Source organism: Bos indicus, chromosome 9, assembly GCF_029378745.1.
Source record: "Bos indicus isolate NIAB-ARS_2022 breed Sahiwal x Tharparkar chromosome 9, NIAB-ARS_B.indTharparkar_mat_pri_1.0, whole genome shotgun sequence".
In the NCBI taxonomy this organism is placed as follows: domain Eukaryota; kingdom Metazoa; phylum Chordata; class Mammalia; order Artiodactyla; family Bovidae; genus Bos; species Bos indicus.
The window spans coordinates 42,189,940-42,262,028 of record NC_091768.1 but is presented as its reverse complement, the minus strand read 5'-3'; the positions used below and the strand labels follow the sequence as shown (position 1 = coordinate 42,262,028).

The 72,089-nt window shown below is 42.8% G+C and overlaps 1 protein-coding gene, 1 non-coding gene and 1 pseudogene across 3 annotated transcripts; all 3 read left to right on the top strand.

The window, feature by feature from the left end:
* LOC139184911 (protein Mis18-beta pseudogene) overlaps positions 1-12,246 on the top strand; it is an 18,095-nt pseudogene extending 5,849 nt beyond the window's left edge.
* Positions 12,247-42,480: 30,234 nt separating this feature from the next.
* On the top strand, positions 42,481-64,552 carry NR2E1 (nuclear receptor subfamily 2 group E member 1). Of its 2 annotated transcripts, none has more exons than XM_070795992.1 (9): positions 42,481-43,397; positions 48,149-48,294; positions 51,509-51,596; positions 53,328-53,563; positions 54,817-54,963; positions 57,027-57,123; positions 57,511-57,660; positions 58,840-58,945; positions 59,455-63,018. In XM_070795992.1, exons 1-9 carry the CDS (start codon positions 43,373-43,375, stop codon positions 59,546-59,548), a joined length of 1,089 nt encoding a protein of 362 aa, XP_070652093.1. In that variant the 5' UTR covers positions 42,481-43,372; the 3' UTR covers positions 59,549-63,018. The 2 variants fall into 2 exon arrangements, with proteins under 2 accessions (XP_070652093.1, XP_070652092.1); XM_070795991.1 differs by lacking the exon at positions 59,455-63,018 and adding an exon at positions 63,025-64,552 and having other exon boundaries at positions 42,494-43,397.
* Positions 64,553-68,320: 3,768 nt separating this feature from the next.
* TRNAE-UUC (transfer RNA glutamic acid (anticodon UUC)) lies at positions 68,321-68,392 on the top strand. Its single transcript has one exon. It is a non-coding gene; the product is annotated as a tRNA-Glu (tRNA).
* Positions 68,393-72,089: the final 3,697 nt, after the last annotated feature.

The following is a 72,089-nucleotide window of genomic DNA, read 5'->3' as shown; positions in this document are numbered from 1 at the left end:
GCTTAGTGTCACCTCTCACAACGGTCAGTGATTTCAGTCAAAGATTCTAGACACTTCTTTGTATTTTCCTGCACCAAAATCCTCTCAGAGGATATTTTTCAGATAATCTTCTCCACAGCTAATGGAGTTGTTCATTTTCATAGGATAACTTTTGGGGCTGGGGAGTGCAAGGTAGTGAAGGGGGCGGGTTGCTGAGCATCACTGGGGGAGTGGAGGGTATAGAGGAATTTCCCTGGGGTGTGAGAAGACAGGAGCTTTGGAAGAAAAGACCTAGATAGAGCCTCTGATACCTGGAGAAGAGATATTCAAACGTGGTTTATGACTGCGCTTATGCCATATGAAAGCAGAGCAGCACTGCCCTTAGCCCCAGGTGGAAGGTGGGGAGGCAGAAACCGAAACAAGTAAATTCAATTATATCTGAAAAAAGAATAGGCTAAATGAGGATTCAGTCCTTGGGGCTGTTCCAGGAAATATTTGTGAAAAGTTGGTTGAAAGAATACCACTATCCAATCCTAATTTCTCTATTATATAAAGGCCCAAACTTCTTTGCAGTTTCTGATTAGAAAATGTTTCCCTGATTTTGTCTTTGCTACTGGCATGTGACCTCTTAATTTAATTTTGGTCTTTGCTTATACAAACCAATTGCCGTGGAAACTTTTTCCTGTGGTGCAGCAAAGACAGGGGGGAAAGTAGAACATCAGTAATTATATATTGTGTTTCTAATTCACTTAATTAGTAGTTATCAAGCATCCTTAATGGTTCATAGCCACAAACTAGGTTTATATCTGAGGGCATCAGCCTGCTTCAGAAATCTCTCATGTGTGTCTCTGTGATACAGAAAGAGGGAGATTGTTTTTAGTAGACTGAAGTTAGAATTCACCGGTCTGATGCCCCAACACTTTTCTGCTGCCTTCTGCCTATGCCCCGCTCCTAGCTGAGCCACTGAGGTTGCTGCCTGGTCAGTTATGCCACTGCCCAATTTACCCAAATAGTCAGTCAGTCAGAGGGAAGATCTAAAATCTGATATTATAAAAAAAATTAATTTTTTACTTTTCAGTCACTTGCCTGAGCTGCTAAGGAAAACATTCCTGGGTTTCTCCAATTCCTCTTCTCAGAGAGTGCTGTTAACTTTTTGAGAGAACTCTCATGTCTATGGGAAATGCTGTGCATTTGAGAAAAAAGACTAAATTAGTGAGAAAACACAGACTTAGAATATGTGGTGCATTTTTTATCATGTGCCATTCCACAGCAGATGAAATTCAGAGATGTTACATTCAGTTGTGTAAGTTTCACACTGCACAATGACAGAGGAAAATGTTCCATCAGACTATGGATGGAATTGGGTCTTCTGCTCATGGGGGTGGGAGGTAAGGAAGAAGGGTCCCTCACATGCTAGTGATCTTTATTTCACCAATTAATGAAACTGTAATAGACATTGAAAATAATATATTTCATTTGGATGAAATGACAGATTTTAATCTCTGGCCCCAGGCAACTTGGGTCTGACTCTGTCTCTGGCATATATCAGCTGAGTTATCATGGACAAGTTGCTTCATATCTCTGTGTTTCAATTCCTCATCTATAAAATAATAGATAAAGTTTAATAAAAATAGTAACTGGTTCATAGGTTTTTGAGGATTGAATAAATTCATACATATAAATAGATAGGATAGTATCTAGCACATAGTAATTGCTCAATTAATATTAGCTATTGTTATCATGTATTATATTGAAAGACATGTATTTTGTGACAAGGGATAGAAACACAGCTTTCTTACTGTTCTGTTTGCATGCGTGCTAAGTTGCTTCAGTTGTGTCCGACTCTTTGCGACGCTATGGACTGTAGCCCACCAGGCTGTTCTGTCCATGGGATTCTCCAAGCAAGAATACTGGAGTGGTTTGCCATGCCCTCCTCCAGGGGATCTTCCCCACCCAGGGATTGAACCCACATCTCTTACGTTTCCTGCATTGGCAGGCAGGTTCTTTACCACTAGTGCCACCTGGGAAGCCCACTGTTCTGTTTAGAAAACAGTAAAGGCCCTACATGGTTTGGCAGGAAGAAGGTATATACTCAAGTAGGACAGAACAGGTTTAGTTCTGTTATAACCATCTATTGTGACCTTGGCTATGTCCTCTATAGCTGCAGTCTCCTCATAAGCAAACTGAGGATGATGAAAGTATCTATCTTGCAAGGCTGGTGTGAAGATTAAAGACAAAACATGGAAAGTGTTCAGTACAGTGCCTGACCCTGGACAGACTCTCAAATAGTGTTAGCTATTGGAGTAGCTATTGAAATAGTGTTAGTACATTGGAGTAGAGACAAGACATGACATTTGTATACTGTTATATATAGTCAATGTTCCAGCTTTGGTGAAAAAAATCTTCTCCCCCACCTCAGCCAAGGACAGTGATCTAAAAATTATTATGTGGGATTTATATTCAGGCCCAAGCCCTCTTCTCAGTTGCTGGACCTTGGTGTTTGTCCTGCTTCCCCCAACTCGTTCTAGGCCCTGGTCAAAAGAAACATTTGCAGGAACTCCGAAAATAGGCCAGGGGAGATAGAGAGTATATCCTTAGTGCGTTTTTGATGTGTGAGTGTTTCAAGTACGAGACTTATCAGCTCCATGAGGACAAGGATCATGTCTATTCAACAACATGTTCCCAGTATCCTTGGTGAGTATTTGCTGAATAAGCTTAAAAGAAACGAATACACTATTAATGACTTTCTTGTACAGTAGCAACTTAGTTAAACATATGCTCAGTGAATGAGCCCTCAACTTATATATTTGTTTTCCTACTTTACTACTTTCACTTTGTGGAAAAAAAAAAAAAAGCCAAAATAACTAGTTCCTATGAGGAATTTGGTATAAAAAAAAAAAAAAAAACCCTAATATGATCTAGAATATGCACAAATTCCGGAGAAGGCAATGGCACCCCACTCCAGTACTCTTGCCTGGAAAATCCCATGGATGGAGGAGCCTGGAAGGCTGCAGGCCATGGGGTCGCTGACGGTTGGACACGACTGAACGACTTCACTTTCACTTTTCACTTTCCTGCATTGGAGAAGGAAATGGCAACCCACTCCAGTGTTCTTGCCTGGAGAATCCCAGGGACGGGGGAGCCTGGTGGGCTGCTGTCTATGGGGTCGCACAGAATCGGACATGACTGAAGTGACTTAGCAGCAGCAGCATGCACAAATTCAGCCCAATTTCCTGTCCTTGTATATGGAGATCATTCACACTGTAAAAGTCATTCAACAAACATTTATAGTACAAGTCCTATATACCAGAGATAAAAGCTGAAGCTTTCAACTTTCAAGTTAATTTTACATATAAATTGAGAGTGATTACCCCCAGATAAAAAGAAAAGTATTTCTACCGTCATTTCCTCTTTCTCATATGAGGAAAGCAGGGCTCAGAGAGGCTCAGTGACATGCCAGAGGTTCCTTGGCTGATACAGCTGGGATGAATGTAGTGTTCTGACTCTCTAAACTCAGTACTGTTTCTACTTTTCCCTGAGATCTCTTCCATGGGAATTGCTATTAAAACTTAGGATTCACGTATCACCAAAAGGGAGCAAATATTGTCACTATCTTAAAAAGAGAGGAAAGTAAACATTTTAGAAATACTTTACAATAGAGTTTTTTTAAATAAAAGAAATTTGTGGTTAACACAAAATTTTTATCAGAAAATGAGTCATAATACTTCACTCAGTATGCCTATTATCCAAACTTAAATTTAATTATTTAGGACTTAAAATAGACAAAATAAGGTATCTTTGGACATTTCTAACAATCTGAACAGAAATTTTCAGCATGAATTTCCTCAGTGGATGTTTTATGATTGACAACCCCGGCCAGGCCCATCCCACCTTGAGGTGGCTGAGAGAGCCTTTGTAAGAGAGGATGGGTAGACCTGCCCAGGTGAACTAACATGAGAAGCCACAGGGCCTGGTGGTAAGGAGCAAGGTGGGGGAAAGAGGAAGAAATAACTGTAGTTTCCCAAGAAGTCCCGCTAGACTTCCACTGTATCCATTTAATAACGACCCCTCCCCCAATACATAAGTAACTTTGAATGGGTCTTTAACCCTTACAGTCAAATTTGCTTTGATTAGGACAGTTATGACAAAGGCCACCCTCAAGACGAAATGGAGGTGAGGTGTAAAGAATCATCCCAGAGAAAACTGCAGTGCCTTGTGTCCTTCAATCTCCCCACCCTCACCTACTTCTTAGCCATTCTCCTATAGGTGTCCCACACTCACATTCTGACCTTTGCATCTGAAAGATCCTAACTGCTGTCCTTTTAAACCTGTCCTTTTTGCAAAGTGCCTCAAGTTTCAAAATCAGTTACAATGAGCTTTTCAGGTAGGTGCTAAGATCTGACCAAGTAACTTACCCTAAAGTGAGTTATGCCTAGAGAAATCACAATGCAACAGAAGATCTTATGAGCGTAAATGAAACTCTGATCTGTGGGGTTTATGTGTGAAATGTTTCAGGGGCCCATGGATAGAGTCTCTGGGTCAGGTGCTCACCCTGACCAATAAGCTGAGGACACAGGAGCATGTACCCCATGAGGCAGGTGAGGGTAGATTATTTTAGAAGGGGATATGTGTGGGGGCAGTGATTGCTATCTCCTTTAGATGGTCCTTATATTTGTCTACTCAGGCTACCATAACAAAATTCTATAGATTGTGTAACTCAGACAACAGAAATTTATTTTCTTATAGCTTTGGAAGCTGGAAAGCCCAGGATCAAAGTACTGGTCAGTCTGGTTTCTGGTGAGAGCTCTCTTCCTAGCGTACAGATGTGCATCCTCACGTGAGGAAGAGAGGACTCCAGTGTCTCTTCCTCTTCTTATAAGGATGCCAGCCCTATTGATTTAAGGCCCCACTTTTATGGCCTCATTAAACCCATGTCACCCCCCAATAAACCCTATCTCCAAATATAGTCACACTGGGGGGTTAGGACTTAAGCATATGAATTGAGGGGGCATATTCAGTCCATAACATTCTGACCCCTGCTGCTGCTGCTAAGTCACTTCAGTCATGTCCGACTCTGTGCGACCCCATAGATGGCAGCCCACCAGGCTCCCCTGTCCCTGGGATTCTCCAGGCAAGAACACTGGAGTGGGCTGCCATTTCCTTCTCCAAAGCATGGAAGTGAAAAGTGAAAGTGAAGTCGCTCAGTCATATCCAACTCTTAGTGACCCCATGGACTGCAGCAAATACACGTACTCCATCCTTACAACCCCTAAGGTTTTAATTTATTCTGGCATCAACTCTAAAGTCTAAAGTCCAGAGTCTAACCTAAATAGCATCTAAATCAGAAATGGGTGAGACTCATCCTAAAGAAAAACTCCTTTCCTAACCAGACAAGTTAAATGTTGAAAATACAGTGGGGAGGCAAGCATAGTATAGACATTGTTGTTCCAAAAGGAAGAGACAGGAAAGAAGGAAAGAGTGACAGGTCCGAGGCAAGTCTAAAACCTAGCAAGAGAAATTCCATTAGATCTTAAAGGCTTGAGTATAATCCTCTTTGGTTTGATGCATTGCCCTCGGGGCCACTGAGGTGGCAGTGTCACCCTCAAGGCTCTGTGGGCAGCCCTACTCCTCCAGCTCTCTGCTGAGAGCCCTCACCATGGCTTTTTTCAAGGGCCCCAGGTTCTGAAACCAGGAAGGAAACAGCCTTGCCCCCTGGGCCTATGTTAGGCAGCTCACCTTCATATCATTCTCTTTTCTTGAAGGATAGCCCATGTTAGCAACCTTCCTTCATTCTATCCCATTTTCTTGAAGCTAGCAGCATTTCTGGTGGTATAATCTCTATTTCTGGCATCTGCTGAGATGACTGATTGGATCTATGGTTCACACTCATCTTAATCTCATTAAAAGGCTGTTCAGCCACCCACACCCTTAGAGTTCTCTTCAGAACATCTACCTCATTTTTTTTGTGATGGATACTTTGAGAATTTTCCAGTCTTTAAGTTCCAGTTCCTTTTTGCTTGAAGATTCTTTCTTCAACTCATCTCTTTCCTCTTGTATTTTATTAAAAGCAGTAAGGATGACTAAAACTACATCTTCAATACTTTGCTTTAGAAATCACCTTTGCTAAATACCCAGTTTCATTGCTGGCAAGTTTAATCTTTCACAAAACACTACAGCACAATTCAGCCAAGTTCTTATCCACTATATAATAAAGAGCACCTTTCCTCCAGTTTCCAATAACCTATTCCTCACTTCTACTTGAAATTTCATGAGAATAGTCTTTAACATTCACATTTCTACAAACATTCTGCTAAGTATTTTCTAAGAAGATGCAGGCTTTCTCTCTAGCTCTCTTTTTCTTTCTGAGCTCTCACCAGAATCACCTTTAACATCCATGTTTCTACCACTAGTCCCTTAATGGCAATATAGACTTTTTATTAGCATGCACCTCAAAGCTCCTCTGGCCTCCACCTATTTTCCAGTTCCAAAGCAGCTTCCACATTTTTAGGTATTTGTTACAGCAGCATTCTACTTCATGGTACCAAAATCTGTATTTGTCAGGGTTCTCTGGAGAATCAGAACCAATAGGATGAATATCTATATAGAAATAGATTTGTTGTAAGGAATTGTCTCACACATTTATGGAGGTTGACAGGTCCCAGAATCTGCAGTCAGCAACCTGGACCCACAAGAGTTAATGGTGTAGTTGCAGTCCAAGTTCAAAGGCCTGAGAACTAGGACAGCCAATAATGTACAGTTAACCCTTAAACAACGTCAGTTTGAACTTTAAAAGTCCATTTATATGCAAATTTTTTCACTAAATACTTACTACACCATCCAAGGTTGGTTGATTCTGCAGATGCAGCTTTGCAGATGAAGGGCTAACTGTACATAACTTTGTACAGTTGAGGGTCGGCACCCCAACAGTGGCATTGTTCAAGAACCAAGTATAGGCAGGAGGATGGCAGCTCAGCCTCAGAGGCATTGCTCTCACTTTGCAAAGCAGCTGTGGGGTGACTTTTGTGATGGGGATAAGAAGGCGATTGATGAACCTTCTTTTACAACTTCCATGGAGTGAGACATGCAAGTGGTGAAAGGGTCTTCTCTGCTCAGCCCTGCAGGGCTGGAGCTGGAGGAGATGCCATCCAGCCCATGACTGCTGTGGTGGTTGCAACCAGAGAGGTGCTCCATGTTCCAGTATGCACAGCACCGTGCTGTGCTCACTGACTCTGTGCACCTCCCCTGAGACCTGTTGAGAGCCCCTGGGGCCAGGAGCTTCTCCAGAGTCACAATAATGTAGTTTAGGAGGCTCCCTTCCTCGTTGGCCTTGAAAGTTCCCTCAAAGGCAACACTTAAAACCTTTTACTCTGTAGTTCCTGTGATTTTTCCATTGGTTTCCATCTGTATTCTACCTATGCTGCCCTGGCTGCCTTGAGAGGTCACTTCTGCCTTTCCAGTGACAAAATGGTGTGTTTCTTCTTAAAAGCAAAAGCCATAGTAGATGCACCTGAGATGGATATTCACAACACATCTCTACCAGAAATGGTTGCAGATCTGAAAGAGAAGATGATGTTAGTGCATACTCATTTAAATTTGCTCTTGAAGATTCTAAAGGAAGTGATTCTTGATCAGTTCAAGGCAAAAGACTGATCCAGAATCAAAGCTGGAGTATCAGGGTCAGGCCTTATTGCTGTCTTCAACAACTGGTGCTATTTGATCACTTCTCAAGAAAGATCAACTTCAAGAATAGATGGGAGGGGCTTCCCTGGTGGCTCAGTGGTAAAGAGTCTGCCTGCCAATGCAGGAGATGTGGGTTTTATCGCTGGTCCAGGAAGATCCTACATGTTGTGGAGCAACTAAGCCTGTGACCACAGCTATGAGCCTGCGCTCTAGAGTCCAGAAGCCGCAGCTACTGAATCCACATGCCACAGCTACTAAAGCTCACGCACAAAACGGCCCATGCTGTGCAACGAGAAGCCACTGCAATGAGAAGCCCACGCACCACAACTAAGAGAGTAGCCCCTGCTCACCACAACTAGAGAAAAGCCTGCACAGCAATGAAGACCCAACACAGCCAATAAACAAATAAAATTTTAAAAAAGAAAAAAAATCAGCTGTAGCTCCAGTCCAAGAACTGGTGGTCTCAAGATCCAAGAAGAACCGATGTTTCATCTCAAGTCCAAAGGCAGGAAAAAACTGGTATCCCAGCTCAAAGGCTGTCAAGTAGGAGGTGTTCCCTCGTACTCTTTTTGTTTATTCAAGTCCTCAACTGATGCATAAGCCCCATCCACATTAGGAAGGCCAATCTGCTTTACTCAGCTACTGATTTGAATGTTTACTTCAGTCTAAAACACCCCCACAGACACATCCAGAATAATGTCTGACCAAATATCTGGGTATCCCTTGGCTCATTCAAGTTGATACATAAAATTAAACATCACAGTTCTCAACCTCATAAATCACCTTAGATACATAAGTGCACATTGGAATCCCACTTTAAGTTGGAGCTTTAAAAACATACCATTCTATAGTCCTACCCTCAGAAATCCTTAGGTAATTGGTCTGAGGTGCATCTTAGAAATTTTCAAAGCTCCTCTGATGTCTCTTAAAATGCAGTTAAGGTGGACAGATAAAGTGCTTCAGCAAGCACTCTTTGAAGCAGAGAAGTCACACGGGAGCAATTTATGTGTGTGGCTCAGCCACCACCAACTAGCCACTAAGAGACTGTTAATTCAATTAGTTGAGGGTCCTTTATACATTGCTAACCATAGCAGCAAAGAAATATGAAGCAATTTAACAACATGCTAAGTACACATTACAATAAAACTGAAATCAAAGGTACAAAGCTTTGGGGGCTGGGAATAGAGATCCTTTGGATGGGGAAGGTAATTGCTTTACAATGTTGTGTTAGTTTCTATTGTACAACAATGTGAATCAGCTGTAAGTATACATATATCCCCTCCCTCTTGAGCCTCTCTCCCACCCATCCCCATCCCACCCGCTAGGTCATCATAGAGTACCAAGCTGAGCTGCCTGTGCTATACAGCAGCTTCAGTGTTGGGGTATTATGTTAAATTTTCATGTTGATAACATATAGAGCTATGACATGGGCTTCCCCAGTGGCTCAGTGATAAAGAATCCTCCTGCCAATTCAGGAGATACAGGAGATAGGAGTTCGATCCCTGGGTTGAGAAGATCCCCCGGAGGAGGGCATGGCAACCCACTCTAGTATTTTTGCCTGGAGAATCCCATGGACAGAGGAGCCTGGTGGGCTAAAGTCCATAGGGTTGAAAAGAGTTGGGCACGACTGAAGCAACTGAGCACACAGAGAGAGCTAAGACATGTAAAGCTTGTGTTTCATAATTTATGTTTTTTTATTCCGTGCGCTTTTAATCATTTAGCTGTTTGACAGTTACTACTATTTCCTCTGTAAAGCTGGGGACACTTGCCCTCCCTCTTTTTCCTCAGCCCTGTGCCTTCAGCCAGGAAGGGAGGGATAACTAAAGGGGCTGCTCACAGGACCTTGGTGGCAGCTGCTGTTCCAGGCCCTGGTCTGAGCCATGAAGTTTAGCCTCCTGTGTGGGGAGGAGCTGGGAGGATGACAGAGGAAAGGAACTCTCCTTGGCTGAGAAAGATAAGGGCCTCGGTGTGAGTAACTTTGTATATGTAGAATAGTAGTTTTGGTCCTTTCCATGGTGATGCTAAGAACTGAGAGTGACACTCCCTTGTCTGAGCAACCCTTACCCACTCTGGGGTGGCATAAGTAAGGCAAACCAAAATGGCGATGTACTGTCTAGGTGAGGTTTTGTACGGTATTTGCTCAATATCAGTCCAGAGAGACACAGAGGTACATAGAAATGTTTTGCGTGGTAAACAAGGGCCACATTGTTTTGTTCCAACTTTTGCCATTGAAGAATTATGCAAAAACTCCCAAGACTAAAAGATGCCGATACCTTAAGAACTTACTGATAACTTGGAAAACCATAGAACCAACCCTGTAATGTAGTTTAAAAAATAAGTATCACAGTGTAGACAGTTGGGGAAGATGGATGGTGGTGATAGGTACACAATAAAGTGAATGTACTGAATGCCACTGAATTGTACACTTAAAAATAGTTTAAATGATGTAGAGAAAAAAAAAGTTCTATATTAAAAAATAAAGGCATTTCATATTCAGAATTAACACCACCTTAAATACATAATACCAAAACAGAAGCCCTGAAGGCTCTACTGTCTAAATTACAAATTCTGGGTTCAAGTAAGCAGGAGAGGAGACAAGAAACGGGATGGCAGAGAGGTCGTGACTATGCAACCACCACCAAATACGCAGACTTCTATTTCCCTTGTGGTTCTCAAGATGGCAAAGAGACTCAAAAGTTTTTCCTTAGTTGAGCTGGTGTTTTGGTTGCAGAGAATCAACAGGAAGGGAGAGAGACAGGGAGAAGTCTTCCTCCTCAAAGCAACCAAAAGAGTCCGGGAGCCCACCAGACCTGGACAGCCGCGCCCAGCCCGAGCTGCCCTAGTCCTCGGCACTGCTGGAGCCGCGGTGCTGCCGCAGAGCGTCTGGCACCGCGGCCCACCCCGGGGGAGAGCTCCTAACTCCCAGGGCCTCCTGTGGCTTCCAGGCGGGAGCAGAAGCTTCTCCCGCCTCCCTCGTGCTCCCTCGCCTTCCAGGTTCAATAAGGATTACATCATGGAACAAGAATGCGGGGCAGCCTGAGAATCAAAGCCGTCACAATCAGCGGCTGGTTAACTGTACTGTTGCTGAAACACATCCTTCCCACCCCCTCCTTTCTCCCCTCCCCCACCCCAGACCTCTGCTTTTCGTACTATTAAGGATAGCATTATTGGGGAGAGGAAAATCTGATCAAAACTGTCGACCGCCAACAGCAGACTTTCTATGGATTCTATAAAGGCCACCTTAACAATTTCCCTAATTAATGGATGACATCTTTGGCTGAAGGAGAGGCGATGGATTCGACTCTGTCTTCGTCTTTGTTAACCTTCTAATTAACTTTCGTAGGTCACCCAGGTCTCCCAAACCTAAAAAGTGAAGAGGCCCATTGTGTGAGGAGCAGTAAACTTACTTTTTCTGCTGGGGTACTTAAAAGGGAGAACGATTATAGGCTGAGAAAAATAACTCCATTTAAAAGCTTTGTGGCTGCAGAGAATGCATAGGTCCCTCCCTTAGAAAATAATTGAAACACCTTTTATACCAATATTTCTATGCATAATAAAAACAAATTAGCAAAATGCATCTAAATTCAGCAGCACTTTCAAATTACCTTTTTTGGAATGTAAGCCTCTACAAGTCAACAAAGGAGCAGGAGTTGAGAGAATATTGCAACTGCAACAGCTCTCAGTCTGTATGCAGAGTGAGTGCGACATTGGGCCAGGCTGGGATATCTGAGTCACCTCCTGGAAGAAATGCTTCTAATTTACTGCCTTTGCCCAGGCTGGGTGTGGACTGCCAGGGGGACCCAAAAACTGTTCGCAAGTGAGCAGGTCTTTTTTTTGGATAGCATTGTCTTTGGAAGTTCAAAATGTTTAATGGTCTTGGTGAAAAACAGAAACCACCATCGTAGAAAAGCCAGAAAGCAAGTGAAACTTCACCATGATCATTGGAATTGATAAAACAAATTTTAAAAATATAAGAGGGGTTCTTGTTGGAATTTTCATTTTGGTAGCTTTTTCAGACTATGCAGATGTATTGTGGTTTCTGCCCCAGTTCCTTGGCATCTCTGGCCCAGCAGAGGAGACACTGAGGGAAGAGCAGGTGCTCAGCCTAAAGTGGAACTGAAATGAAGGCTCCTTTAAAGGCGGGCTTTGCCTAAAGGGAATGAGATTCCTAACCCAAGGAAAACAGTAGTGTGACTTTACTATTGTTTTCTGATTACAAACAGAACCAGAGTTAATTGTAGAACAGTATAAAGATTTTAAATACTGTCAATATTTTAATCATGCCTTTCCATTCATTCTCCTATGCATCCTCAAATTTTTACCCATTTCATTGTTATATTCTTTTTTTAGTTCCTGTAATACCATAACATTTTTTTCTGTATTATAAGTGAGAACAAGATCCTGTCCTGCCCACACACCCAGATTGAAGGTGTAGCGGGTAACTTTAAGAAATCTCTTTTCTGGAAAGCTGCCACTTGTGGAGAAAACAGTGCTCTCATGCATTGCTGTGGGAATTTAAATTGCTGTAACCTCTCTGGAATAGAGAGAAATTTGGCTTTATTTATAATATTACAAAAACATACCTTCTTTGAGGTAGTAATGTCTCTTTAGGAAGCTTCCCTAGAGATATAACTACCATAAGTACAAAATGGCATATGTAGAAGTTACTCTTTGCAGCACTGTTCATAATATATTGAAAGCTATCTAAATGTCCACTAATAGGGGACTGGTTAAAGAAATACAGTATATCCATCAAGTGGAATATTATGCAGCTATAAAAAAGAGATGGGTATGCTCATTATATGCCAATTTGGAATGGTCTTCATAACAGCCTGTTGAGTAAAAAACAGCAACAACAAAATACAGCAGAACAGTGATGTAAATTATGCTGTTTGTAGGGAAAGGCGAGGTTTAAATATTCATAAACATTTTCTTCTAGTAGCAGTTATCTTGGGAGAAGAGACCTGAGTGGCTGAGGAACAGCTGTGGGAGGGAGAATGCTGTATAACTTTTGTATCATTTGAATTTGTACTGTGTGAATATATTGCCTATTCAAAAAATTAAAACATAATTTTAAAATGTCAAAAAGAGAAAGGTTGCCATTTTCTAATCTGCTCTGTGCATAGCTCTATACAATTCAAGGGTAGCCCAGTCATGAGATGTCCTATTTATTTCCATATACTAAATAGCTTATTTTAGATTTCTCAAAGTCTGCCTAGATTAAAAGATCCCTAAAATGGAAGGTACACAGTCACTCTCTCTTTGAAATCTTTAAATGTTTCTTAATGAAAACAGAATAATGCATTCTGTGATTTAATTGTTCAAATTTAAAGTTCAACAAACTGTAAGTCTGTATAAATGAAACATTCACGGGCTTCATCAGCACATACATCGGGACAAATGCTTTGGGCCTCAGAGTAATGGAAATACTTTGAGATGTGCCAAGAAACATATAAAGAAGTCAAATATTTTGGTAGTATTCTGTTGTTTATTTTGGCTGCACAACATGGCTTTCAGGATATTAGTTCCCCGACCAAGGACTGAACCCTGGCTCAAGGCAGTGAAAGCATAGTCCCAACCACTGGACTGCCAGGGAGTTTCCAAATAAAATCCTGTATTACACAAATTCTTTTTGCTCACAATAGTCTGATTTACTTGTATCAATCAGTTTAAGTTATTCATGGTTTATGAGCTATACTATTTTTAGTGATTAAACTAAAACCTAGAACCAATGTTACCCTCTCCTCATTCCTCAGCCCATTCTGTCAAATGGCATTGGAAATGATTAGGCTGAACATATGAAATTAGTGTGTGTCAGTGGTACAATAGCAGCAGTTTCAAGTTTCAGCCTAATAATTTTCATCATCATAATGTTGTTGCCTATAGCTATATAACAGAGATATTGTTATAGCTGTCTGTCCACCATACATTTCTTTCTTCCTTGTTAGCAGAATTCCCATTTAATTCCCATTTAGTAAGGCAATAAATCTCAATTCAACTATATACATGGGATTCTCATTTCTTTTGTCTGTGATTGGTTTAGATTTGGGCATGTGATACAGTTCTAGGCCAATGAGATATAAGAAAAGACAACTAAAAGTTTCTGAGATAGATTTCTCTTCCACCAGACATTTTTAGGTCCAGATGGATTGCCCAGAGTTCCTGCAGTCATCTTACTACTGTTAATACAAAATGTGCAGACATCATGGGCATGCTAGGATGACACAATAGGAGAAAGGAAGTTGGATCTCCATAATAGTACTGAGTGGTTGTATTAAACAACTCGGTAATCCTCTGACCTTGTGCTTCTTGTTAAATGACATGATAATTTTCTGCACAGTTTAAGCCATTTTGAATTGGTTTTCTGTTACATTCCAATAATAGACCATCGTGGTAAATATTTTTACCACTTTAAGTGGTGTGAAGCCCAGGTAGTATCCTGTAAAAGCTCCTCAAGAAAAGAAACCTCCTTTAGTAGTTCTGTTTTGTAGTCCTCTAGTAAAAATTCTCTTAAATCATAAAAATGCCCCCTCAACATCTTTAGTCATTAGTGAAATGCAAATTAACACCATAATGAGATACTGCTTCACACCCACTAGAATGGCTATAAGCAAAAAGATGGACAATAACAAATGTTGTACATTGCTGATGAAAATAAAATGATGCAGCCACTTTGGAAAATAGTTTGGCAATTCCCCCGAAAAGTTAAACATAGAGTTATTGTATAACCAGGTAATTCCTGGTAACTCCTAGATATATGTTCAAGAATATTAAAAATATAACATTTACACAAAAACATACACAGGAATGTTCATAACAGCATTATTCATAAAAACCAAAAGGGAAAGAAAGCACAAATGTCTATCAACTGATGAATGGATAAATAAAATGTAGCATATTCATCTACAGAATATTATTTGGTTATAAAAAGAAATGAAATACTGATGCATACTACAAGATGAATCTTGAAAACATTATGCTAAATGAAAGAAGCCAAACATAAAATACCACACAGTATATGATTTCACTTATATGAAATGTCCAGAATAGGCAAATTCATAGAAACAGAAAGTTTCAAAATACATATGACCAATTTGTTAAGACTATTTTTTATGTAATCAAAGCTGCATTTTTGCAGTCATTTAAGCAAAAATGAGTGAAGATTCTATCCTCCAGAAAACTGTAAACTTCATGAAAGCATTGTCCCCCTCCTGTGTCTTGGTGCCAGCACATCCAACTGGACCACACACACTGCAGAATACGTAAGTGAATGGATCTTGGTGCATTTTCTGAACAATTCTGGGCTTAGTTCCTAAAATAGGCCTCTGTTCACTTATCTGCAAAATGGGGCTAGAGCAGTAACTACTTTAGAGGATGAATGTGAGGATTAAATGAGATACGAGAGCTCATTTAAACTTTGCAGAGTTCCTGGGACATAATAAGCATTAATAAGAGATAGTCATTGCTGTTTTGTTTTATTGTTGTTTTAAGTATTAGTACTGTTATTGTATTTTGGAACCTTATGCCCACTCATCACAAGATGTAGAAATTTTTTATCAGCTGGCATGAGCAATTCTTGAGTGATATTGTTTAAGTATATATTCGTTCTTAGAAATTGAAGAAGAAAGGATTAGTAATTTCCAACAAAAAAGTGTTGGAAATTCAGATTCAACAGTCATAGGATTTTATAACAGCATATTAGTACATGAAAAAAATTTACAAAAGTATAATAGATTTGCTATTGTTCAGTTGTTCAGTCTTGTCCAACTCTTTGCAACCCCATGGACTGCACCAAGCTAGGCTTCCCTGTCCTTCACTATCTCCTGGAGTTTGCTCAAACTCATGTCCATTGAGTCAGTGATGCCATCCAACCATCTCATCCTCTGTCATCCCTTTCTCCTCCTGCCTTCTGTCTTTCCCAGCATCAGGGTCTTTTCCAGTGAGTCAGCTCTTTGCATCAGGTGGCCAAAGTATTGTAGCTTCAGCATCAGTCCTTCTAATGAATATTTAGGGTTGATTTCCTTTAGAGTTGACTGGTTTGATGTCCTTGCTGTCCAAGGCACTGTCAAGAGTCTTCTCCAGCACCACAATTCAAAAGCATCAATTCTTCAATGCTCAGCCTTCTTTGTGGTTCAGTTCTCGCATCCATACATGACTACTGGAAAAAACTACGTGTGCTCAGTCGCTCAGTCGTGTCCGACTCTTTGTGACCCCATGGACTGTAGCCCGCCAAGCTCCTTTGTCCATGGGCACTTCTCCAGGCAAGAACACTGGAATGGGTTGCCATGCCCTCCTCCAGGGGATCTTCCCAACCCAGGGATCGAACCCATGTCTCCCGCACTGCAGGTGGATTCTCTACTGACTGAGCTACCAGGGAAGCCTGGAAAAAGCGTACTTTGTCTATACAGACCTTTTTCGGCAAAGTGATATCTCTGCTTTTTAATATGCTGTCTAGGTTTGTCATAGCTTTCCTTCCAAGGAGCAGGCGTCTTTTAATTTCATGGCTGCAGTCACAGTCCACAGTGATTTTGGAGCCCGAGAAAATAAAGTCTGGCACTGTTCCCATTTCCCCCCCATCTATTTGCCATGAAGTAATGGGACCAGATGCCATGATCTTAGTTTTCTGAATGTTGTGTTTTATTGAATTTCTATAAATGATCCAGTCTGAAACATTATTTTTCTTAACTATTTTTCATATACTCCACTAAACTTAAAATACCAGAGTCCTTAAGTTAACTTTAGGTCATTTTTCAGCCTCTGTTACAAGTTTTTAAATTGTCTCCCTCATCCCCCACCCTTCCCACTTACCAGTTTATAACATGTATCTTATTTGAATGAAATATTTTTCACCATATGTGAAATTTAACATATACTCATAGGATACAGATTGAGTCAACAACTGTTTGGGGGTAGGTAGGGGTGTGCTGGAGGCCAAACTTCTCCTCCCATCTCAAGGAAAAAATTTAGGTAAGTGATTTATCTAGTGTCACATAACCTGCTAATGGGATTTTGAAAGGAAATTCAGGACAAAGGTACTCTTCTTTTCTGCTGCTACAGCACACAAACCCTCTCCATCATACAACACATGGGCAAACAATAGACAAGCAGCAAAACATTTCCCTAGCTGTGACATCAAATATTATGAGGACAAGCATAGGGAAAATGAAAAGTGCATAGTTTTTAAGTGCATTCTTCCAGGTTTCAACCCAGATTTTGATCATTTATATGTTCACAAGTTTCCATTAGGTCAATATGCTTCATTAATCTTGTTTGCCCTTGTGAGAAAAATACAATGGCCAGGGGAAAATGGGAAAAAGATGAGCAAATAAGTGATTTGCTGGAGAGGTTAGAAAATCTGTCAGAATCAATTCTGTGTATTCACACCAACTCTTAACTACCTTCTCTTCACCCCACAAAAATAGAACAGACAGTAGCAAAGAAATAGGAGAATCTTCTAATACCAGGCAGTAATAGAGTCAGCTGTCACCAAACTGGGCCAGAAATAATGGATGGCAACCTCACCCTTGCACACCATTCCTAGTATCAGTTCCTTTCCCTTTCTTCTCATTACCAGTAAGACCCACCTACAAGGGAGAAGATTTCCTCTCAGTGTGAAGAAACTCACGTAAGTTGGATGTTTTCTCTGCTGAAAGGTTATATCTTGTTTATGGACAGGGTTCTCTATGGTTCTTAAAAGTCCATGGGGAGAGGGGCCCTGTGGAGATGGATTATTCCTCAATTCCCCCAAATTTAACCCCTTCATTCAATTCTCCCTTTCTGATTCCTCTCTTCCTTTCTCTTCTCTCTTCTTATTTTGTGCCTCCATCTCAACTTTCCTTCCCTTCTCTTTTATCACATCAGTCTTCAGTAGTATATTAATGTTACTCACCAAAGTGATAAAGTCTTGATTCTGAAATTCTAAGGTCTTGATTCTGAATTTGTTTTTCTAAACAAGATAGGTTTAACATTAAGAACTACAGGTGGCCCAAGCATCCCTTTTTATATCCATCCATCCACCAAATAAAGAGGCCATATATTTATCTAGGGATGTATAACATAATTCAGTATACATGCAATTTATGTATACATGTACCTTAAAGAATCTTCTGGATCTGTATAAGGGCCTTTGAAGTTTCTTCTGCATGTTAATTTCTCTCCTAATCCAGATGCCACTGCTCTTTGTGACATTTCAGAGAGGTCACTGAGCACCATCCTTATAACCCTCTAGAGAAGAACAATGGAATGCAGAACTTTTTTTTATTACCCAACCTTTTAGTATTCTTCTTTTTCTTTTCAAGAAAATTCAGTCAAGTCCTAGGAGGTCTTGCCACCAATACTGCTTTCTCTCTAATTCAGTCAGTATTTACCCTCTGCAGAGAAAATTATGAATGTATCTGTGTTCACAGATTTATACATTTCCTGTTTTATGTGATTACTCCCCAGAAGAGACTACCTTGAGCCTCTGCCTAAACCAATCTTTCTGGCCTCCCCATGATTATGCAGTTCAAAGAATCACAGCTTTTACAAATAACCTCCCTCCTGATTTGGAATTCTAAGAGCTCCAACTATAATTAACCTGTATATAAACTATAGGGATTTGAAAGAGGTAACAAATGTTAGAGACTGCAGCTTTTAAAGCTATATATTTCATAAACAAAATTCAAACTTAAATTAGAAGCTGTAAAAATATTTTAGTTTTAGCAAAGCAGGTTTTTTAAATCTGCTAATAAAAAATTCATAAATTCTGGAGGAATTAATCTAAAATATTGATACTTGCCACATAAATGCATCAGATGATCTAAATGTATAACTATTTGGGGAGTTTTAATTTTTCTAGCATGAAAACAAGTTTTCTGACACTGGAATATCTTATTTGAATATGGTTTTATACAGTGTAAAAGCTTAGTCTTATATACTGTGCATAAGGAAAACCCATTTGTGTTTAAAATAAAAATTCCTCAAGATATTTTAGGTTCTTGCTGTGTGCTATGTATTTAAAGATAAATTACATTCTGAGTATAAAGTTGTTTTTGTTTATGTGGAAGAATATAAAGAAGAAAATAATTGATAATTCCACCATCCAAATAACCACTATTCATATTTTGTTTCAGTCTTTTGCCTATGCATATATTTTGAAATTCCTTATTTAGACTTTCACTGTTCTGTTTTAAGCAATAAAACTTCATGCTGAGGCAAGACTTGATTTTTAGTGACAGGGAGGGAGAAAAAAAAAGAGAAAGATCAAGGAAGAGAAGCATTAAGGGCACAGGATTCTCTTGCCTTCCTTCCTACTGACTGTTGACACTACTCTCCCACACCTTCTTCTAGAGGTACTCCCCTAATCCTCAAATGGAACACACATACACAAAAGAAAACTTTTCCAAACCTGAAAAACATTGTGAACCCACTGATAATCACTGTGAAGAAAACATCAGCATTCTTTATGTGGTTAGCTGGGCTTTCCTGGTAGCTCAGATGGTGAGGAATCCACCTGCAATGAGGGAGACCTAGGTTTGATCCCTGGGTTGGAAAGAGCCCCTGGAGAAGGGAATGGCAACCCACTCCTGTATTCTTGCCTGGAGAATCCCCATGGACAGAGGAGCATGGCAGGCTACAGTCCATGGGGTCTCAAAGAGTCGAACACAACTGAGCAACTAAGCACACAGGTAATTTGTGGATTTTTGCATATCTATATTCATCTATTTCTAGGCTTCTAAGAAATCATGAATATCTTCTTTAAAAAAGAATAGACAGTGTATTTTTAATTACCTGAAGACACCCTTTAGAATCTAAAATGGGTATGCCCATTATTCTTATCCCCCTGCACTGTATCAACAGTAGTTAACTCTCCTCAGACTAGCGCACTTTCTATTTTTAGCTTAAGATACTTACTGAATTTTGACAAGGTTGAGTAAATATCATAGCCTTCCAGAATAGCCTGCATCATTATGACCTAGAACTTAAAACAATTGTTTCTTCCTTTTCCTGTAGTTTTATATGAAAAGCACATTTACCACAAGAACCCCTGGAGAAGGGAATGGCTACCACTTCCAGTATTCTTGCCTGGAGAATTTGTGGACAGAGGAGCCTGGAGGGCTGTAGGCCATGGGGTCACAAAGAGTCAGATATGACTAACACTTTCACTTTCATAGTACTCACAGTAAGCACTGTAGGCTTATAGTAAGCACTAGACTGTGAAAACAGAGTAGCGTGTCAACCTCCTAAGAGGATGCTCAATGTCTCCTTAGACCTGTTTTCATTGAAGCCTTCAAGAATGACATTATTGTATTGTGCTCCATGATTGTGCTATCATTTCACCACCAGAAATTATAGCACTGGCTTCTCTTTCCAGCACTTTGGTGGATTTGATGCTGCAAAAGTTAGTTTTAATGGCAACTTGGCTAGGCTATGGTGCACAATGTTTGGTCAAACACTAGTCTACATATTGCTATAAAGGTATTTCTTAGATGTGGTTAAAGTAAATTTTTGAGTAAAGCAGATTACTCTCTACGATGTGGGTAAGCCTCATCCACTCAGTTGATGGCCTATGAGAAAAGACAGGTCCCCTGAAGATGAAGGAATTCTGCATCCAGACCTGCCTTTGGACTCAAAACTGTAATATCAACTCTTGCTGGAATTTCCAGCCTACCAGTCTGCCCTGTGAATTTTGGATTTGCCAGTCCTCACAGTCTCATGGGTCAATTCCTTAGATTCTCTCTATAGATAAATCGTGTTGGCCAAAAAGTTCATTTGGGTTTTTCCATAACATCTGACAGAAAAACCTGAACAAACATTTTGGGCAACCCAATAGATATACACATATTCTATATTGTGATAAAATATAATCTCTTTCTTTGGAGGACCGTGACTTATACAGATACCCTGAATGATAATCTCAGCTAAGATAACTAAAATGTTTGTTAAAATATTTTTTAAATGGCTTTTTATATACATCACTGAGCCTGCGCAAATCGGAAGGCTTTTTCAGATCCCAAAAAGTGAATTAAAGCAGGAATCCTGATAGATAAACAAGTTCCAAAGCCAGCTTTCACCCTGAAACTTTCCATCAGACTCTGGAGACTCTGAATCTCAACTCTGAGATGATGGTCAGGGATTGCCTAAAGTGGGGGACCTGTTAGGAGAATCCTTACATAAAGTTGAAAATACAAAGAACTACATCCTCAGTGTAAAGATAAATTTAAAAAAATAAACCCTGTTCCAAAGAGGGATGCTATTGCAAGGACATTTGCCTATCTTAATGTTGACACTGGGAGGACAGAAAGAAAGAAAAAACTTCCCTAAGAATTTGGAAGCACAATAAGATCCATCACAGGAGACCTTTCTACCTAATCCATACCACCTATATAACCTCCCAAAGTTTGGAACTATAAAATTTTGAGTATTTCAATATAAAAGGGTTCCACATTGGTAGGACAACCAAGAAACTCAGCCAGAAAAAGCAAGTGCAGATTGCCCCCACACCAGTCTATCTCTAACTTTGGCTTTTAAGAATCCCCATAGATAAACTGTTAAGACAAATGAGAAGCTCACAGAAGAAAAACTTCATAAAACCCAGGAAGAAATGTGGTACTATGAGGTAACGACCAGAAGCAAGCAGCAGACATCAAAAGTGGTCCTGCAAAGACATCAAATATTGACATTAGTGACCAAATACAAATTTTATATGATTAATGAAATAAAAGAGGAGCTTGAAAATATTAGAAAGGAATAAGACATTGTAGAAAAACATCCAAGCATATCTGATATGGAGCCAAATAGTACTTCAGGAAATGAAAAATAATTTTTTAAATGGAGGAAAGGGACTTTTAAACAGCTGTTTAGACCCCATGAAAAAGAGAATCAGTGAACTAGAAAATATATTTAAACATTTTCCAGAACACAGTCCAGGAGACAAAGAGACAAAAACTATAAAAGATGTATTAAGAGTTTTATAACTCCTTATCAGAATTCAGGATCTAACAGAGTAGGGAGAAAGTAATTTCCAAAGAAATAAAGAGATAATAATAGAGGAGAATTTCCCAATATTGTTAAAGGCAACAGTGATCAGATTCAGGAAGCCAAGTGCATCCCAAGCATGATAAATAAAATCTATATGGAGAATTCCAAAGGGCTTCCATGACTGTAAAAATGTAGAACTCCAAAGGGGAGGGAAAACTTTAAAAGCAGTCAGAAAGGAAAGATCATCTGTAAATGTGCAGCCTTAGTTAGACCCAATACTGACTTTTTAACAAAAAGCAATAGGAGCATGAGCGTGCACAGACACACACACACACACACACACACACAATAGCAGAATCATCATTAGTGTGCTGAGAGAAAATAACTATGAATAAACCTAGACAGCATATTAAAAAGCAGAGACATCATTTTGCTGACAAAGGTCCATATAGTCAAAGCTATGGTTTTTCCAGTAGTCATGTACAGATGTGAGAGTTGAACCAAAAGAAGGCTGAGTGCCGAAGAATTGATGCTTTTGAACTGTGTTGCAGAAGAAGACTCTTGAGAGTCCCTTGGACAGCAAAGAGATCAAACCAGTCTATCCTAAAGAAAATCAACCCTGAATATTCATTGGAAGGACTGACGCTGAAGCACCAGTACTTTGGCCACATGATGCAAAGAGCCGACTCACTGAAAAAGACCCTAATGCTGGGAAAGATTGAGGGCAAGAGAAGAGGGTAACAGAGGATGTGATGGTTGGATGACATCACTGACTCAATGGACATGAGTTTGAGTGAACTCCCAAGAGATAGTGAAAGACAGGAAAGCCTGGTGTGCTGCAGTCCATGGGGTCACAAAGAGTCAGACGTGACTGAGCGACTTAACAACAAGTATTATATTCCCAGTGAAATATCTTCTAAGAATGAGTGTAAAATATATTTTCAGTCAGCCAAAAATTGAGAGACTTTAACACCTGGTAGACCCTCACCAAGGAGAAGTTTAAGGAGTGTAATCCAGAAAGAAGGAAATATTAATAATCAGAAAAGATACAGCCAAATATGTGGGTAAATCTAAATAAATTTGATTTTATTAATAATTTCTAATCTGTGAGGGGAAAGGAATTAACTAGAACTGGATTCCAAAACTACAAAAGGATACAGTGAAAAGATCTCTAAGGTCCTCATATTGTTAAGGAGGAAGAAAGATACTGATTAACCTTTTTAAGTGAAAACATCAAAATATCTAGGCAACCACTAAAAGAACAGACACCCAGAGACCATCATCACCCTAATACCAAAACCAGACAAAGATATCACAAAAATAGAAAATTACAGGCCAATATCACTGATGAACATAGGTGCAAAAATCCTCAAATTCTAGCAAACAGAATCCAACAATGCATTAAAAGGATCACCAGAAATGCAAGGATTCTTCAGTATATGCAAATCAATCAATGTGGTATACCATATTAACAAATTGAAAGATTAAAAACCATATGATCATCTCAATAGATGCAGAGAAAGCTTTCAACAAAATTCAACACCCATTTATAATGAAAACTCTCCAGAAAGTAGGCATGGAAGGAACATTGCTGTTGTGCAGTTGCCCAGTTGTGTCCAACTCTTTGTGACCCGATGGTCTACAGCACACCCGGCCTCCCTGTCTCTCACCATCTCCCAAAACTTGCCCAAGTTCAGGTCCATTGCATCATGATGCCATCTCATTCTCTGACGCCCTCAGAGTTATGTTCCTCAGAAGGAACATATCTCAACATAATAAAGTCCATATATGACAAACCCACAGCAAACTTTATTCTCAACAGTGAGAAACTGAAAGCATTTCCTCTAAGATCAGGAACAAGACAAGTGTGCCCACTCTTGCCATTATTATTCAACATAGTATTGGAAGTCCTAGCCACAGCAGTCAGAGAAGAAATATCATATATTAACACATATATATGCAATCTAGAATGGTACTTATGAACCTATTTGCAGGGAAGGAATGGAGACTCAGATAAAGAGAATGGACTAGTGGACCCAGTAGGGGAAGGAGAGAGTGGGACGAATGGAGAAAGTAGCATCGACATATATACATTACCATGTATAAAACAGATATCTGATGAGAAGTTGCTATATAACACAGGGAGCCCAGCCTGGCACTCTGTGATGACCTAAAGGGGCAAGATGGGGAGGGAGTTGGAGGGAGGCTCAGGAGGGAAGGAAGACACACACACACACACACACAGTTATGACTGATTCATGTTTTATGGTAGAAACCAATACAATACTATAAAGCAATTTCCCTCAATTAAAAATAAATTGAAAAAAAAAAAACAACAAAAAAGAATAGACACACGAAGAATATAACTTCCAAACAAAAAATTCTCAATCAATGCAAAGTAAGCAAAAAAAGAAGAAACAAATATAAAGCAACAAAAAGATCACAGTAATAAATCCAAGTACACATATCAATATTTATAATACTGTAAATGTATGAATAAGTAAATGTACAGTTTAATGATAAAGATTATCAGAATGAATTAAAAAATTATAAACTTGTTTAAAAGAGATTCTTAAAGTTATAGAAAGGTTGAATGTCAAAGGATGGAAAACCAAATATTAGCAGAAGAAAGCTAGTGTGGCAAAATTAATATCAGAGAAAATAAACTATGACCAAAGCATTACTAGAAATGAAAACAGTTGCCACCTAGTTCACCAAGAAGATGTCAAGAGACCCTGGAAGTCCAATGGTTAAGACTCCATTTCCTGATCAGAGAACTAATATCCTACTTGCCACACAGCCAAGAAAAAAAAGATATGTCAAGTCTATACCTGGGTGCACCCACAATCATATACTTCCTTTTAGTTCAGCAAAAATACAAAGTTACTGCCATTACCACTGCTATTCAATATTGTATTCAAAATCCTAACCTGTGTAAGTATGACAAAAACAGAAAATTTCTAAGTTAAAGGTTTAGGGATTTAAAAAAAAGATTAAAAGGCTATTATTTACACATAATATTATTAGTCACAGAAAACTCAAAAGAAATTATAGGTGAATTATTAGAATTGATAAGAATTTTTCAGTCAGTATATACTTCCGTACAGCAAAACTATCAATAAGAAAAGATAACTGTGAAAGAATGCTATTATATAGCAAAAATATAATAAATCTGGATACAACCTAATAGAAGTTATGCACCTCATTTATAGAGAAAAATTATACCTTATTGAAAGAAACATTAAAGAAGACTTAAATAAATACCAGGTTATTAGTAGGAAGCTTCAACACATGAAAATGTCAATTCTCCCCATATTGATTAAATCCAATTCTGATGAAAATCCCAGAAATATTTTTTTCTGGAACTTGACAAACTAATTCTGAAATTAAAACAGAAGAACAAAGGGTCAAATGTAGCCAAGTATCCCTAAGAAAAAGTACAAGGTAAGGAGAATTGCCCTCCTGATTATTAAGACTTAGCATACAAGCTATAGTAAGTAAGAAAATAGGATGCTGGCAAAGGGCTAAATAAGGGGGGTAAAGGAATTATGATAGGGAAGCCTGAAATAAATCAAGGCATATATACAGACCTGCTTTTATAATAGAGTTGGCACTAGAGATAAACAGAGAAAAGATTAAGCTAATAGTACTAAGAAAATTTATTAAACAACTGTTAAAAAAAAGAAAAGAAAAACCTAAATTGAACCCTTCAGTGCAGTTCAGTTCAGTTGCTCAGTCATGTCCAACTCTTTGCCACCCCATGGACTGCAGCACGCCAGGTCTCCCTGTCCATCACCAACTCAAACTCATGTCCATTGAGTCGGTGATGCCATCCAACCATCTCATCCTCTGTTGTCCCCTCTCCTCCTGCCTTCAATCTTTCCCAGCATCAGGGTCTTCTCAAATGGGTCAGTTCTTCACACCAGGTGGCCAAAGTATTGGAGTTTCAGCTTCAGCATCAGTCCTTCCAATCAATATTCAGGACTGATTTCCTTTAGGATGGACTGGTTTGATCTCCTTGCACTTCAGGGGACTCTCAAGAGTCTTCTCCAACACCACAGTTCAAAAGCATCAATTCTTCCGTGCTCAACTTTCCTTATAGTCCAAATATCACATCCATACATGACTACTGGAAAAACCATAGCTTTGACTAGATGGACCTTTGTTGGCAAAGTGATGTCTCTGCTGTCTAGGTTGGTCATAACTTTTCTTCAAGTCACAATCTTCAGTGATTTTGGAGCCCCCAAAAATAAAGTCTGCCACTGTTTCCACTGTTTCCCCATCTATTTGCCAGGAAGTGATGGGACAGGATGCCATGATCTTAGTTTTCTGAATGTTGAGCATTAAGCCAACTTTTTCACTCTCCTCTTTCACTTTCATCAAGAGGCTCTTTAGTTCCTCTTCACTTTCTGCTATAAAGGTGGTGTCATCTGCATATCTGATTCCAGCTTGTGCTTCATCCAGTCCAGCATTTTTCATGATGTACTTACTCTACATATAAGTTAAATAAGCAGGGTGACAACATACAGCCCTGATGTACTCCTTTTCCTATTTGGAACCAGTCATTGTTCCATGTCCAGTTCTAACTGTTGCTTCCTGACCTGCATACAGATTTCTCAAGAAGCAGGTCAGGTGGTCTGGTATTCCCATCTCTTAAAGAATTTTCCACAGTTTGTGGTGATCCACACAGTCAAAGGCATAATCAATAAAGCAGAAATAGATGTTTTCCGGAACCCTTACCTCACACTGTACACAAAAATTCACTCCAGTTGGATTAAAAACTTAAATATGGAAAGGTGAAGCTATACAAGTTTTGGGAAACAATTCAGAAGCACATTACAATCTTGCAGTAGTGAAGGCTTTCTAAAATAAGACACAAAAACATCAACCAATGAAGGGAAATATTGATAAATTCCACCATAAAATTAAAACTTTGGTTCATCAAAAGACATTAGAAGACAAATGGAAAGACAGTCACTAAAGGGGAGAAAAGATTTGCCATTCCTATAATTCAGACAATGGATTAGTATCCAAAATATATTCAGAAATTTCCAGCAAATAAAAGTCCAGGACCAGACAGCTTCACAGCTGAATTCTACGAAAAATTTAGAGAAGAGCTAACACCTATCCTACTCAAACTCTTCCAGAAAATTGCAGAGGAAGGTAAACTTCCAAACTCATTCTATGAAACCGCCATCACCCTAATACCAAAACCAGACAAAGATGCCACACAAAAAAGAAAACTACAGGCCAATATCACTGATGAACATAGATACAAAAATTCTTAACAAAATTCTAGCAAACAGAATCCAACAACATATTAAAAAGATCATACATCATGACCAAGTGGGCTTTATCCCAGGGATGCAAGGGTTCTTCAATATTCGCAAATCAATCAATGTGATACACCACATTAACAAGTTGAAAGATAAAAACCATATGATTATATCAATAGATGCAGAGAAAGCCTTTGACAAAATTCAACATCCATTTATGATAAAAACCCTCCAGAAAGCAGGCATAGAAGGAACATTCCTCAACATAACAAAAGCCATATATAATAAACCCACAGCAAACATTATCCTCAATGGTGAAAAATTGAAAGCATTTCCCCTTAAATCAGGAACAAGACAAGAGTGCCCATTCTCACCACTACTATTCAACATAGTTTTGGAAGTTTTAGCCACAGCAATCAGAGAAGAAAATGAAATAAAAGGAATCCAGATTGGAAAAGAAGAAATAAAACTCTTACTGTTTGCAGATGACATGATCCTCTACATAGAAAACCCTAAAGACTCCACCAGAAAATTACTAGAGCTAATCAATGAATATAGTAAAGTTGCAGGATATAAAATTAACACGCAGAAATCACTTGCATTCCTATACACTAACAATGAGAAAACAGAGAAATTAAGGAAACAATTCCATTCACCATTGCAACGAAAAGAATAAAATACTTAAGAATAAATCTACCTAAAAAAACAAAAGACCTCTATATAGAAAACTATAAAACAGTGATGAAAGAAATCAAAGATGACACAAATAGATGGAGAAATATACCATGTTCATGGATCAGAAGAATCAATATAGTGAAAATGAGTATACTACCCAAAGCAATCTATAGATTCAATGCAATCCCTATCAAGCTACCAACAGTATTTTTCAGAGAACTGGAACAAATAATTTCACAATTTGTATGGAAATACAAAAAACTTCTAATAGCCAAAGCAATCTTGAGAAAGAAGAATGGAACTGGAGGAATCAATCTGCCTGATATAGATTCAATGCAATCCCTATCAAGCTACCAACAGTATTTTTCAGAGAACTGGAACAAATAATTTCACAATTTGTATGGAAATACAAAAAACTTCTAATAGCCAAAGCAATCTTGAGAAAGAAGAATGGAACTGGAGGAATCAATCTGCCTGATATAGATTCAATGCAATCCCTATCAAGCTACCAACAGTATTTTTCAGAGAACTGGAACAAATAATTTCACAATTTGTATGGAAATACAAAAAACTTCTAATAGCCAAAGCAATCTTGAGAAAGAAGAATGGAACTGGAGGAATCAATCTGCCTGACTTCAGATTATACTACAAAGCTACAGTCATCAAGACAGTATGGTACTGGCACAAAGACAGAAATATAGATCAATGGAACAAAATAGAAAGCCCAGAGATAAATCCATGCAGCTATGGATACCTTATCTTTGACAAAGGAGGCAAGAATATACAATGGGGAAAAGACAGTATCTTTAACAAATGGTGCTAGGAAAACTGCTCAACCATTTGTAAAAGAAGGAAACTAGAACACTTTCTAACACCATACACAAAGATAAAATGAATTAAAGATCTAAACATAAGACCAGAAACTGTAAAACTCCTAGAGGAAAACATAGGCAAAACACTCTCTGACATAAATCACAGCAGGATCCTCTATGATCCACCTCCCAGAGTAATGGAAATAAAAGCAAAAATAAACAAATGGGACCTAATTAAACTTAAAAGCTTTTGCACAACGAAGGAAACTATAAGCAAGGTGAAAAGGCAGCCTTCAGAATGGGAGAAAATAATAGCAAACAAAGCAACTGACAAAAAATTAATCTCAAAAATATACAAGCAGCTCCTGCAGCTCAATTCCAGAAAAATAAATGACCCAATCAAAAAATGGGCCAAAGAACTAAACAGACATTTCTCCAAAGAAGACATACAGATGGCTAACAAACACCTGAGAATATGCTCAACAATACTCATTATCAGAGAAATGCAAATCAAAACCACAATGAGGTACCATCTCATGCTGGTCAGAATGGCTACTATCAAAAAGTCTACAAACAATAAATACTGGAGAGGGTGCGGAGAAAAGAGAACCCTTTTACACTGTTGGTGGGAATGCAAACTAGTACAGCCACTATGGAGAACAGCATGAAGATTCCTTTAAAAACTGGAAATAGAACTGCCATATGAACCAGCAATCCCACTGCTGGGCATACACACCAAGGAAACCAGAATTGAAAGAGACATGTGTACCCCAATGTTCATCGCAGCACTGTTTATAATAGCCAGGACATGGAAGCAACTAGATGTCCATCAGCAGATGAATGGATAAGAAAGCTGTGGTACATGTACACAATAGAATATTACTCAGCCATTAAAAAGAATGCATTTGAATTAGTTCTAATGAGGTGGATGAAACTGGAGCCTATTATACAGAGTGAAGTAAGCCAGAAGGAAAAACACCAATACAGTATAATAACGCATATATATGGAATTTAGAAAGATGGTAATGATGACCCTATATGCAAGACATCAAAAGAGACACAGATATAAAGAACAGTCTTTTGGACTCTGTGGGAGAAGGCGAGGGTGGGATGATTTGAGAGAATAGCATTGAAACATGTATATTATCATATGTGAAACAGATCGCCAGCCCAGGTTTGGTGCATGAGACAGGATGCTCAGGGGTGGTGCACTGGGATAACCCTGAGGGATGGGATGGGGAAGGAGGTGGGAGGGGGGTTCAGGATGGGGAACACATGTACTCCCATGGCTGATTCATGTCAGTGTATGGCAAAAACCACTACAATAATGTAAAGTAATTAGCCTCCAATTAAAATTAATTAATTAACTTAAAAAATATATATACACTTTAAGGCTCCTGTGACTCAAATGAAAAACAACTCAATGGGAAAATGAGAAACATCATAAACAGGTATTTCACAAAAGAAAATAAAAGTGGCTAATAGCACAAGGACCTACTGTATGGCACAGGGAACTATATTAAATATCTTGTAATAACTTGCAATAGAAAAGAATCAGAAATATATACATATATGTTAAGTCACTTTGTTGTACACTTGAAATTAACAATATTGTAAATCAACTGTACTTCAATTTTTAAAAAATAGATGGCCCACAGACACCTGAAAAATGTTCAGCCTTATTAATAGTCAGAAAAATACAAATTAAAACGAGATAATTATCTGATATGAATAACAAAAATTTTAAATAAGCCAATAATAACTTGACGAGGATGGGAAGCAGGATCTTCCCTGGTGGTCCAGTGGTTTTGAATTCACCTGCCCGTGCAGGGGACATGGGTTGGATTCCTGGTCCAGGAAGATTCCACATGCCACAGGGCAACTAAGCCAGTGCATCACAGCTACTGATGCCCGCATGCCTAGAGCCCATGCTCCACAACAAGAGAAGCCACTGCAGCAAGAAGCCCACACACTGCAACAAAGAGTAGCCCCTGCTCCCCACAGCTAGAGGAAGCCTGAGAGCAGCTGTGAGGACACAGTACAGCCATAAACACATAACTGATTGTAAAAAGGATAGGGAGCAACAGTGACTCTTATCACCTCCTTCTGGGAATGTAAATTAATAGAATCATTTAAGGGAAACAGTTTGAGTAGGTAATAAGGCTGAATAAGAAAGCACTTCTACTCCTGGGTTTATATACTAGAGAAACTCTAGCATATGTATATAGGAGGCATGCACAAGAGAGAATCTGAGAGATAAGAGACAGAGAAAGGGGAAGGGAAGAAGCCAAATGTCCATTCCTAGTAGTGAGGAGCAAGTACCTGTGGCATGCTCACACAGTGGATTATTACATAACAATGAGAATGAAGAAACCATACTGTGTGAGTGTACAATTCATTTAATACCAAAACTAAACACAGTATTGGGAGAAAAATCACTGAAGACTATGTTATATGTTATTATATAATATACATACATTATTTAGAGATACATACATAAGTAGTAAAATTATGAAGAAAGCAAGCAACTGAGTAAAACACAATTCAAGGTGGTGATTATTTCTGGTGTGCTGGTAGGGAGAAGAGATGCAATCCAAGAAACACAAAGGAGTCTCCTTTCAGATACTACTGAGATTGTTTTTTCTAATGTGCTGCTAGGATAGAGCAGTCATTTTATTTCATTCTTTGGTGGAAGTCGCTCAGTCATGTCCAACTCTTTGTGACTCCATGGACTGTAGCCCAGCAGAGTCCTCTGTCTGTGGAATTCTCCAGGCAAGAATACTGGAATGGATTGGCATTCCCTTCTTCAGGGGATCTTCCCAACGCAGGGGTAGAACCTGGGTCTCCTGCACTACAGGTGGATTCTTTACCATCTGAGTATAGATATATTCATACAGTATTTTATATGTATGATACAGTCACAGTCAAATGTTAGATATATGTTAGGATCTTAGCTTCATTCTCTTATTGATTTAAATCTAGTCCATCCTTGGGTGAAGTGCTCCTTCACTTTGACTTATGACTATCATATTCTAAATCTGAAGCTGACCTTGTACCTGCTCTACCATTATCAGAAGTCAGGTTTCTGTCCTTTTCTGGCAACCTAAGCCTGGGGGTACCAAGATCATCATCCTTTCCAGCAGTGTTTGCTCAGCCAGTAAATGCAAGAGGAGAAAAAGAGTTTAATTATAATCAAATTTCCAGGAGATTCTTTCCTCTAATGATGTTCACATACAGTGACTCCAAAATAATTCAAGAGAGTAATGTAGGCCTTGAAAGCTAACCAGAGTAAGTGATGGAAAGACTTGATGCCAGTATGTCACCCCTTTCAGGAGTGGACCTTATCAAAGTCATTTAGTGTCCCCCTCTCAGAAGACCTTCATTGGTAAAATAAAAATGATAAGCAGTTGTGCTGGGTATTCTTAGAAGCTGTGGTCATAAGCTCTCTATTAATAGACAATAGAGCCTGTCATCAGTTCTGTCTAAACCTACACATTGCTGTTAAATGATTCCTTTCAATGTGGAAGTTTTATCACTGACTCCCACTTGTATTTTCATTTTTCATCCTAATAATGTGTTATCACAGTCTTTACACACTCACTCAACTTTTGCTGACATGGAAAAAGCAAAAGATCCTGTCATTTATTTGATTGGAATTTGCAAAGGCATCAATAAACTAAAATCATACTGAGAACTGGTGGGGGAAAATGTTGATTTCCAAATGGGAATTCAAAATATACAGTGGAGTAACAGCTATTCTAGATTTCCACCAGAGATTAGCACATAAGGTACTACTGAAATTCAGAGTTGTGACATCTTTAGATAAATATTTGCCCTTAATTTTCACAGCCTCTGATTCTCAGAGCTCCCCTCTCACTGTGCCAGTACCCTAGCCTGATGTCTTTGGAGGGTTTCTGTACTAAAGCTTAGCCATTTAAGACTTCAGTTAGCCAGACTCAGAGCACAAAAATGCCTGCAGGTTCAAGACAAGAAGCGTTCCCCCATAAAATAAAACATTGGGATATCATCTGTTAGCACATGCCAGCCCTTCACCCAATAAATGGCTTCCCTTACACCAGCACTTAGTCCTTCCTTCCTGTTGATTCACTTGGGTACCTGGTCCTCGAAGAAGAATGCACCAATCACTTGTATGCAACCACTGCCAACCAAGCTTAGGACTGTCAGAGAGGCTTCTGCACTCCTATTTTGAAAGGAAACAAGAAGAGATGAACTCCTAGTTCCTCCATAAGTGCTTTTCAGACGAGTGACAATATTAATCCTACAATTTGGTTTTCTTAAATTACTGCCACTTCTCGCACTACTGTGTATCTATAAAGTAATTAGATATCTTTTCCCATATATTACATGGGCAAGTCCACCTCATAACTACATAGGGATGATGAAGTCTTCCTTTGGGGACCCCATCCTGGTATCCTGTCTCCCTCATCTGCTCATTGATTTAGGAATCTGCCTTCCCAACTTGTGTGTAAACAGAGGGCAAACTGATTTTTGTCTCCCTTCTATCAGGACCACAGTAGTTGTTCAATCTGATGAATGGTCACGCGAGGTACCAAGGGGACGTTTCTTTTCCTTCCTCCTAAACCACTTGCCAATATTTCCCCCAACCTGGTGCATTCAACCCTCACAGGGTCCTTGCCGTCACCTCATCCGCATTTTCTGAAGCTGGTAGGCCTTGAGCAGGAATCTAGCGTCCTGCCTGGAAGGTGGGTTCGGCCAGGAGGTGGCAGCGGAGGCGGGGACAGGGACGCGGCAGCCACACCCACGTCCCTTCCCACTCCGCGACTCCCCCAAGCCCCTCTCCTTCCAGTCTCCCCCCACCCATTCCCCCCACCCTTGCAGCAAGACTGAGGCAAAGGAGCAAGAGGAGAATCTTGGCCGCGGCCCCCTCCCCCGCCTTATAAAAAAGAAATTGACTTTTGTTTGGAGTTTGTGAAAAGTGGGGCTCGGGGCCCAGTCAATGGGGCGCCCCGCAGTGCGGGCTGAGTGGAGCTAGCGCGAATCGCTCAGCCGCGGCCCCAATTAATCCGCCCTTTGTGCGGCCCGCCCGGCCGCCCCCGCCGCAGCAGCACCAGCGGCCCATTGTTCGGCCTCGCCGGGCCGCGGGATTTACCCTTTTCAAACAGCCGGTTTTGTCCACGGCAGTTCGAGCGGAAGTTTCTCACTGACAATTTGCCCCAAATAGATAGATTTGTCAGAAGCGACCTTCGGGAAGGAAGCAAAAAGCCACCGGCCTGAAGGTTGGGCCGAAGACTCGACGTCCCACCCGCGGTCACGCCGCCCTCGGCGCCCCTAGCCCGGCGGCCCGAAGCCCCTCGGGGGTCCTTGATCCCTGGCACCGGCTGAGCAAGACACTTCGAGGACTGATCTCCATTTACCCATCTGTAAAATGGAACAGCTTGGCGCTTGCAAGCCGTAAGTCCAGCGCTTTGGGTCAATTATCGCGTACAGCATTCATTTCCTCTCTCCCTTCTCACCACCTTTAAAAAAAAAATCAAAAACTGTAAGAAAATAAAACCTTTCGACTTAAGGGACGACTTGAAACAGCCTTGAAGGTGGGTCTTGGTAACAAGTTCCGGATTGCGCACGTGTTGTTTCTCTTCTGCCCTCCTGCTCCTCCTTAACAAAGATGTCAACCGTGCTAAATCACAGGTGGTGCCTTTGTAAGACCGACTATTGTCCCCTCATAAGTCAAGATATAAAACGCTTTGTACTGAATGGGCCGTGATCTGGAGCTCTCAACTTGGGAGTCAGGCTGTTAGATTTTTTTTCCCACCCACCAGAGCCGCTCTTCCCCCAAATGACCTCACTTAATAAGCAAAATCTAAAGGTGGGGGGAACCCAACATGCTGTTGATGAAAAGAATAGTTACTGATTTCTTCACACTTAATGGCAAGTATGAATCTTTTAAAATACCAAACAGTTCTGTGAATTTTAAGCAGAACTGAATTGTATTAATCAGTTGATGGTTTGTTCATTTTCTATCACTAGAGGAGAAATACAAAGGTTGGGACTCTACAGCTTCTATTTTTACTGTACTCAGGCAGTCTCTTTCTTTAGAAAATTTCCTGCTAGTTGCACATGAGAGAGAAAATTTTAAAATCTGTTTTTTGTTTATCCATCAGGTGAATACACACTTCAGCATCATACAGAGGAAACCCTAGGTGGTCTTTAACAAGATTTCAGTGGTTAAGAGCTACAATTTAGAGAAGATGACAATACATACACAGTGTCAATAGTATTTAAACAAACATCCCAGACAACAGAATAATGATTATTAACTATGATGCTTTGGGCTTCTGACTAATTTCCCCTGCCTGTCTGCAGCCAAACAGCTGCAGGATTTCCACACACACACCCCTCCTTAAAACTGTTTATGTGCATCATTTTAAAAATTGCATTTAACAACCATATCCTTCAAACAGGGAATGGTTTAGTAATAGTGACAAAGCCGGTAGCAAGAATGTCTTTCATGCTAAAAGGACTCTAACAGGAATCAACTCCTTCAAAAGATTTTACATCTCTTGAAATGTGGACCAGTGTCTGATGCTGTATGTTCTGGAACATGGGTTTACATGTCTAAATAAATAAAGCTCTTTAACCCTACTCAACATTTGCACAGTGTTTTCAAAAGTGATTAAATTGTACAACTATCCTGAAGTGTACACCCTCCTAGGGTTTGAAAATATTATAGAAATCAAAAGAAAAGGTAATCCAGTTGGCAAAAAAAAAAGAAAAGGTAAGATTATTTTGTGTAATTCCTTTCTCACTTCCAGACAAATACTAAGTTTTAAAAATTACTTTAGTGATCAGGACATTAAAATTAATACATTCCTTGTATACCCCCAACATGCAACTCCAAACATAGTTGCTAATCCAACTAGAAAACATATTTAGGGATCCAAATATGTGCTATTATGAATACTTGAGTAATTATACATTATTTTAGCTAATCATAAATGTATGGATTAAAGTTGAATTACCTGCACTGTTCTCATTGTCGTTTAGCCTTTATTAAGCATCTCCTTGTACTAAAAGGTGGTCAAAATAGCCTTCAAAAAAGGCATCTAAATAGTTATATCTTATCTTTAGAGAGAGAAATATATGTTTAATATGGTACATGTGGGCATTTCAAATATCTCATTATTCAATATCCTCATCTGAAAAAAAAAACAGTAGATTTCAAATGTTTCATCTATTCCAAAATCATGTCAATTACACCTGAAATTTTAGAGCCTGGGAGAAATGTCTGCAGCCTACCTCCTGGGTTGTGCAGTGCTATACCTGAAAGGCCAAATCCTCCTCCTCTCAGCAGGCAATCATCTTATGCCCTGAAGCATGAGATCTGATTACCCCTATCATCATCTTAGCTTGCATAGATACAGATGTTATTAACGGCTGTAGTTTATCCAACCCCTTTTAAAAACGCAGCTGCAGCATTTGACTTGGGGACCTCCTGTGAATCCCACTGGTTGACTCCGTCTTGCACAAAACACGTGGGGTTGGGGGGAGGGAGACGAGAGGGGGAGGTTTGTTTTGTTTTGGAGGATTTTTTTTTTTTTTTGATTCAGACTTCCCTAAATAGCCACTCGGCATCTTTGTAAGTGATGTGAATTCTGAAATTACTTACTAGAATAGGGGGCCAACAGAGTACTGTGTGAACTAGATCATTTAGAAACAAAGCCTACTAGAATGTAAGCTTTTCACTGCATTGGCAGAGATGGATATGTGGTCCTGATACATTTATTGACTGAATAAAGAATCGAATCTCTAGTTTATTCTCAAATACATTAGTGACATTTAACCCAGCTATCCCATTTTACATAACAATTGTTTCTACTAGTGTAATCTGGATAAAGCAGGTTCTCAACCTGCTGTGGAGGGAGTAGAGAGGTGTTTTTAAAATCTGAAAGGCCCAGATTGACAGTCCACACTGATCAAATTCAGTGATTAATTGTTCAGTCTAATTATTGACCTTTTTCTCTGCATCTACAATTAGTGTCTCTACGTAGTTCCTCTTGTAGCCTACATCATCCCCTCTGCAGAATAAAAAGAGACCTCATATGTCTTCTATCCATTTGGACAAGTAAATTTTAAGTACTTACAGAGGGAGAGTTTGAAGAAAAATCTGTTAAGTGGAAGAGTCTGAAGTTCCAGAAATACTGAACTATTGCTTCAAGATGCACAAAACACTTTTCTTAATTCTGATTACTTCTCTTGTGAGTAAAATTGCCTTAATTGGAGCTTCTAGAAGCCCTCCTAGGAAATGAGAGGTGGCTCAGTGCAATGGAATTAATATTTCAAAGAGCATTAGACTCAGCAAGAAGAAATCTGGGTTCTGTGATTGGCCTTTGTCTCTAGAAGAGTGACTTAGGACAAGCTTTGTCTCTAAGGGTCTCAGTTTTCTCATCTGTAAAATGATGAAATTGGATGAGTACTGATCTCCAAGGTTGCCTTTAACTTGTATGCTCTATAATTCTGGGCTAAATGGAAGCCAAGTTGAACTGTGCAATTCACAGGAAATTAAGAGGTTGAAGGAGGCTTGGTGGCCAGTCCTTCCCTGGATGTAGTCTTCTTTCTTGTTTCTCTAGTCATGATTTTGTTTTAGAAGATAAAAAATTACCTCTTTCCAAGGTTTGGAGTCTAGAGGACCTGTCCCTACTCTCTATCCTCCCCATTGCTGGGGCAAAGCAAAAGCAAGTCCCTCACCCAGTCTCAGCTTTCTTTGTGAGTACCATCAGTCAGGACCACTATTACAGTCCACATTTATCAAGCAGTGGTATGTGCCAGAGTGGTAGGGCTGGCAACTGAAAATGACTCAGACAGTTGGCTTCATGGAGCTCCCTGTCTAGTTGGAAAGCTGGGTATCTCTTACGTGTCCTCTGAACTTTTTGCTCTGGCGACTAGGAGCAAAGAAACAGACATAAAAAAGAGGCAGCTTTTTCTCTGTTGATCTATCTGGGGAACACCATTTTCTTTTTCTTTTGTTCCTAGTCACATCTCTGGTTGTTTCTGTTTTAAATACATTTCAGGTGTGTCATCTTATAGGGAGGGATACTAGGTCTTAAAGCAATTTGACATGAGAGCCATAATAAATTTTTCCTGCAACAAGGCAGGTACAAACAACTAAAATATTATATGTAGGAAATAAAAGTAAAATATGGGAGAAGTTTCCATTTGCTTTTTCTTGGGGCAAAATGAATATAAAAGTGCAGTGAGACTCTAGAAGCTTCTAATCCTCAGCCTGCCCCTAAACTTGAATTTCTTCTGCTGATGTGACCCTAAGAGAATGTGTGAATAAATGTAGAGACACAATTTGTTATTTGTTAAGAAAAAAAAAATGAGCGCATCACACAGGGCATTGTCTCACTGTTGCTGCTGTTAGCACCAATACTAGATTGTGTGAGAGAGGCATGGGTGCAGGGGTGCTGTTAGTGAGAAGTAACAGACAGTTAGCTAACAGAGTTCTAGAAAATGTCAAGGAAAAACTCTACAATTCAGCACCAGTTGAGTCTAGAGCACCTGGGTGTCTTTTCTGGATTATTCTCAGTGTTTATGAGTAGAGTTACCTAATAGGAGCCAAACAACTTGTAGAGAGATCCACAACAGACTCAGGAGCAAGCCTGACGAGATTCACTTACTGAGCCCTCACTGAGTACCTGCTTTGTACTGGACACTCTGCTCCATGACCCACCTTTTCTCCAACTCCCCATCCACTTAGGAAGCAATAACCAACTGTAGGTTGAATTATGACCTGGAAACAAATGAAATCAACTCTCCCTTTCATGTAAACAAATAAAACTTGTGTCAGAGTGTCTTTTAGAAACTGAACATCAAACCTCAGTCAACCTTAACTGGTAGATTTTTGCCAGATGTTTTCTGGGTCTGGGTATTTCTCAACTCTGCTTGTCCATGAGGTGAGGGGAATTTTAAAGGACTGGATCTCTAGAGGTAGGATAACCTCTGAGAGGGGGCTGATCACTGATTGGTGAGGGGACTCTGTTCCACACCAACTTTAGGTCTGCTTGCTGATGGGAAAGCTTTTCCTTTCTTCTTTACTGTTTTAATTTAGCATATTGGAAGAGACAGTTAATGGAGAAAATGGTACCGTTTTGGGGGGAAGCTAAGTGAATGGAGATCTAGGGGTCAGGCCCAGATAATCTGATGCTAGAGGGGTGTCCTGCACCCCTGCACCTCTCATGCAATCTAGTTCACAGGACTCTACTTCTCCCCTTCTTTTGTTGTTCTAAAACGTTTTTAAAACTAATTATAGTTGATTTACAATATTTCAGGTGTATAGCAAAGTGATTCAGCTGTATATGTAACATTTTTTCAGATTCGTTTCCATTACAGATTACTATAAGATTATTGAATACAATTCCCCGTGCTATACAGTAGGTCCTTGTTGATTATCTATTTTATATATAGTAGCATGTATCTATTAATCCCAAATTCCTAATTTATCCCTCTCCCTAAGTTTGTTTCCTATGTCTGTGAGTCTGTTTTTCTGCTTCCCTGTTTAAATGGTGAGAAGGAGGATTAGTAGGAGAGTGAGCTTTGGTAGAAGACATTTTTCAGAGGCAGTAGGTTCCCCTGAGGAGAAGGCAATGGCACCCCACTCCAGCACTCTTGCCTGGAAAATCCCATGGACGGAGGAGCCTGGTAGGCTGCAGTCCATGGGGTCGCTAAGAGTCGGACACGACTGAGCGACTTCACTTTCATTTTTCACCTTCATGCATTGGAGAAGGAAATGGCAACCCACTCCAGTGTTCTCGCCTGGAGAATCCCAGGGATGGCAGAGCCTGGTGGGCTGCCGTCTACGGGGTCGCACAGAGTCAGACACGACTGAAGCGACTTAGCAGCAGCAGCAGCAGCAGCAGATTCCCCTGACTCATAACCAGTTTTCCAAGGGGCATTGACAGCCTACCCAACTCCACACTGATTTAGGGTCCCTTGGATATTTTTCCAGAATGTCCTGTATTTTCCTCCAGTCGAAAGCACTTATCACCTTTTATGAGTCTTCTCTCCCTGTGACTCCTTGAAAAAGAGGTCATGTCATTAATCTCTGGCACATAGTGGGTGCTCAGTGTTTGATGAATGGGGTAGATTGCTGGATGGTGAGAGAGACCCCTAGATTCCATCATCCTTCTCACGGTCGGTCTTATTTCTTATCTCCTGGACAAAAATGTAACCCTGTAATAAAAGATGTCTTCCCTGTGTTTTTTGCTTCCCTTTTGTTGAGAACCCCATTCTCACAAAAGGATAGAGGAAGTTAGAGACTATGTTTGGACCTGGTCAGAAATGCTTCAGAACCTCTGGGGTATGACCACCCCTTTCCAAGCCAACTTTATAAACCCGTCCTTACAGTTAATATCTTGTCTGTGTTAAAAGGTATTTCTGATACATGGCATTTGCCCTTTATCAATCACTTCTCATTGTAGACTCACAGAAAAAAATCTTTGAAAGTTAATGTTAACAGGACTTAATCATTTTACAAATAATTACCTGGAGCCCAGAGAGGTCTAGTCACTTGCCCAAGTTTACACAGCTTGTTGGGACAGAGCCTGAACACCCCCTCAACCTCCCCTCCCACCCCCACCCCCATCGGCCTCCCTCTCCGGGCTCCCAGTGATTAGCCTTGCTGTGTCTCCAGCTACTTCTTGGGAAGTCTGCAGTCAACTTCCACCTTCATTCATGTGCCCAATGTTTCCGCAGCACATAATAGGAATCAGGCAGCGTACCTGAGCCCATGGACACGAAGATGAAAAGTAACAGTCCCTACCTTGCAGAGTCTTTCTTCTCTGAGGTCCGACCTCAAGAGTTCCAAGTTTCTGCACCTTAGATCCGAGGTCCCTGTGTCCTGCAGCAGCTTCCAGTGAGCAGAAGCCAGAGAACACTTGGGTGCCAGGCTCCTCCTGGACCTAGTGGGCAATGGGGCCCTAGCCCCTCCTGCCTACCCTGGATCTTGTAGCTGCCGTTGCCACCGAACCAATCATGCCAGAAAGTCATCATGATGATTTCAGAACTGCATTGTGATTTATGCAAAGCGCGCAGATAATTACAGCCAGGCGCACAGAACACAGGACGAACATGCTGTGGGTGTGTGCGAGCGTTGTGTCTTTTGCCAGAGCTGGATGGTGTGTGTGTGTTTCTATTTAGTGGAATTATTTACACCCTGTGAATCGAAACCAGGGGCATGAGACAGACGGGACAATTCCGTTTTGACTTTGAGACAATTGGTGAGTATTTTCCACAAGTTTAGTTGCCTCCAGCTGAGCCGGTAGGGCGAGTGTCTGGAGTAGGGAAATCAGTCTTTAGACCCTCTACCACAGTCCTCCTACCTCCAAGCCTCTACACCTGCAAAGCGACGTTCGGGTCTCCCTGTCACAGACTACTAAACTTCTACCTTGAAGACAGGCAGGGCCGAATCTTCCACGTCGGCCTTCATCTTTGCCCGAAATAGTTTGGACTCTTTAAAGTTCTTTAGCTTTAACTAAGTTCCCCTCTTTGCATCCACATGGCAGGTGTTTTGGTGGTGATGGCGCTTGTGGTAGCGATGGTGGCAAGTGTATTTCTGAAAGTCATAATCCCAGTGTCCAAAATAGAGCCTGGGATAGTAACTGCGTTTCTGAAACGCCGCCGGGAAATCATTTCTTTTTCTAGGCGCGGAGTTTGAGTTTGTACTACTCGGGCAGGGCCAGCTGAGCACAAGTCTGCCCAACTTGATTGTCAAAAATGTTGACTTACTGTCCTGTCTCCTAAACCACCCTCAGGATTATGGTTTTGTATCTCATTTCCCTGATCTTCCACTTGGAAAAACAGAGGAGGTATAATTCTTGCTCTTTCTGGGTATCCCCAGACCCGGGTCCTGCTTGCTGCGCAGCACTAGCACCGCGAGGCGTACACGGGCGGGGGCTCCAGGCCCAGCCCAGGCCTCTGCGGAAAGTTGCGGTCACGTGCTGTGGCAGCAAACAGGGGCGCACAGCCAGCGCCCCTGAGCCTCCGGGGCCGAGGAACTGCTGCTCCCTCCAGAGGCCGGGGGCGGGGCGGGGAAGGGAGGAGAGGACGGGACGCAAACACTTGCACACACATACTCAGATCGAAAGCCTGGAGAAAGTGGGATCCGGAGCGGGCGGATAGAATTGCGGAGTGCTAGTATCTGTTCATCTCCCCCAGAGCGTGCGCTGAGGGCCAGAGAGCAGAAGGTGTGACCCTTGACCTTCGGCCAAGCCCACGCCAGGAGGTGAGGCTGGCAAACTCTTGTTCGACAAGTTCAAGCTGCTGGGAGAGCTTAAATAAGAATTAATCTCTTAGAGCTCGGGGATCACTCTCTAGGCGTGCGCTCTCCCGGCGCAGAACAGGAACCAGGGCACGAGAGAGCACAAGAATCGCGGGAAGGCAGGCAGGAGGAGTGGGGGACTAAGGCGGGGGAGGGAGCTCTCCAGAATCCCCGAACCCTGAGGGGAGGGGCCGGCCAGCGAAGTCCGCTGGGGACTAGCTGAGGGAGGGAAGCAGCTCTACCCTCCCGCCGTGCAAATGCAAAAATAATGGAGGCGAAATAGCTTCGCCCTGCTCGGGATGGGCTTTACTTCTGCAAGCCGGCAGCACCCTCCCGGCGGCTGGTGCCCAAATAGACAACGCGAAGGCCACGGGAACTCGGAGCCTCCAGCAAACCCCATCCCAGGCCCCAAGTCCGCACACAGCGTCCTCGCAGATAACTTTCCGTAGATAGTTGCAAAATGAATAATTACTCACCTCGGACCAGATCCAAGTTTTACCCAACAGAAGGGGCACGGGACCAAGAATGAACCAACTCACATGGCCATATCCGGCGTGCATAATCACACACAAACACACAGCCACCCAGTTCTTCCACGAATCTGTCTGGCCCTCTGGAGAGAAGGAGGAAAGCGTTTTGAGAAAGCTCCGGCTCCCCTCCCCTTCCCCCTTGCCATGAATATAATAATAATAATTCATTTTTTACTACAAGAGCAGCACCATCTTCACCGAAGCACCCGCATAGAGCCACACTTCCATATTCACACTTAACTCCTCAGCTCCGAGAGCGCCTGCATTTTCTTTGGGAGCCGCTTGGAGGTTCATTAATATCATTAGCATTTAACCCCCTCCCTCTTTCCATCCCCTCCCCGCACATGGCTGACGTCAGACCCCGCCAGGAGTTGGGGGAAAAGCTAAGTGGGCCAGGGACGCCCTATTCCCCTCCCCGCGGCTGCCTGTCAGAGCGCTTCTGGAGATATTACAGGGGACCCAGTCCGCAGCGACAGGCACAAAGTCACGGGGTAATGAACTTCGGGGACCCTCTGACGCTGCGTGCTCGGCTCTCCCCTGATAACGGGAGCTGGCCGCCTTTTCCCTCGGAAGACTTCCCAGCAATCTAGTTTTCCCACTCCGCGCTCGGATTTGGGCAGCGCGGAGCCCATCTGCCTGAGACTGCGGTTGTGCGTTTCCCTTCTTTCTGTAAAAGAGCAGCGGTCTGTAGCGATCTGCCCACACTCTGCATATGCCTAATATAGAGGGAGAAATTGAAGACTGAGAGACAGGAACGGTGAAAGAGAGGGGTTTGCCCTTTTTTTGCTCCGTAGAAAGACCATTTTCGTGTCTCCATCTCTGTTCTTCAATAGCCCTCTCTTGCCTGTCCTCCCTTCTCCCTCGGTCTGCCTGTCCGTCTATCCATTTGTCCGTACATGCGCGTGTTCATACCAAGCAACATTCCCAGCGGCTGCGGTTTTGCAAGAGACGGGAAGAAACTTAAGGATGCTTAAATTTCCACTGTGGAACGAATTCTGAGCGCCCAGAGAGCAGCGCAGCGCGCAACCGACACCCACCTGTCCGGCCCCGGAGCCTCCCAGGCTGGAGGGCGGCTGGAGAGCGGCGGCGCCCGGCGGCGAAGCGGGCGTTGCCGGCCGGGACTCGGGCAGCGCCCACCAACCGCTCCGCCCCGGCACCGCCAGCATGAGCAAGCCGGCCGGATCAACAAGTGGGTACCTATCGGGCCGCAGCGGGGCTCCGGCGCGCAGGCTGGGGCGGGCGCGCGGGGTGGCCAGGGAGGTCCAGCCCGGCTCTCCGAGGCTCCGAGCCCGGGAGAGGGATTCCAGAGGTGTGTGCGCTTTGGCCCAGCTCCCTGTATACTATGAGTCAGTGCCTTTCGTGGGGAGGGATGAACAATTTCGTTACCTCTGCATTGCTTGACCCCCCCACCCCCACCCCCCACTTCTCTCTGGTATGGTGGGAAGGTTGCGACCCAGGCAGCCCACCAGTCCCTCTCGAGTTGCCTCCACTTAGCCGCCAGGTGGGAAGTGGGGGTGTAGGGGGAGTCGGCGGGGGCGGGAACTAGGCCGCAGCCCCAGGCGGCAGCACAATAACACGCTCACTCCAAACTCCGAGCTCCAGGGCGCAAAAGCAACTCTGCGCAAAGCGGATTTTGAATGGAATGCTTTGCACCCCGTTTCTAGCTATTTCAAATAATCCTGTAAATTGGGAAGCAGAAACAATTTAAAAGTCACATTTTCCTTAATCCTAAATCCGCGTAGGTCATAACTGGGGAATTTAAAGTATGGCGAACCGCTCTAGCAAGGCGAGGACCAAATCCCTAATCCCAAGGACTTTTCGAGCGGGAGTTCGGCAGAGGCAGGAGAGTGCGGCCTGTTCCCTTCGCGCGCTTCTCTCCTTCCTTAAACTTGCTTAGCTGGAGGCTCTCCCTTGGGATACCAAGTCGCCGCCGATCTCTAATCGCCCCTAGACGCTCAAGTGCAGGGCTGAGTGTATGTACAAGGGTTTTTGCGTCCACCGTGTTTGCGGAACCCGAGAATGCGCAGGGCAGAGCAGGCACTGGGCCGGCGCGGCCGAAATGCTGGATCTCTGTGGGGGCGTTTCAGTTCCCGCCATCCGGTTGCCTGGCGCTGCGGTTTTCAGGGCCCCACGGCTGGAGATGGCCGCTGCCGAAGTCCCCACATCCCGAAGTGCTCTCGCCGCCCTTGGTTTTCGCTTATAGCATTTATGGCGCTTGTGATTTCCTCAAACACTCCCTCCCCTCACTCTCCCTTATTGTCCCGAGTCTTTGAAAGTTGGGAGAGTCCGAGATACTTCTGAGGACTGATAATGAAGTCCCACTTGAGTGGGATGCAATTCTTCCCCGCCCTCCCAAGAAGTGAGTTGTGTTTTCACTTTGTCCGTTTGTTTTGGTTTTGGGCGCTGCCATTTTAAAGATTAAAATGAACGTGAACTAAAAGAAAAAAATGAGAAATGTTTGGAACTAAGGCAGAGAGAGGAGAGAAGGAATCTTAGATGCCGCCGGAATCAGAGCCGACCCTGGTGGAGGACTGACGTTTCCAGTTTGCCTCGGGCCTACCTGACCCTGGCTGTCCGACTCTTCTGAGAAAGGAGGCGAACTCGCATATTTTTTGGGTGGCCCATGTTCTGGCGTATGACTGTCCTTCCCAGGAGGCTCAGGAGGAAAGCTTTCCTGGTGCATTCCGAGCCTCCATTGCAAAAACCGAAGCCGACAGTCCTAGGCAGGCCTCGGTGTGCTTGCTTGCCCTGTGACAGGCCCTTCGGTGTGCTTGCTTGGCCCTGTGACAGGCCCTTGGCTCTTTCCCTGGAAGTAAGGCGCCTTGCCCACTTAGGGTGCAGGGTCGCCGGGGTTGAGGGGCCTTGAAAAGTGAGGCCTCGAAAGTGAGAGAAGGGGCGGGCGCGAACTGGGTTCGCTGGGGACTGCGCCCGCATGGCAGCAGATGGCCTAGGATGCAGGCGGACCCTTCGGACTTTTAGGGGAAAAGGCAGAGGGCCACTGGGGAAACTTTGGAGTTTTCCAGCTTCCCAAGAGCCTAAGCTGGGCCTCCTAAACCTCGAGGCCGACACTGGTCCGGACGTCTCCGCAGAGGTTTCTCAGGGCCGCAGGACAGCAGCCCCCGCCCGCGGCGCCGCGGCATGCAGGCCTTCTCCAGACCGGTGGCGGCAGCCAGACCAAGGCTTGCAGCCCTCGAGCCCCGGGAGCGAGGAGGTCGGCTCGCAGCGGGCGAGGTCAGACCCGAGCCAGGCTGCGAGGTCTGCAACCCCAGCCTCGCTCGGATTCTCACAGCTGGAGAGCAGAGCGATGTCACCCGGGAGCCCCGCCTGGGTGGTAACAAGACCCCGGCCAGTCACCCCTGCAGCCCAGACTAACTTCTTTCAACAGCCTCTGATGGTAATTACAGTAATCGAAGCTGCCATATATCTTTAGGCAATTATGACACACAAAAAGCCCCGAGGGGACCCCCTGGCGAGGGAAGTTAAGAACGGTTTTCCAGCCTCAGGAAACTCCCGCCTGCCTCACGTCGGAGCTCGCTCGACTTGCTAAATGAGAGGAGCTTTGCAACGGGGTTAACCAGCTTGTCTCGTGACCCAAGTCACCTTAACGTGGCTGGGTGGCGGAGTCTGAGGCGCACACTCGCTCTGCCTCGGAATTTTCTCGTCCTCCCTCCTGTGCTCCGCCCCAGACTGGTGGGCCGGCTTCTGCTGTGCCCCGGGAGCCGCGGCCTGGAGGTGTGCGCAGGGACAGGGCCGACCTGGCGCGCCGGCTGGCCCCGGGGGCAGAGGAGCGAGGAGCCCCGCCCCCAGAGGCCGAAGGTGTGGCCCGCACCTCTGGTCCTTCCTCCACCGCATCGGGGTTCTCCAGAGATGCCTGTCCCTGGCCTCCTTTCTGGATGGGAAGCGGGAAAGAGAACCCTCACCGCGGCTCCTCCCTCGCGCTTATCTTGGCATCATCAAAAGTGCCGCCGGGAAGAGGAGGGTAGAGAGGGTGACAAGATGACTGGACCCCCAAATACGGACCCCAGCTTAGCCAGAGGCAGCGTGTTGTGCAGAGGAGTATGGCTGCAAAACATGGAGACCAAGTTTACAGCTTTCCAGAGTGAGGGCGGCTGCTGGGCGGCTGTTGAGTTCCCTTGGGCGCAGTGACAGGCCCGAAGGGGTGAGGGACAAGACCCGAGGTGACCTCCCCTGGCTCTCTCCAACTCCCTCCTCCCCCCAGGACAACCTCTCCTCCCACCCTGTGGGAGAGGGGGCGCCGAGGCGGTGGTCACCGCGCCGCGCGCCTCCCCCGCCGGCCTTTGTCGCCATCCGAATTCCCATGCTACTCTTTTTGACGGGTCACTGGTGGCTCTATAGGCAGGTGCTATGGCGGGGTTGTAATTGCCCGGGCCGAGCCTGGTGGTTACCAAACCCCCCTCCCCAACCCTGCCGCCCGCGTTCTCCCCGCCCCCACCCCCTGCAGCTCCTCCAAGGCCGCGCTCGGAGGTGCTCGCCCACTGGACGCCTTGGAATCCACTAGCAAGTTTCCACCCTGAGGCCTCGTGTCTTCCCCGCACTGCGCCCACGCTTCCTTTACTCCCCTGGCCCAGTTGTCCTCGCCCTGGCCTCCCATCACCCCAGTGGTCCCCAACCCAAGTGCTCCCGGTACCAGCTGCCAGCTTCACCCAGACCAAGCCGGAGGCCGCCCGGGCCCAGACTAGAGGCCTTCAAAGCGGTAGCAAAGGAAAAATTAAATGTAAAGAAGTTAATTATTAAGTAGTATTGTTGACTATCACCATCATCATTATCAGAGTATTAATTAAGTTAACCTTTTATTTACTCCTTTTGTTTGTGGGAGGAAGGATTTCTAAGTCTCTATGAACCGCTTCAGTCTTGCTGGACCCTTGAGCCCTATGGAAATGTAGTCCCTTTCCTTCTGAGTTTTTGAATTTTACCCTCTCCAGAACAGTCCTCGGGGCTCCGCGGTCATCCTAGACTTGAGGGGATTCCAAGAAGATTTCCCTTGAGTCAAGCGACTGTCAAGGCCATTGGGGCTGGAGGGCAGTCAAGAGAAACCAGTCAGATGGCTTTTAAAAATCAGCCTCAGACAGCGGTGAAAAAGCGGGAGTAAGGGACCCCATGCAGGATCTAGTGTGAGGAGATAGGACTTCAAGTAGGAAGACCCTGGGGAGTGGAGGGGGTGCTGTCCCACCCTAACTTGCCAGGAAATCAACATACTTACAACACTCTCCCCCTACTTGCCTAGCTCGGTACTAGTTACTTTGAGGAGAAAAAAAAATTTTTTTTTTTCCTGAAAGAAATTGTCAATAGCGATCCATCAAGCATTATTTTAAATAGGTAAAGTGAAAGTTGGGCAATTACCACTACCCTTATTATCATTAATAATCCTAGTATTAGCATTACAATAATAATCCTAATAATAACCACCGCCCGGCAGCTCAGCGAAACCTCGATTGCCTTCCAGCTGCCATCCCTGGTTCCAGCCGTGTTTGTTTTTCTTCTTTTCCCTTTTACATTTCAAGTTTGTCTCCTCGCGCGCTCACTAACAACTTTCTCTGTTAAATGCAAGAGCAAGGGAGGGAGGCGGCCAAACTTTTCGCGGAGCAGAAAGGCAGCAGCGGGCCGCGCTGCCGCCCCGGCCTGCTGTAATCTTTTATTCCAAAATGGGTCTCGGCGATTAGAGGAGACCCAAATACATGTAGCGGTGCATGAATAATGCTCATTGTAGGAAACTGACACTTGCTCAAGGAAAAAAAGTTTGGCTATAAAATCACTTCATTATTTGCTTTTACCGCAGCTTCGGTGCTAATCCCTTCGGAGGTCAGATTGCTTAGCATCTCTCTCTCCCTCTCCCCTTTCCTCCTTCTTCTCCGCCCTCCTCTCTCTCTCACCCCTTCCACACACACCCCCACCCCTTCCTTGTCTTTCCTGCGATTTCAGGCCGTATTTTAGATATTCCTTGTAAAGTGTGTGGCGACCGAAGCTCGGGGAAACACTACGGGGTCTACGCCTGCGACGGCTGCTCGGGGTTTTTCAAACGAAGTATCCGAAGGAATAGGACGTATGTCTGCAAATCTGGAAACCAGGTACCTTAGCAGGGCTGAGCTGCCCGGCTCCCCTCTGCCACCTCCCCTTCCTTTGTTTGTGCCAAGGCCTCCTCTGAGTTTCCAAACTGCTAGGGAGAGACCAGGCCCTGACCACTCCTGCCCTCTCCCCTCCTTCCTGCCTCAGCTCTCAGTGGTGCTTCTGCTTGGGAAAGGTGGGAAGAGGTAAGGGAAGAGAGCTGAGTTTGAAGGAGGAAGCTGAAATCCCAGGGCCTCTTTATGTCCTCTGTCAATCCCCTACCCCGCCCTTTTTTTCTAAATCCTCTGACACATTCCTACACTGGATAAGGCCCATACTCTGACTATAAAGCCAGCCCAGGGGATCTAAGGAAATTTAGAATCTAAACCACAAGTGCAGGCAGGTGAAAGGGCTGTTTTATGTTGCCTACCACCCCACCGCCATTTTTAGCAGCACTCAAGCTCAATGCTGTGACCTGGGTCTCAGGGCAGAAGTGAATCGCACAGGGCATCTCAGTCAAGGTTGAGATGCAAAGTGAGTATTGGCCAGTTGGGACAGACAGGATGTGCTGAATGAAGAACTGTGCCCTTTCAGTCTCAAAGAAGCAGGGCTGCTTGGCAGTGGGCAGTGGGCCTTCAGCACCCTTGTAAAGTTAGTTGAGCCTTGTCAGAAAAGGACAGAGTGAGCAAGAAGAGAAGGTGCCCAAGGAAGGAGTAACTGGCGGCCTTTCCATGGTTCCCATATCTTCTCCTTCTCTGCTTAGAAGGGGTGCCTGGTTGATTCTGTTTTGGTCTTGAGCAGGAACTGTCTCAAAGAGACATAGGAGTAGCGGCATGGGCTAAGTGTGAGCTAAAACTCCCAGAAAGAGTGAGCAGACCCCTCCCCCTGACTCAGTTTCCAGCTCAGAAGATCAGCCTTTTGGTCCCACACTTTCTTGGCCTTCTCCTTGGCCAGGCATACAGATCCTAAGTATAGAATGACCATCTCCACTCCCAAGAAGATCCTGGAGAGTGCAGTGGTCAGAAGTCATCCTTTGGTTACCAAAATGGTAAAAACATTTTCACTAATTAGTATATGTATTAATGTCTATGATATACTTACACATATATTGCTTGCTGCTAGTGAATTGTTTATCTTTTTCTGAAAGCTAAGTCTGCTCATGCCAAGTTCTGATAGATTTGGATTATCAACAGAAACAAGAACAAGAAGATACTGCATTTGGATAAGTTATTTTGAACTCTCCAGCCCTATTACCTGTTTAATTAAGTCCATAATTCTGTATCAGTTTCTCATGTCACCATTTGAACATCATGTTATATATACCCAGGACTGTATACCAGTAGCTCCACAGGAATATGGGATTACTGTGGGTCATCAGATTTGAGCAGGCCTCTACTTTATCTTTTATGCAATGCACAGAATTGGGGAATCAAAATCTCAGATGTTATGCTTGATATTTTCAAAGGGGTTGGCTGTCAACTCAAACATATTGATGTCAGTCCAAGTGCTTGTAAAGGAGTGATAATAGACTCATCAGGCATGGTGGTCCTCTTCTTGCACAGAAAATAAATGGCCCAAACTGAGGTATGCATCTTTCTCTCAGGCTCCAGATATTTATATACAGTTGATCTGATTTGAAGGCACTCGTAAGAACTAACGTAAGCTTCTATTTTGCATTAGTATGTTTATCAGAATACTAGAAGGATAACATTTGAGGATAGACATATGATTGCATTTAATTACACTGAGCTATTTAAACTTCTTTACATTGAGCTACTAGCCAGCAAAGATGCCCAGAAGAATTCAGTTAGGAAAAAAAATTATTTCCGTTTTCTCTTTTATTCTAAGATTAGGTAAAGAGCATTCCAATTCATCATTAACAGTAATGAGAATGTTTAGAAATTGTTATGAACTTCTGCTCTACCTTTATTTTGAATAAATCAACATATTTCAAATCAGAGGGGTATGATCTCATAAAACTGTGGTTTGAGTGTGTAATTTTTTCCTAAGGGGTATTTCAGAAAAATATGCTTACTCCAAATTCAGAGTATATGAATTTTAAGGTTATGGAACAAAATAAAAATACATTTATTTTATTATCTTTCTTCCCACTGTAAATGTAACAGTAGCATGTAATAAAAACAGAGGAGAGCACCAAAACTTCTTATGTATTTACTGTGTAGATATGACTCTTTATGTATCTATATATATGTTCCCTCAGTAATAACACCTAACATTGAATAAATTTCATTAGAAATTTTCTCTGTACTTTCCTCTTTTAATGGCCAATATTTTCCCAGAAAATTTCACTGGATAAAACATTTATTTTCTCATGCGTCTCAGATAAATATTTCTAAGGCAGCAGTTACCTCTATTTTTTCAGATATCATGCTAATATTCTCAGTCCATATTATCATTTTTTCAGACAGTCCATCACAGTATCTTCCAGGCCATATTTACATTGTGGACATTTCTAGAATTTGTCCAGGCCTTGGGCTCTTCCCTTCCCACCCTCACATCTGTAAGCCTTGCACTCCTAACCACTCTGGCTTCTGCCTCACCTTCCAGGATTGGCTGTGTTTCTATGAATCTGGGATGAGGGTAGTCTATAAAACAACTCTCAACCTGCTGGTTATAAGGATGGCTTCGAACACGTAGACAAGAGAGGAAACAGGAGAGTGGAGAATAATGAAATATTTATCTGACAGATAAATGGGCTCACCCAGAGAGTGACAGAAAGAGGTAGACTCAAGAGCTGAAAGCGGAAAGAATAGTTCGCGGGAGAGGGATGTGGCAGGGATCCGGGCAGGCAAGCCGGCTCGGTACACAGCTCTGAAGCCTCACTCCACCCGGGCAGGTCGCTGTCTTCGGTCCTGAAAAGTCTCGTCCCTGCTCCACCACCACTGCGCCTGGCGGAAGTTCCCCCTCGTGAGCTCCTCCCCGCACAGCGGGGTCTGGCAGTCCAGTCGCTCTGACTCTTCACCTGCTTGGAGCAGGACTTTCCTTCATAGGGTCAGGGACTGGTTTTGTTGAAGTAGCTCTGAGAATCCTAGCCCTTTCTCCCCCTGGCCCTGCGGGTGCCCAAGGCCCTCGCGATTTGCGGACCCAGGCTTGCCGCTTCGCGGTCTTTGGCCGGGTCCGTACTCGGCTTCCACGCGTTTTCCTCCGCCCAGCGCCGGCTTCTAGTCCCCACTCTAAAGGCCCTTGGGGCCGCTGACTACCTGCGCTTTGTTTCAGGGAGGCTGCCCGGTGGACAAGACTCACAGAAACCAGTGCAGGGCGTGTCGGCTGAAGAAGTGTTTGGAAGTCAACATGAACAAAGATGGTAATCTACTTATTCTTAGTTCATCTTATGTTGGTTGAGTAGTAAGTAAATTATGTATACAGAAAATAATGGCACTCCTATGCATGTAAATCATCTCCTGAGCGTTTCTTTCCAGACTCTGGGAATTGGCCTTAGTCATCTTTAGTCATCTCCCGGCTTGAGTCCCAGCCCCACCCCACTGAACTCCCCAGGGTAAGGCCAATGCCTTCATGGGGCCCTTGCACCTCACAACCATCCCCACGAAGCTAGCGTTCCTGAGGCCCCCACTCTGCTGGGGACACACTTGTGACGTTTCTGATCTCCCATCCAGATTTCTCTTCTCACGTCTCCTGGCAGCCCTTTTGTGGCCAGTTTTAAGCCTGTTAGCCTCCCACAGGGTCTTGCTGTCTGGATGTCTCTGGAAGAGAATATCCTATGGACTAGGAGACTGGTTGAAGGAGGACGGGCAGAGACATGAACAGGCAGAATGTCTAGCCCTTGTTTGTAGACTCACCAAGATCACAAAATCAGGACGGATGTTGTGGTGATCTGGGCTTCTCTCAGTTCTAAAGAAAGGGGCTGTAGTGAAAAGGTAACACTAGTGGGTGTCCCAGGCTAGACTTCAGCTCCCAGAAGTCTCAGCAAGAACTAGGTAGTCAGGGTGCTTCTTGGGCTTAGAGTGCAATCCAAGGGCGTGGCCGGCGGTGGCCTGGCCAGGGCGCCCCAGGCCGGGAAGGGAGCGGGAAGGAGGCGGGACTCATGGCCAGGAGGGAGGAACGGGGCCTCAGGACTGGGTGCGGAGTGGGCTTTGCCGTGAAGGAGGCCTGGGTGGGGTGGCATCCCCCTGAGGTACATACAGCTCCCACTGGGGAAGTTACGTCCTCCGCGGCCCAGGAAGCAGGAGGGAGCGTCCAACCTGTTGAACTTGTGTATTGACAAGTTGTCAAGCTCGTGGAGCGGAAGATTGCCCCGAATTAATTTGTTTGTTTAAACTGTTGGTGGTAATTGTCACATCTCCCTTGCCTTCCTCCAGCACATTCTGAGAGGGCTTTCCCTCATCCCATCCCCCGGCGGGCCCGGGCTCGGGTTCTTATCTCCCGGGCCCTCCAAGACCAAGTGGTATTTCCAAGTAGGGAGGGGGATGGAGGTGGGCGGAGTGGTCGTCGGACTGATTGAGGAAAGTCTGTGCAGAGACGCTGTGTGTGTGTGTGTGTGCGCGCGCGCAGACGCGCGCCCAGTGGCTCAATCCTGTCTTATGGCTCTTTGCGACGCCATGGATTGACTGTAGTCCTGCCAGGCTCCTCTATCCATGGGATCTCCCAGGCAAGAATACTGGAGTGGGTTCCCGACCCAGGGATCTAACGCTAGTCTCCTGCAATGCTTCCTCTACACTCTATTGAGGTCGAGACCTAGCCACTCCTGCCCAGAGGATCGCTGGTCTCCCTGCAACCTGCCTGGGCGCGGAGGAGCCCTGAACAGATAGAACACACGTAGTCTTGCCTGAGGCTCGGCCATTAGTGTGACACTTTGGGCCGGGATGCTTTTCTCGGCTTCAGCTTCCTTATGCAAACAGTGTACGGGTTAGACGGTCTCAGAGCGCCCTCCACCCTCACGTTCCTTCTCCCTGCTTCTCTTCACCTCCCGGGTGCCCTTGCCTGCCTAGACGCCCTGGTTGGCCGGAGAGCGCGGCAGCGTCTGTGTGATGACCACGTCTCTGATCTCGGGCGCGCGCCGGTCTTTGTGTCTCTGCAGCCGTGCAGCACGAGCGGGGCCCTCGGACGTCCACCATCCGCAAGCAGGTGGCCCTCTACTTCCGTGGACACAAGGAAGAGAACGGAGCAGCCGCGCACTTCCCCTCCGCCGCACTGCCCGCGCCGGCGTTCTTCACCGCGGTCACGCAGCTGGATCCCCACGGCCTGGAGCTAGCCGCCGTGTCAGCCACCCCGGAGCGCCAGACACTTGTGAGCCTGGCTCAGCCCACGCCCAAGGTCAGTGGCCTTGCTGGGCCCGAGGCCGTTCTGAGTGGAGGGCGGAGAGGGGCACGCCCATTCTTTCTCAGCTGGGATAGCTCAAGCAACACTTAGGGCGAGAGACCTGAAGGGGTCCTCAATGCTTGGCCGAGCTCTGCGGGGAGCACTCGACCTCCCGCTCTCCCCTGTTGAGCTGGGGTGCTCAAGCTTCAGTGTGTAGTAAAGTCACTCTCTGAGCTGACTACAACTGGGGACTTCTAGGGCCATTCCCCCTTAGAGCAAATTTGAGGTGGATCCCAGGAACCTCCACCTTTAGAAAACACCTCTAGTGTCAAAGCCTGTCTGAACTAAAAGAGCAGCCTAAAGTGTTCCTGAAGGACAGAAGAGCTGAGTTGTTTTTAGAAGAAAGAAGTTGCCTGCAGCTGGCAGAAGAGCACCTTGAATTGCAACTGCAGGGATCTAATCTCTTGGACAAGGTCCTTAATGCAAGAGAGAAATGTGGAGCTCACCCTGTTAGGACAGTATGAAGAACCTGGCTTCATTTCCCACTCCACTTCTGAGTCACATGAATTTATACAAGGACTGAGCCTCTCCTAGCAGGGCCACAGCCAGAACCACCTCAAAAGGTACCCCTAGGGACTACCTTCCAGACTTCCAGCTGTTACCTACACAGATTCCCCACTCCAGGCCAAGAGGCCTCCAGATCTCCCCCAGACAAAGGCCAGCTGCAGCCCCACACTGCAGGGAAGCCAAACACCTGGGCGCATGCACAATATTTAATATTGCTTTCTTACCCTTGATGTGTATAATAAGCTTGGGAAAGTAGTGTTATGAATATGTTGTCAGTTATGAATGGGAATGCTCTGTGAATGATTAAGATGTCTAATTGAAATATTTCCATAATATACTAATCCTTTCTAAAAATACTCATATGCATATTTGTGTTTGGGATGCCTATTAATTTATACTTTTTTCCACATCTATTTTTATTTACTCAAATGCAAGAAGCTCTTCTCTAAACTGGGAGACAGGCCTGGCACTAGGCTCAGCCTGAGGAAAATTTGCTGCAGAGGATAGAAAAGCCACATGCCCCTCTTGATGGAAAAGGCCGCCAAAGAGTGGAATGAGCCTCTCCCAATAATTATTATTTCCCAGATTCTATAGGTGTTCCTGTCTCCTTCCTTGGTCTAATTAGAAAACTTCAACAGTGGCTCTTCTTGCAGAGCTGTTGTTCCCTTACTCCCTGATTTTTCTCTTTCTTCCCTACCCAGTATCCCCATGAAGTGAATGGGACCCCAATGTATCTCTATGAAGTGGCCACAGAATCAGTGTGTGAATCAGCTGCCAGGCTTCTATTTATGAGCATCAAGTGGGCTAAGAGTGTGCCAGCTTTCTCCACGCTATCTTTGCAAGACCAGGTAGGACCAAAAGGGCACTGAGCTCTTGGGGGAAGAGGGTTGGGAAAGAAGCAACAGTTGTTAGGCTTATGAAACTAAATGCTACTTGGATAAATCAGAGCCAGGCATCCATTCTTAACAGCAGTGAGAAGGTGATTTTTCTTAGCTTCTTGCTATGGCTTCAAAATATCTAGCTATGGAATCCTTACTAAGAAGTGTAATTGTGTTATTTCAGGAAAGTTGGATATGATCTGTAAGAAACAAATATACAAGATCATTTTCTTTTTTAGTTTAATTGGAACATCAAATTTAATCACAAATTTTAAAAATCATAAATCTTAATGATTTTTTAAATTGTTAATAAAGCAGTGTTTTCTTAAGAACACTGGAACTGAGAGAAATAGAAGGTGATGAGAGTATTCCCTGGTTAGATTTTGAGAACTAATCTCATTTTATATTTGCAGCTTTTATTTTTCATTATGATGCTCATATTTTTGGCCACTGATGTATCAGCATGAAGGATTAAAGGGTGTGTTGCACAGCTCCCTTGATTCTTTAAATGCTTTTAGAGATTTTGTGAACAAATAGGTCTGGTGCATAATCCTGTGATTGTAAATGACAGTAAGAGGGAGAAAAAAATTATGTGCTGTTAAAATTGTGTCATACCAAAACTCAGAAGTTTTATTGTTAGAAATATCATAAATGGCCTCTGCCATAATTTTCTATCCTTAAGGGAAAGAAAGAAAATGAAGTATTCACAAAAATTGGCTGTTACCAGTACATTCATGGAAATTAATGACAAATTTCCCAAAAGGCTAATAAGTAGTTCCAAAAGCAAAGGATTTGTTTCTTTAATTCATTTTATACCTAATTAAAGCATAATAGTGCCCCTTAATATGAAGTATGTTTCCTACAGAGAGACCTGGCAATGTGCTCAAAACATTTAATCTTCTAGCATGGGATATGCTTTCTTTTGTGGCCTGGACTTTCAGACATGGTTAGAATTAGACATTGTTTACCTTGCATTTTGAAAGTATTATTTTCTGTACTTAATGCAATAAAGCTGAAAATAAAGCATTTTGAAAATTAAACCCTTCGGTCTAATTGTGATTTTGGTTACAAGCCTTCACAATTCAGCTCTTAGCATTCAGAAGGAAATCCTCTCACATAAATCATCCAGGATTACTGGTTTTGGAGAGATTTTTCAAAAACAGATTTTTCAAGATGGTTAGTTTTTATCTTTGACCAGATTTACTTGTAGACTCTGACCATTTGCTCTGTGTGTGTGTGTCTGTCTGTCTGTAAGTTGGCTATTTTTCCTCAAAACAAGTATTTGTAGACTCCTTAATCCAAACAAAATTTACTTACTATCTGCCACTTAGCCCTTCAGTGGAAACCCTTCAACAAGCAAACTGCAGTGAAGTGGAATCCAGTATATTAATTTGGAAAAGGAGCCAGATTTTCATTTTAAATATTCAGTAGCACATTTCAATAGAATGAAAATGACAAGCACCTTGATGCTGTCCACTTATGAGTCTCAGAAAAATCAGGCAGTGAGATGAGGTAAACTCAGCAAAACCCAATTAACATAATTACACCCTGATTTCCCTGCATGCCTCTTGGGAATTAGTGATCGCTCTCCCAGCCCAGCCCCCTCAACCCTCCAGGGAGATGGGGGCCCACATCAGCATGCTTAGTCTGGAATCCTCAACCCTGATAATATCAACATTTTCTATGCGAGGAATCTGCCTGCTGACCTGTTGTTGGCATTTCATAGGGCCTGGGTCACCCATGAAGTTTCTAGGTAGTCAGGAACAAATGGATGCAAGGACAAGAAGGGTAAACCCTTTTCCAAGGGAAGCAAAATTGGGGAAATTGGAGTGACTGACTCTCGAGTGCATGTGCAAGTATAGACACCTTTTAAAAAGGAAAATATGAGAAAATAAGGGAAAGCTAAAATATTCAGAGGAAAAACTACCAGGCATTTAAAACACTTTTTAAAATGATAGAAATTTACATATTGAAATTGTTTATAAATTTATAAATTACACACTATATTATATTATACATCTATTGTATGACAGCTGATGCTTTTGGAAGATGCTTGGAGAGAACTGTTTGTTCTAGGAATAGCACAATGGGCCATTCCGGTTGATGCTAACACTCTACTGGCTGTATCTGGTAAGAATTGCACAATTTAATGACTTTGTTGTAGAAATTACCATAAAAATACATTACTGAAAAAAGAACAACATGTAAAGAATAACAAATTCCTGCTGAACAATAGAGTATACCTGTCATTTATAAATCTATATTTAAATGCAAATAATGTTGTTTTGTTGTATTCATGACTGCTTGCATTGTTATTTAAATGCAAATTACTGTGTTTGTTATTATCCAAGAGAAGATTTTATATTAACTTTCATACAATATAGCCAGTTTACATAGAATCAGATATCTTAGAGTGACAATTGAATAGATATTGATATGCAGGATTTTGTCAAAAATCAATATTAAATCATGAAAATGCCTTCATGTTAGAGCATTTATTGCATATTTTTATTCTAGGCATGAATGGTGACAACACAGATTCCCAGAAGCTGAACAAGATCATATCTGAAATACAGGCTTTACAAGAGGTGGTGGCGCGGTTTAGACAACTCCGGTTAGATGCTACCGAATTTGCCTGTCTAAAATGCATCGTCACTTTCAAAGCTGGTAAGCAGACACAAACTGCTGTCTCTTCTTCCAGTTTTGCCATCTCACTAACTCAATTCAGTTCAGTTGCTCAGTTGTGTCCGAACCCTTGTGACCCCATGGACTGCAGTACACCAGGTCTCCCTGTCTATCACCAACTCCCAGAGCTCACTCAAACTCATGTCCATTGAGTCAGTGATGCCATCCAACCATCTCATCCCCTGTCGTCCCCTTCTCCTCCCACCTTCAATCTTTCCCAGCATCAGGGTCTTTTCAAATGAGTCAGTTCTTCACATCAGGTGGCCAAAGTATTAGAGTTTCAGCTTTAGCATCAGTCCTTCCAATGAATATTCAGGACTGATTTCTTTGGAAATCAGTCTAGCTGGATCTTCTTGCAGTCCATGAGATTCTCAAGAGTCTTCTCTATACAGTTCAAAAGCATCAATTCTTTGGCGCTCAGCTTTCTTCATAGTCCAACTCTCACAGCCATACATGACTACTGGAAAAACCATAGCTTTGACTAGATGGACCTTTGTTGGCAAAGTAATGTCTCTGCTTTTTAATATGCTGTCTAGGTTGATCATAACTTTTCTTCCAAGTTGTAAACATCTTTTAATTTCATGGCTGCAGTCACCATCTCCAGTGATTTTGGAGCCCCCCAAAATAAAGTCTCTCACTGTTTCCACTGCTTCCCCATCTATTTGCCATGAAGTGATGGGGCCAAATGCCATGATCTTAGTTTTCTGAATGTTGAGTTTTTTGTTTTTTTTTTTTTCGCGCCACCCCACCTCCCCCCGCCCGCCCGCCCACCAGCCACTGCACCGGGCCAGGCCTGAATGTTGAGTTTTAAGCCAGCTTTTTCACTCTCCTCTTTCACTTTCATCATGAAGCTCTTTAGTTCTTCTTCACTTTCTGCCATAAGGGTGGTGTCATCTGCATATCTGAGGTTATTGATATTTCTCCTGGCAATCTTGATTCCAGCTTGTGTTTCATCCAGTCCAGTGCTTCTCATGATGTACTGACTCTCATCCGTCTCCAAGTCCAAAAGAGAGGTGATGGCTTTCAAGAGAGCTGATACTCTTAGTCTGACTCCATTGGACCTGCATGTTTTTCTGCTTGTTGACTATCCACTTCCAGAGAGTGTTTTCCCCATCTGCATTCCTGTGCTGCTTCTCACAATTTCATGGTCTTCATTTCTAGTTCCTACACACAGTGGTTCTGAACTGAGAAGTTTCCGGAATGCTGCCGCCATCGCCGCTCTTCAAGACGAGGCTCAGCTAACTCTCAACAGCTACATCCATACCAGGTGACCCTTGTTTGCCTTGAACATGTACTTAAGAAAATTGTTTCCATTGTGAATGCGTGAGCAGGCAGTAGAAAGCCAGTTCAAACACTGCGACTAATTATCCTGTTGCCAAGCTAGTTAATTTAATTAGAATCTACGCCCTCATCTATATCTAAGGGTAGGGGAGAGAAGCAAATCAAATTAGGTTATCAAAGTGAAAGCACTGCCAGACACCTTACTCTTGTCCCAGATGAACAAGTTGATCCATCAATATAGCTGAACACATCTAAGGGAATGCGTATCACCCATCGGCTGTCTGTAGAAACTCTCAGTCACTGGGGTTCCGGCAGTGCTCCTCCTGGCCCACCAAACAAGCAAATCCACCACAAGGTCTGTAGACCTTCTGTTTCCATTTTCATATGAAAAAAGCAAGGCTTTTAAAAGAGCAATGGAACCTTGCTAGTTTACTAAGTTAGGACTGCAGTAGATCTGAGGTTAGAATACAGTTGCTATTCTTTTTTATTCTCTAGATTGATCTTGAAGGGAAGCCCATGGGAACCTGCCTCTATCATCTCAGCATCACCCACAGACACTCTGCTGGGAGTAACTATATCAAATGGGTAGAGGGCACTAATACTTTCGTTACTAAAGGGAGTCAGAGAAACCCTGAGTCACCTGTATTCATTTGGGATGATACCACTTCTGGAAAGATCACCTTATTTCTTTATAAATCCCCTTTTGAATACTAATAAGTAAAACTGTTCCCTGTCCCAGAGTCGTTGAAGGTCACATTCAGAACTCCTATTCCTGAAAGCTTTAGGGTTCATAGCAGATCTTTAGTAGCTGACAGCAACCAGTATCTATTGAGCGCTTACCATGTACCTTACAACCCAGCATGTTGTGATTTTCCCTGAAAGTAGAGGGAGTATATAAACAAATAAATTTGTAAAATGTGAGTTTAAAAACAACAACAACTGTTCCCTGTCCATGGAATATCACTGAAACTGTGATGTGTGATAGTGCATGTATATGTTTTTCCAAACTAAAGTCCCATGGCTTTTAAATTTAAAATCCACATTAAATTTTAGAATGTATATAGTAAGCACCTAAGACTTGTTCAGAATTATAAAATGGAGCAGTACATAATTTGGGCACTTTTTTCCCCATTAAAAACTAACTTGTAAAAAAAAAGAACTAACTTGTATAACCTAACTGACCTCTGACTTAGAGTCTTAAGGCATAAAGAACATCACCCCGGAAGAATATGACACTAGGTATTGATTCAGCCCTTGCTGAGCCCTTGCTTTTTGTAGGGTGGCTCATGAACACTGTGGGACACGAGAAAGGACTATCCATTATCATTGCAGGAAGTAAGCAGAAGTGTTCATCAGACCAGGGAAGAGAAAAAGCAAAGTGGGGAGTGAGAGATGAATTCTAGTTGGATGGAGTAGGAAAAAAATCTGGAAAGTCTGGTGGGTGGAGAAGACAGGTGAGCTGGTCCTTGGATTCCAGCAGGGGAGAAGGTGACCAACAGGAGCCAGAGAAAGGGCTGGTAGAGGTGCCAGGGGAGGTGCCAGAGAGGGAGTAAGGAGAGTCTGAGAGAACCTGACATTTCGAGAGCTGCTTTTAGGATGACTTGAGAGAGTTAAGGGCTTTCCAGGTGGTACTAGTGGTAAAGAACCTGCCTGCCAATTCAGGAGATATAACAGAAGTAGGTTCTATCCCTACGTCGGGAAGACCCCCTCGTGGAGGGCATGGCAATCTGCTCCAGTATACTTGCCTAGAGAATCCCATTACAGAGGAGCCTGGGGGGGCTATAGTCAGTCTATAGAGTTGCACAGAGTCAGACATGACTGAAGTGATTTAGCACGCACAAGAGCATTAAACCACAAATTAACAGAAGTCTATTTTGGAAAAATGATGAGTATACTACTTCTCCCTTACCCTCAAAACAAAGAAATTATTAAGGGAAGGAACACATCTACTTTGACATGAGCTTTGTATTTCATGATATCAGCTAGAGCTATAATTTAATATTAATGTCTAGAGTCATAAATGTGACAAAACTAACTATACCTTACTTCTTAGCTCCTTCAAGTCAGTGAACATTCTCCTCTAGCACTTTTCTGTCTAGAAGAATCTGAAATCTAAATGAAAAGTTAACGTTGCAAACTGAGCTAATTGTGCATTAATTGTTAAACCTGAAAACTGACCTAATTGTTACAGCCCTGTAAGTGATTTCTCTAATAATCTAGGACATAAGGAGAGGGCTAGAAATTGGCATTTCACACAAACTATACATAACTGTGTGTAATAACCATATATAATAATGAACAATTTAGTTATATATAATAAACTATATAGCTGACAATCAAATACATGGATCTGTGACAGACACAGAACAGTTACACTTGAAACAAGAAAACTTCCAGTTATGTATGCTGATGGATGGAGTCAGGGGCCTAGATATTCTACAAAATAATTTTGAGCAGTCAGAGAGCCTCTTTCTTTCTCTCTCTGTCTCTGTCTCACACACACATACACATGGTTGTTGTTTCTGGGTAGTACAGTACTCCACATATAATAAACACTTAATTTGTGTTGACTGACTAACCAGCCCCTTCCTAATTAGAAGATAAAAGAAGTGGGTGAGTAGGTGAGTGGATAATCTACTCACAGAAAATCAAGAGTTAATTGTCTATGAAGTCTCCAAAAGCTATCCTTTCTGTCATTATTTCCCAGTGTTTTCTCACTGGGGGAAACGTCAGCACATGGAGTGGTTGCTGCAGACAAGATGGGGGCTTGTCTAGGCCATCACTGCTTCCCACCCGCTGCAGGGGGCTTCTCTCCTCTGCCTGCCTGGGAAAGGAAACAGAGTTGTTGAAGAGAGTAAGTGGCCAAGGTGAAAGGGAAACATGGGTCTTCCTCTACTTTCCAGGAAACATAGGAGATGCTTTCAGCAAGGAGAGCAAATGCGATTTATGTGTTGTTGTTGTTGTTGTTGTTTTTCTCCTGTGGGGAGGCTCCACCATGTCCATTCCAGATCATTAAATGTAGTCTGGCCGGGCAGTGAAAGAGCCAAACGAGATCCTCAGAGGCCCAGAATGAATTGTCAGCCTAGAATCAGGTTGAAGAGAGGGACTCTCTTGTGCTCAAAACTTAGAGACAAGCATGAAAGTTGTTCCCCTGGTCTCTGTTTGCACAGTGGGGTTATTGGGCATTTAAACTCAATTTTCGGTTACCTAACTCCTGTGTAGGATATGATATCTGTCAGTTTCTAGCACTTGTGGCCAGCCATGAGTTGAACCTGGCTGAGTCAGTCTTTTGGGTGGTTTGTGTCAGTGCATGGAGCCCTCCTGAATTGATAACCTGATTCCAAGCTATAGACTGAAGAAGCATCTGAGCTGCAGTGAGGAGGTGGCTTACAGGCATCTAAAAGCAGCAGAAGATTGAACTTGTACATCTGAGTACAGATATATGTTGGACATCAAGAGAGGAAATTGTTCAGCAATTTCTCACATCTTTAATTATATGCCAATTTCATTGACATGAAAGTTGGGTGGCACTGCCATGCAACAGAGCTTAGTCTTTAATTTGCAGTGTAATAAAGATGGAATTATTCCTGAGAGTGACTAAGTATAGTGCCTGAATAATAATTTGGATAATTGCTCGGAAAAAGAATCCATTTCATTTGAGGGAAATAGCCTGGTGAAGGAGTCTTGAGAATCAGAAAATGTGGATGTTATCACTAGTTTTTACATCAGTACTAGTGGTTGGTGTCTATACTAGCAACCTTAAGTTTATTATTTGGTCTAAATTGAGTACCGTATTTCTTAAAAAAATTTTTTTTCCCAAATAAAATGCAACCCCTGTGCTAATGATGAGACTGTCACCATGTGCTTTTGGCAGCGTCATTATGTTCTCTGTGCCTGTTATTCCACCTGCCGAATAGGGACAGTACTGCCTGGATAGGACCCTGTAGTATGTTATTAAAGAGGCTCAGTCAGGAAGTTATGCTGAAGATGATGTGTGTTCAAGGACAGATATTAAGCCTGTTCGTGATGGATCTTACCTTGCTTTCATGGCTTCTCCTATTCCAGATACCCCACTCAACCTTGTCGCTTTGGAAAACTCCTGTTACTTTTGCCAGCTTTACGTTCTATTAGCCCATCAACCATAGAGGAAGTGTTTTTCAAAAAAACCATCGGCAATGTGCCAATTACAAGACTGCTTTCAGATATGTACAAATCCAGTGATATCTAAGCTCTCCAAGTCCCCACTTTTCAGGATGGGACAGTATCTGATGAACTTCTACCCATGGAGAACAAACCTCAACTAACAAACCCTTCAGGAAGAATAAATCTGGGAATATGTAGCCTTCAGAAAAGAAATGTCAACTGACACGAAACGATTTCAGTAGCTCTGACCTGCTGCCTCACCCAGGGTAGGGCGGCCTGGAAGGAAAAGGGTATAGAAGGACCGCCTGAGCAGAGAGGACTCACTGCTGCCATGCCCTGGGAAGGGGCCGAATTTGGGGTTGCCACAGGCCGTGCCATTCTGCCTCTTACCTGGAAGATCAGGCTGAACTACCAATAGCTGAAACATAAGTAGAACTTTCTTTTCCCTTTTAGCATATAAAGTTGGGTAACCAAATATAGCTCTGTGTATAACATCATACAGCAGCCTTCAGAACTATTTTATGTTGAAGAATTTATTTTAAAAATAATGCTTAGGTTTTAAATCAAAAGTTTTATCAAAAGTTTCCCTTCTATTGTACTGCATCATAAAGTGGCCTTCAGAACTGAATTAATATGTGAAGGGTAGCTTATGCTGTGAGATTTGCTTTTTCTCTATCTTTTTCCTTTCTCTTTCTTGCTTCCTCCTCCTCCCCCTTCCCTTCTCTCTCCCGTTCCTTCTCCCCTTCCCCCACTCTCCTCCTCCTCCTTCTTCTCAGTACCATAGGCCAGGCAACCTTGTCAAAGGAATTGGTGGACGAAAATGAGATTCTCACCACGACTTCAGGTTGGATAACATCTCAAAACTAGAAGAGCTTTACTAAAAGAACCCAAGTCGAGGGAGGATGAATAAAAACAGCAAAACCAAATAAAGTGGAGATGAGTGATGGAGTGAGGCAGACCGCTGTCCCATTAACATAGTGCTGAAACCAAAGGCAGTGGGGGTCCAAACTCATGTTTCAGTGAGTCACACCAGATAGTAAATGAACAGAGACATGAGACCAGAAGGAATTTCAAGGAGATGGATGCTAAAAGTCTTCTTGATCCATTGCTAACAGCCTGAGACTCTTCAATGCCTTTCAGAAAACTGGTTTCTAGTAAAGCTTTGAATGCCTGCACATGCACACACACACACACTTTGTCCTACACTGTAAGCTGCTCCTTTGGTATGAATCTCTACTTATGGAAGTGTAGAAACAAACATTTAAAAATAGCTGCTGTACTTTTCACATTTTGATTTATTAGGTACTAGCACTGAGGGAAAATATTCAGCACTTGGACTATTATAGGATGAGTAAAACTTTCCTTGTACAAAGTGGAATTAACTGATTTGTGAAGTTAAAAGGTTGTACTCATTGTATTTACAAAGAATAAAAAATATATTGAATTTAAATGAACTCTGCCTGGTTTCTTACTCTCCATCCCTGGCTGGTCCTCATTCACTAGAGACAAGGTAGCAGTGGCAGCTGGTGTAAAAACTGAAGCTCAGAGCACTGCAGCCTGAAGAACTGAACCACAAAGGCAATTTCCTTGTTACAGTGAATCCCATTTGTAAAACGATGAATAAAGAAATAAAACATAAGATTCCATTCTCTGCCGCTTTCAAATGTAATTGCATCTGTTAGAAAAATTGCTGTGTGAGGAAGAAAGAGGCCGATTAACAGAGTCTTCATTCACTTGCTCCTCTGTTTCTAACTCTCTTGCCAACATTTCAGTCCTGACCAGGAACTTAAGAATTTATTTAATGATAAAAAAGATAAAGTGTGAAGAACCATATTGGTGAGTAAGACGTGCAAGGAGCAGTAGAAAGTGAATTGAGATGTTCTCAGCAAATCTCAGGGCACTGGTCCCACAGCCAGAAGCCAGTGATGGAAATCTGAGGTGCTGAAGACCATGGGCACTGTGGGCTCCTCCTGGGCAGCATCTCCAGCAAGAGTCTGGAGCAGAGATACTTGCATCTCTTGATTAAACTGACCTGGTAGATAGCATGTGTGGAAGTTCAGTCAGCCATCAATTCCTAGTCCACTGATTCCACTGAGAAAGAGAAGTTCCTCTTAAAGGAAAGCAAGATACTAAAAAATGTGTACAAGAATGTTCTTTTCTTTTTTTTTTAATTTTTTTTTTAAGAATGTTCTTTTCAACATTGTAGAGAATAGACACATTGCAGTAAATACAGATGGTGTTACAATAGTTAAAGTGAATGGACTAGAGCTGATGTATAACATGGGTAAATCTGGAATATGATGTTGGGAGTGGTGGTATGTGAATCCCAGAGGATACATGCAGATTGGTTTTTATATAAAGTTTTGCAACCTATAGAACAATACTCCACCATGTTTATAGATATACAAATGTATAGCATATGTTAAAAACAAACATGAGTATGGTATGATAGTGGTGTCCTTTGGGAATGGGTGGGATTGGTGAAGGGTACCAAGATGACCCTCCCTCAAATGTTTCTGAAATGGTCTATTTCGTAAGACAAAAGAGACTTGGGAACAAATATAAGATCAATGACAGGATTTGATAAAGAATAGCAATGGATTCAAGGCTGTTTATCCATGTAATAGTCAATTTTTACTTCAATAATGCTGAATTACTTCCAACAACAAACCTGTATTTCTTGTTCATGGGACTGCTGGGCTGGGCACCTGGCTACAGTTTGGGTGCAAATGGGATCCAGTGTTTCTTCATTCTGGACTAGCATCTTCTCTAGAGCAACTTATTTGTGTGGCAGAGTGTGAAAGTGCAAGGGGCTGAGCCAAACCATGCAAACATTTAAAGCTGCTGCTCCCATCACATGTATTCACTTTCCACAGGTCAAAGCCAAACACAAACACGTGGCCAAACCCAACCTCATGAGGGCCGGGAGTGTATGCTTCTCATGGAAGAGGAGGGAATCACTGACCTGTAATAAAAGCTATTACAGTCCTAATCTGCTTTAATCTATTTGAAATATTCTCAGCAAAGTTAAAAGGGAGTAAGTTTCCTGTGACATGCCACAAAATACTGATTTCCCAATGGAATTGCCTTTGTTTGGGGGCATCTCTGCCATTACAAAGAAGAATCAAACCTGGCTGTCATAAATCAACTATAGTTTAAAAACAGAACAAAACCCTCGCTTTCAATATTTGACAAAGCCCAGAATTAAAAATCCAGTAGCAATGTCTTTTGGGATTTTGGAATCTCTGCTGTATACAGCCTGGATACTTTAAGAACTGTTTGCTTGGATTTTAAGGCAGACATTCTCTAGGGTTGGTATTGTGGGGGAGGTGCCACAGTTGTCTTGGAATATACAAATTCCAGATATGCAATTTCAATATATGCAATTTGAATATACAAGCAAGAGAAGATGAACCCAGTCAAGTGATGACAGCAGTCAAAGAACAGTCTTCAGTGCTTCTCCTTTGACAACTTTTTTTTCTAAATCTAGGAGGGTCATCTTGCCTGGAAAATCCCATGGACAGAGGAGCCTGGTAGGCTGCAGTCCACGGGGTCACTACGAGTCGGACAAGACTAAGCGACTTCACTTTCACTTTTCACTTTCATGCATTGGAGGAGGAAATGGCAACCCACTCCAGTGTTCTTGCCTGGAGAATCCCAGGGATGGCAGAGCCTGGTGGGCTGCCGTCTATGGGGTCGCACAGAGTCGGACTCGACTGAAGCGACTTAGCAGCAGCAGCAGCAGCATCTTAAAGTAGTGTTTGCATACAATGACAATTACATATGGAGTCTCACATTTGTGTTTGAATTACTTTTAGTTGTTCTTTGACTCTGGAAAAGAGAGAGAACGGAGGATGTTTAGAAACTGAATTGAGATTCCCAGTTTACCACTTACAGTTCAAGGTTTCAGTACAATTTAGGGGCACAAGAACTGAACCCACTGGCTAGAGACCAGCATGGGGGTTGCTGTCTTTAATCATTTATATAAAAATAGAAAGCTTCTGTGGAGATTGTTTAGTAATGTAAGGAAATATCAAATCACTGTGTTCTGCACTTGTATCTAACATAGTGTTGTTTATATCTCAATTATATCTCAGTTTTCTAAAAAGAAAGGACATAAAATCACAGTATTCTAATAGGTTGTACAAGGAACAATATTCACATTGTTATAATGATACAAAAGCTAATTATTGGTCTAATTAAAAGTATGATAAAATTTTGGGGAAAAGAAGGAGGAGTGGTGGAGGTACTAAGTCTTCATCTCATAATATTTATAAATTAAAAATTGCTTTTTTCTTTTATTTATGAGATGATAGATATTAACTAAACTAAACCTATTGCAGTAATCATTTCATAGTATATGTAAATCAAACCATCATGCTGTGCAACTTAAACTTATACAGTGATGTATGTCAATTATTTCTAAATATAACTGGGGGAAAAACAAACAAGGTAGAGAGCAGGAAAAAAAAAAGGAAACTGTCTACTTTTCTGCAAGTTACTTGTGTATGTGTGGCTCTCTCTCCCGATGGTACATACGGTTCTACCTCATTCGTGTTACCATCTGCCTAGTACTTCATTGTATGCACTATAGTTTACCCAACAAATTCCTTATTGGTAGACTTAGGTTGCTTGCAGTTTTTTTTACTGCAATTAAACTACAAATTAAACTACAAAGTGCCATCCTTCTATGTACACTTCTGTGAACTTTTGGGGTTTTTCTGTAGGATAAATTCTTAGAAGTGGTATTTCTGGGTCAAAAAGATTGTATGCATTTTTAATTTTGATACATACAACCAAATGGCTCTCCAAAAGCGTTGCATCAATTTGCACTCCTGCCAAGAGGGTGTGAGAGAGCCCATTGCATTGCTCAGAATTTAAAAGTGCTTAATCAGACAGGCTTGATGAACACTTCAGAAGCTGTTAGAAAAATACAGAGAATGCATATGTTTCAATTATGAATATGCCTCTGCTACTGGACTGATGAAGTAGGTTTCACTTTGCACCCATGGTTAGAGTTTGGTTCCCTAAATTTTGCAGTCCAGGCCACTTATATGAACTTTTGACAGTACCCATATCATGATGAAGGCTGAGAGACATTGGATAAATGAAAATATAGAAAGGACTTGGCAGACACTTTCTGCTGCGAAGAAGCTGCTCTAAGACTTTCAAATCATTCATTTTACAATAACTTTTTATAATCGCTTATGGAGGGAGATCCCTGATGGTCTAGTGGTTAGGATTCTGGGTTTTCACTACAGTGGCCTAGGTTCAATCCCTGGTCAGGGAACTGAGATTGTGTAAAAAAAAAGAAAAAAAAAGATCATTTATGGAAACTGAAGAATAATAATAACTCTCTATGAGTAGTTCCAGTACCTTTATGACAATGGCTTATTATTTTTTTTAATGTAGTCTGTTTTTTAAATCACGATTTTAGATTTTTGAAGCTCATTTTGGAACATGAAGTGTTTTTTTTTTTCCTCTGAATACTTCTGACTTGCATATAAACCATTAGGGAGGGTGGTCAGAGTTTTCTGCCACTGCTGAGCTGGGCTTGTCAGCAATGTGCAGAGGGCCTTCTCTCCAATGGAGAAACCAGGATGTTGTCACATAGCCTGGGCATCTTTCTGATGTACCGAAGTGTTGCAATGTTCTGCTGGGAAACTGTGAGTAGGGTCAAGTATTGAGGAAGCCAAAGTCATAGGTTTGATCCTCAAGGAGTCAGGCTTTGTCTGTGGCCCTAGTATCTCTAAAGTCCTTCAGTGGTTATGTCCCAGGATGCTGAGCAAGTGGCAGTGGAGGCCTGGGGTCCTCCACTGTGAAGGCTGGAGAACAACTCCCAGCTCTTGTCCCACAGGTGTTATCCAGGGTATCTTCACACTGACCCAGCCATGAGCCTGGTGGAAGCAGGGCTGGCCAGGGTGAGGAGACTTGGGTTCTAGTTACGACCAATGTGATCTCGGGCAAGTCAGTTAACCTCTCTGCACATCAGTGTTTTCATCTGTGCAAAGGAGCACTAGACTTAATGATACCTAATTTCCCTTCCTCTTTGGGGGCACCAACTAATGAGATTGATTGGATTTCCAAAGGTGCTCAACCTTGACTACTTGCTCACCAAATCCTTTCATTTGGACAAGTAGTTTTCAATCTTGGCTGCTCATAGAATCACTTTGGTAGCTTTTAAATGCCCAGGGCCTAGGCTGCATCCACACCAGAGCAAGTACACCGGAATCTCTGAGGCGGGGTCCAGGTATTTGAAAACTCCCCAATGATTCCTGTGTGGAGCTAAGGATGAAAAGCCCTGATGTGGTCTTTGGTTGGGAGACCTGAGGCTGGAGTCACGTTCAGGCTCCCGGATCATCTGTGTCCCTCGTTCCTCATGCCTGGTTGCGCTCCCCCTACACACTGGTGACCTTTAAAAAAGTTAATTCTTTCCCCTTTATCCCTGCTCTGGCCTGTCATTGAACTCACCCAGCTGATTGTGGTGCTTATGATTGAGAACCTCTTCTGACCGCTTCCCTTTCCCCAGAAATTAACGTGATCATTAAGGCTTATAATTTCACTCACCAGTGCTATCAATCAAGGGGCTGTGAAACAGAGTTAAGAGTGCTTTTGTAATTGGCAGCAGCCTGTGATTCGGAGCAGGGCATCCAGGGGCGGTGAGCAGGCTGGAGGAGGGGAGAGCTGGTGTTCAGGGAAGGGCTATGCCTCCTTGAACTGACTCCTTCAGCTCTTTGTGACCAGCTCCCCAGGGGTCAGTAAGCTCCCAGCGTCATCTGCCCTGAATATCAAAGGGAGGAAACCAGTTCTTTGCTAGCAGTGCTTCAGGCTACCCCTTGCCTACCCCAGGCTCTCTGCAGTTGAAAGGAAGGTCTCTTCAGGTTCTGAAGAGAGGAATAGGAAAGATCAGTGGATTCTTTATACACTGGGCAACTTGAGTCTTGTCAGGGAGGAGCAGTCGGTCAGGATTATCTGTAGTTCAGAAGTGAGGTTAAGGCTGTCAAGCCTGAGGGACTGACACATTCCTCCTCTGTAAAACCCTTGCTTAGAGATACCTTTTGTGTGTGCTTGGTCACTCAGTCGTATCTGACTCTTTGCAACCCTATGGACTGTAGCCCACCAAGCTCCTCTGTCCATGGGATTCTCCAAGCAAGAATACTAGAGTGGGTTGCCTCCAGGGATCTTCCCAATCCAGGGATTGAACCCACGCCTCCTGCTTACCCGGGCCTCCGGGTAAAGGTGGATTCTTTACCACTGTGCCACCTGGGAAGCCTTAGAGATACCTTGGAACCCCATAAGTAGCAGCCGAGCATGGAGCAGTCATACTCTGTGCCCCATCACCCCACCCAGATTGCCTCCAGGCTTCCTCCTGCATACTGGGAGCTGGTGATCAGGGTGGCCCTGAGACTCTTTTCCCTCTTGGGAGGATTAGGGGGCTGATTCAGTTTCTGCTACACACAGTGTCTAGTGGAATATCTCATACATACATGTAGGTGGGCCAGAGGTGAAGGAGTAGTAATTTTTGAATTAAATATAACATTAAAAGTAACTTTCATTTGATAGTAATACAAGAAATTTGGAGGGGAAAATTATCTATAATTCCACCTCCCTTACACCATTTTTATTTTTACCTTTTTTTTTCTAGTTCTTACATATACACCTATATATTTTAACATAATCAGTGAACATATTTTCCATTCTGACACTACTCTTAACATTCTATCAATTGCATTCTTAGAGTATCTGTGAAACTTCAGAATTCCTTTTGGTGCTTGCATAATAATTCTGATACTTGGAGTATGCCATAGTTTTCCTCTTTCACTGTTTTGGATAATTATTAACCCAAATGTTTAATAAAATAAATTTATATTATATGGAACGACATGGAAATATTGTTAAAATGTTTAACATTACCCATGGAAAATGTTAAAATGTAGTTTCCTGGTTCCCACTTCTTGAGATTGGGATTCAGCAAGTGTGAGGTGGGGCCTGGGCATCTGCATTTTGACAGTCCTGACGCAGGTGGTCCCAGCACCATAGGCTTAGGCAGGTGCTGCATCTGCCTAAAATAGTCAGATCACACCGCTGCTCTGAACCCAGAAGCTCCCCAGATTCTACAACTGAATTTTGCAGTCCACATAAAAGACCAGTCCCCTGCTTCGGAATGTGTCTACTGAGTTAGTGTGTTTATCAGGATACTTTTCTTCTCACTCATCTCCCAGGGCTCCTTCCAAGTGCTGCCCTCTCGGCAGTACTGGGACCCCAAGGCTCAATGTGCTTGCATGCTCCCAGGAAGGGAAGAAAGTCTGGCCAGTGGTGTCATATTTCTGCATAAGAACTAGAGCTCTAGTTTGGTGGTTGCCTAGTGGTTCGGATTCTGGGCTGTCACTGCCATGGCCCAGATTCAGAGCCTGATTAGGGAACTGACATCCTGTAAGCTGCATAGTGTGGTCAAAACAAAACGAACAGCAAAACAGAGATCAAGGATGGAAAACACATTTTCTTTAAAAAAAAAAAAAAAAAAGTTATTGATTTGGCTGCATTGAGTCTTAGCTGCGGCACCTGGGTTGGCCCAAAACACGTGGGAACTTAGCTCCCTGAACAGGGATTGAACCTGCATCCCATTGGAAGGTGGACTCTTGCCATCAGGGAAGTCCCAACACATTTTCTCAACAAATTCTTAGAAATCATGACTGCTCCCTTAAAGAACTGTTTTTTCCTTTGTTTGGTCTTTTAAGCAATACTGACACATGCACAACATGATTGAATTTTAAAATGTTATGTTGAACAAAAGAATCCAGACAAAAGAGCGCTGGCCCAAGGATACAGAGCTGGGATTTGAAGCCAAGTCTGAGTGACTTTAAAGCTTATCCCCTTTCTACTAGTCCTCAGCTCACCTCTTGGTTTTTAGCCTGGGCTCTGGGTCTGCTGTTAGGGGAGGCCTTGGCCAAGTCCCTTCCTGCATCTGAGAAATGAGAGGCTTGGAT

Coding starts and splice junctions, on each gene's coding strand:
- NR2E1 (XM_070795991.1), top strand. CDS start 43,373: ATGAGCAAGCCGGCCGGATCAACAA. Junction 53,564..54,816: donor TGGCTCAGCCCACGCCCAAG/GTCAGTGGCCTT, acceptor TTCCCTACCCAG/TATCCCCATGAAGTGAATGG. Junction 57,661..58,839: donor CATCGTCACTTTCAAAGCTG/GTAAGCAGACAC, acceptor CTTCATTTCTAG/TTCCTACACACAGTGGTTCT.